At 35.1% G+C, this 60,948-nt stretch overlaps 2 protein-coding genes across 2 annotated transcripts; one reads left to right on the top strand and one right to left on the bottom strand.

Moving 5' to 3' along the window:
* Positions 1–33,308: 33,308 nt before the first annotated feature.
* LOC140750190 (ras-related and estrogen-regulated growth inhibitor-like protein) lies at positions 33,309–57,249 on the bottom strand. Its single transcript, XM_073083587.1, has 6 exons — positions 56,955–57,249; positions 41,540–41,596; positions 38,911–38,987; positions 36,248–36,429; positions 34,463–34,649; positions 33,309–33,594 (listed from the first exon to the last, which is right to left on the bottom strand). Exons 1-6 carry the CDS (start codon positions 57,016–57,018, stop codon positions 33,526–33,528), a joined length of 636 nt encoding a protein of 211 aa, XP_072939688.1. The 5' UTR covers positions 57,019–57,249; the 3' UTR covers positions 33,309–33,525.
* On the top strand, positions 51,740–53,281 carry LOC140750259 (uncharacterized). The gene has a single exon (XM_073083702.1). The coding sequence runs from the start codon at positions 52,094–52,096 to the stop codon at positions 53,279–53,281; it is 1,188 nt and encodes a 395-aa protein (XP_072939803.1). The 5' UTR covers positions 51,740–52,093.
* Positions 57,250–60,948: the final 3,699 nt, after the last annotated feature.

Genomic DNA, 60,948 nt, shown 5'->3' on the forward strand with positions numbered 1-60,948 from the left:
ATTTTTAAACATAACAGGTAATGATATATTAAAAGTAAAGCACGATGCAATAAAATAGTTGTTTGAAAGTTCGAATATTTTTATTACTTCGACTTGAGATGGATTTTTACAGCATTTTTGGAATTTACATAGATTCCACGTCTGTAAAGCTAGAAAGGTCAAGTCGGCAGAATCACTCGTTTTATATCTCAACATTTAGTGCTCATTTAGTGCTAATTTAGTGCTGATAACAGATATTTGGTGCTGTGATAGGGGGACTAAAAATGAGAACACTGCTAACTTTACATTAAGCTAGCAGTGTACCATTCGTGACCGCGCTATGATACGGCAGAATCACTCGTTTTATATCTCAACATTTAGTGCTCATTTAGTGCTAATTTAGTGCTGATAACAGATATTTGGTGCTGTGATAGGGGGACTAAAAATGAGAACACTGCTAACTTTACATTAAGCTAGCAGTGTACCATTCGTGACCGCGCTATGATACAGTTGGAGCGAGAGGCACATCGCCTAATAATTTAGTGCTCAATTAGTGCTGCCTGTACAAGCAAACAGATTTTTCAAAAAAAATTTTTTTCAATTTTTAAGTATAGATAACTGCTGACATAACGATACGAGCAATCATAGAGCTGAAAGATGACTTTAAAATCGGTATAATAGCAATAGTACTACTTTTAATTATGTAGATTATTGTACCATTTGACCGTATAAATAACTGATTAGAATTGGGAAATAGTCACTATCCTAAGAATTATCTTATGGTTCCAATTACTTTTTTGGGATTATATGTCAGGAATATTCTGTCCTTCTGTTACCTTGGGGTATTATGATAGAGATTTTCAATGCGTTGAGTTTTTGACAAATTTTAATAATTTAGTCATTGCGAAGTCATTTCCAGTGACCCTACTAAAAAAAATGTTATCGTGTTGGCAGCATAACTCATGACAGAAAAAATCAAATTGAATCTTATCTTTCAGTTGAATCCTCAAATTAGAAATTCGACGAAGAAAAAAAATTATAATTTGAATTTTCGGTAGTTTAAAAAAAACCTCAAATTTCTCTAAAACTTGCTCTAAACTTTGATATTGTAAAAATAGTTGTAATAAAAAAAACCGTTTATTCGAGTCCTTATCAATAGTATCTCGAACACATGTAATAAATTTCGCTAAAATTTTGTCAACCAATTTTGATAACATCGTTTCAAAAAAACGTGTTTAGAATTTTTAGTTTACGTTTAATTCAGCTTGAGAGCAAAATTTCCTAAGCTCTATCTCCTACACTGTTACGCCGATCGACTTGAAAATTTGAACGAATATTGTAAACATATTGTAAAATTTCATAAGCTCAATTAAAAAGATTTGATTATTCTGAAGCTCCCAAACCTATGTAACCCTTAAATCACGTAATTCATGAATCGTGGAATTAATTATTGTAAAGGTGAATAGTTCAGAACGCGTATTTAACTTTGATTGTTGTTAATTGAATTGTTGATGAAGTGGTTTATACAACAGATGAATTTCATAGAAAGAAAACTATATTATGTATCTAGAAGTATACAGAGTGACATTATACATACTTCAACAAATGCGTAATTTATTTTTCTTAACATGTTTTTAATTATTATTACTCATCGTTAAATATAAATTATCTTAATATTTTCTAATTACAAATCTTAAATGGTGACGCCTTTCAATTTCAGTAGTTTCCGTTTTAGAGTACTTTTCTCGCTCTTGAGACTGCTGGAGTCGTTATACTAGCAGTAGTTGATTTGAAAAAAAATAAAAAAAAATAATATTTCAAAAATTATTTGCTGTACTGACAGCACTAATTGAGCACTAAATAGTGACGTCATTTGATTCCATTTGTTTTCGTTTTCGAGTCTTTTTATAGCTCTCAAGACTGCTGGCGTCGTTATATAAGCAGTAGTTGATTTGAAAAAAAAAAATTTTCACACACACACACACACAGCGGCTCCATCGCTAGGGGAGTCAGGGTCGTTTCCTGTGACCTTATAACGTTGAGATCTGATGAAAACTCGATATTTGCAATACAGAATAATACCTATAACTTTTCGATTATTGAAAATCTTCGATTTTTTTAGCGGGCAGTTGAATAATGATTTTCCTAAAAATTTTTCTGGGTTCACCGGTTGCATTAATTTAGCACTAATTTGTAACTCTTTTCAATTTCACCAATACCGATTTTAAAGTCATCTTTCAGCTCTATGATTGCTCTTATCGTTATGTCAGCAGTTATCTATACTTAAAAATTGAAATTTTTTTTTTTTGAAAAATCTGTTCGCTTGTACAGGCAGCACTAATTGAGCACTAAATTATTAGCTGATGTGCCTCTCGCTCCAAGTGTATCATAGCGCGGTCACGAATGGTACACTGCTAGCTTAATGTAAAGTTAGCAGTGTTCTCATTTTTAGTCCCCCTATCACAGCACCAAATATCTGTTATCAGCACTAAATTAGCACTAAATGAGCACTAAATTTTGAGATATAAAACGAGTGATTCTGCCGTATCATAGCGCGGTCACGAATGGTACACTGCTAGCTTAATGTAAAGTTAGCAGTGTTCTCATTTTTAGTCCCCCTATCACAGCACCAAATATCTGTTATCAGCACTAAATTAGCACTAAATGAGCACTAAATGTTGAGATATAAAACGAGTGATTCTGCCGACTTGACCTTTCTAGCTTTACAGACGTATAGATTCCAGGATTTTTTATCATTTTAAAGCATGTGATAATTAATTTCTAGAACGAACATAACTATGAAAAATTGTCGAAGCCGGCGATGCAAATTCGAAATCCGAATTTGAATCCTGGTTTTACACTAGTACATTATCAGTACTTTCTAATATAATATCAACTACTTACCACCACAAACAACACCCTTTTTATCCTCTATGATTTAAGAACAGGTGCTCTATATTTTGTTCCCGGATGCAGGTACCGGCGTCCCGCGGCGCGGCTCCGCTCGCTCGGCGTATCCTCCGGTCATTCGATACGCCCCGTTAGGGACGCTCTTCCTGAGAATATAAACTATATCTACACATCTATAGAAATTAACTGTCTGTGATTTGATAACAGCTGTTGTATTAATAAGTAAAATTAGTTTTGTTCTAAATATCGTTGTTAAGTGACAAAGACTTTTAAGTTTCAACGATATAGTAGAAATAGATCGATCATGGGGAGAAAAGGTGCTATCTACGACTTATTGCCAATTGGTAATAAGTAAGATAATTGTATCCGGTAAAGTTTCGTTATGATATTATCTCTAAGAATCAGGTAATCTTAGATTTATTTTATTATCGTAGAATTTGTTTTTAGTTTATACTCATGTGTTTATTTATACGATATTTTTTTGTCTTTTGGACTTTCGGAAAAAGCTGGTTTTACAAAATGATAAAGACACTACGGTGAGCAAAATGGACTACGTTTTAACTACAGGTTTGCTCCGTTAAACTTCAGAAACAGTACCCTTAGTATAAAATTTTACGTTTTGCCAAAAATGACTGTTTTTGTTTTTGTTTACGTATTTCCCATGTATTTCCAATCAGTTCTGATACAATCCGCTAGGAGCGCTCATTGGGAATGTATGGGCAAATACGTAAAAATATACCAAAACAGTATTTTTTGTACAAACGTAAAAACTCATACTAAGGGTATAGATAAACGACACCGCGTGTAACAACTCGTACAAACATAAATACAATACATGTCTTTGTTCTTTGAAAGGATTTTTATTTTTATGATCACTTCGATCTCGTAATGGGTTTGTAGTTGAAAGGAAACGGAACCGTTATTTTTATTATCCTGTAAGCAGATACAGTAGGATAAATGATTTGTAAGTATATATGTCGCAGGTAATACTAGCTCATCATTCAATTAATGGCCTAGTCTTATATATAAAATTCTCGTGTCACAATGTTTGTTACCGTACTTACGTAAAGCCGTTTTGGAAAAAAGTGATAATTTTTTTTTTCCTTCAAACCTTCCTTTTCCGAATTTAAACTGAACAAGTCCGTCACGTCAAACTAACATTATTTTTGTTGCTACCCTACAATGGAAGAGGGTAGTCTTCGATCAAATATTTGAACTATAACAAACACCATAGATAAGTATAGATATCTCACCGTCTTGTGATTGAAGAAAGCCATTAAATGACTTAAACGGCTGACAATTCTGTCAGCAATCTATGACAAACACTAACAAAATTTTTGTTTGTCAGCCGCATATTTTGACTTACAGATAATGTATGACTGTGTATGGCTTACATGGCGAGACTAGGCAAGTAGTTAAATTTAATCGATCCAATTCATTCGGCTTACTATTATGAATATCATTCAGGAGGCTATTTACTCCTCAGGGGTGGCACCGCATCCAATTTCATACCACGGCCGGCAGCGGCCAATTACCATCAGGATTGCATGCTTGTTTGCTTAATCAATATTATAAAAAATAACAAACCGCGCCGTTTTAGGCTAGGCTGTTAATTAAACGGCTAATTAAGCCACTTGGTTGCGACATACAACTACAATCTTCGTGGAATGGCGAGGTTATTAACACAGCATAAAAACTTTATCTTTGAAAGCTTAATAGATCTAACATTGATATGCTCATCAATACTAATGTCCATACAAATCATTTAACTAGTGATCTGTAAGGATTTGCATGTCTGTTTAATTAAATTTTAACGCTCGATTTCCCAATTAATTAAAATTATGAAGCCAATATTTAGTCTTTTTATTTAGTCTTTTAAATTAGCATTCATATATGTTTTGATATTGATGCCTGATAAGGATATTATTCGTACTCAAAATTGAACTTAATTACTGGTAGTAATTAAATCTCTTTATTCTAAAATTCATTTAAATATTAAAATCATATCTACGATAAATCTACAAAGGACTTAGGTACTGTGATATGCGACTTCCATAATAATAATATGTTAGTTATATTTCCTAGTTACGATTGACAAAGACAAATAACTCTACTTAAGACTATTTTTTTAAATCTACCTACCAAAAAGATACAAAAAATACCTACCTTTTTGCGTTGGTAAGGGTAAATAATATATAATAATCATTTTATCAGTTAAAATCTTGTTGTAAAAAGTAGTACTCAATAGCCTCGATATCAAAAAAATCACATTTTCTTTACGTACAAAATGTAATTTAGGGTTAAATTACCTATGCAGTCATTTTTAGGTATTTGTAAACGCGACACACTAAATTCCCTTCGCTTCTTTGATCTTGAAAACTGCATATTAACATTGCAGTGCTAAGTAGCAGTAAATATTTGATTCAAAATTTTCCATTAGCTATTTCCGCTAACAATCGATTTGTCGGTCTTACTCAAAATGTCAAACAAAACATCCCACATGCAGTATATTTTCTTCTTCATCAACCCATTACTGTTCCACTGCTGGGCACGAGTCTCCTCTCTAAATGACAAGGATTAGCTCATAGTCCACCGCTTTGGCCAAATGCGTATTGGTAGATTTCACATACCTTGTTTTTCTCAGGTATGCAGGTTTCCTCACGATGTTTTCCTTCACCGTTTAAGCATATGATATAATTAATTTCTAATACGCATATAAACGCGCATTGAAAAATCGGGGGTAGCCTGATATTTGAACCTCGGATCTTCGATCAAGAGGCCGAGTTTCATAACCGCTAGGCTATCACTGCACTTGCATATGCTATATATATAGGTCTATAACCACACTACCTGTGTCAACTGGCCATATACGCCATGTGGTCGCCTTCCTGTCTCACAGGGATACTCGGAAACGCTTACAAGGCTTAATTAGAAGTTAATAGCAGGTCAGTGCACTTATTTGGATCTTTATTAGCTTGACTACGTGTAATGGAGGATTAAGAGGGATATCTGATTTGTAATTGGTTTTAGTTGTTTCAGGTATACATGTAATGATAGCAATTTGTTTTATATTAGTGGTCGTATATGAATATTAGGAAAACGTCTATAAATCTATTTATTGTGTTTTGGGGAAGTAATAGATTTTGAAGGTGGTAGAACCTTTTGTGGTTGGATTCCGACGCACCACCGCCACACCTACTTCTGCCCATAACAGCAATGTTAAACATTGCTGTGGTCTGGTGGAAGTTCTGGAAGGGTGTGGTAAGGGAGAAATACTTTTCCGAGGTGTTCCTAGTTCTTAGGGAAAGCGGCGCATCTGTGGCAGACCTCAGTTAGGAATATCTAATCCTGTCTGGGGTTGATTGGCAGTAAGTACCAGTTAGATTGCATGCTCGTCTGCTACTCCTATATTATAACAGAAAATAAATAAGAGGCTTGCATAAAGTTCACAGGTATTCTGATGCGTTGCTATTCCTTAGGACTAAGTAATAACACTAAGTCTAAGCTCTTACCTCACGTTGACTATAACAGCTATGTAAAAGTTTTATATTTAAAATATAATTAAAACATAGATAATTTCTTGGGTGGTTTATATAAATAACTTAACGCATCCTCTAAACCAGAATACAAATTACACATCAATCTTGATATAAAACTGCCTAAGAATCATTGATTTCCCTTTGTAATTTCGCGATGTCGAATGACCCACGCACTTCCGGTCCCACTCATGTACAACCCACATTGGAGAACTTTATGTGCTCTATATTTCGTCAAAGTGATAACATCTTGCCATCGATCAAATTAAATGTACACTTTTTAATTTCTTTTTGATGACAAGATCATAATAATATCATTCCACATTCACCATTGCTTCCATTCGTCACATTTTTTATGGCTAATGGAACTGATACATTATATTATTTTTAACATATAAATCATTTTAATTTTGCTCTATCGTCAATGTAAATGATAATTTATTTTTGACATATTAATCATTTCGACGACTAGAGGTCCGTATTTAAACCTTAGCTATCACTGTTTTAAACATTAAATCTTTGATCAAATATTTGACCAAAGCATGAAATATATAATTTTTACATCAAAAATTTAGTATAAGCAGTAAATTGGTTAACAATATAGTCTTTGCAAGCAAAATCGACATTAACAATTTGCAAATATGTATGGTTTTGATCATAAAAGGTCGTACAAGACACGTTTCTCGAAATCGACAAGATTTTAATATCATACAGACATTCATGTACAATAAATATCTTTTTGTTTTGAAAGTGGTCCAAATTGTATGATGCTTATCATCCGGTAGTTACGATTGGCACAGTTTGAGCTTATTCATAACTGAATGTAGGATATTGCCCATTGTAACATATCTCTACGCCCGCTGACATTCAAGTAGATACTAGTACATACCTAATACTACTACTATTATGCAGGGGAGGACAGTTTGATAATTATCAAATAAGAAAATTTGCCATCTATACATAGAAAAGATAACGAATAAAGTAGCGTGCTAATATAGAAAACACAACGAACCTATGTTACTTTTTATCAAATAAAATTTCTATATTTCACAATGCGAAGTATATGTGGAAAATCTTTAAAAGGTAAAGAAACCATGGTTGCACGAGCAAACTGTGTCATATCTTCAACATCGCTTCCACACAATACCGTATTGAGATCTGCTCGCAGAACAAGCATCCAACAGAAATGGTACATCCGACGTTCCTTAGCTACCTATGAAATCTTACAATCTGGTTCTTTTTTTAATAAGGACAGAGAAAGAACCAGGAAGATCAGTATTTCTGAATTTACTTTCTTTAACGGTCACGCCCTCAAAGATCTTCAACAAGTTTTCAAAGGCGTTTGAAGTTTACCAACCCGTACGTGACCAGCGCGATAGACTATGGCTGTGACAAATTAATCCATCCATAACTATAGTAATCAACAAAATTAGATTTACTACATATAAATTAAATAAGAATAAGATAAATTATATTTGATTCATACTTCTAGTATACACAAAGTATAATAACGTATATTTTTTAAACGGAAGCAGGTAAATATGTTTACCGCTTTAAAATCTAAAAAAAATTAAAAGGACTTAAAATACGTTAATCTATAAACCTCTATTAAAACGCTATTCATATTATCTTTCAATCAACAGACACGTTATTACATGCATGCAATTGGCAACCGTTGTACAGACATTTCTACTTGATTAATAGTCTGTGGACCCAGTCCATATAGCTATGCACCATGTTTATGGTCAATTTATGGTTTCCCCTACATAATGAACGGGCTGAGTGAAAACGTAGACTCTACACCATAATTTGCAACTCTGTTAACACTATGAAACACAACCTTCAATATCATATAATATCAATCAGCGTTGAGACAATTTGTAAACTCTCGCTTCGAATACGATATGAAAGTTAGATAACCCTAGATTTGCATTTAATCTTTAATTATTTAAACGCTGGTTAATTTAATCTGCGCTTATAGAAATTATACAAAAGGTATCAGAGATCTCTTCACTAGAAATAATTCCAGCTTAGTAAAAAAAATGCTGTTGAACATAAAAATTATAATACTGACAACCTACTATCACAAAATAAGGTATTTTACCTTGAATATTATCATCATATATCCACTGCCCTCCCACTGCTGGGCACGGGTCTCCTCTCATAATGAGAAGGATGACAGTCCACCAGTATTGGTAGACTTCACATACCTTTGAGATTTTTTTTGTAAATCTCCCAGGTATGCGGGTTTCCTCATGATGTTCTTCATCGTTTAGCAAGTGATAATTAATTTAATAAAACAAATTCTCTTAAATAATTATAATATATGAAAGTGTCTAATTCATCAGATAAGAATTTATAAAGAATTAAACGATTTTAACGTCAGGTAGGCTCAATTAGAAAAAAAAACCCCATGGTTTGAAGATTTGATAAATAAATTATTTTAGCTAAATCAAAGAATACAAGAAATCTAAGATTTCTAAAGAAGAAAGATGTCTAATTGGTCATATTAATAAGCATTATAAATGATATTAACATCGAAATAGATTCTGATAAATAAAAAAACACATTTTGGCCGTAAAATTATTCATAAATTACGAGAAAGTAATATAAAAATGCACCATCATGCACATTGCTATAATATATCATAGAACCTTAAATACAGTTAGGATGGGTTGCACCATGAAACTTTAACATTAACAAAAACCTAACCAGCCGTTAAATCTACGGTTAGCAATTTATGGGTTGAACTATTTTAGTAAGGGCTAAAAGATGTCATATATCTAACATTTAAGAAAATTACGTTTATTCCATACCTAGCTATGCAATTGAATACTTCCTATGCAGAATTATACTTTTACCTTTAATCGATTCATTTCAGTCATTAAAAGTTATTGTTTTTGTCAACCGTACACAACGTCGACTAAAATTGTGGTGACACTAACAAAAATGACGTTAGTGACAAATAACTTGGTGCAACACAGAATTGTTAAATTCCATCGCTGTCGTCAAAGTTATTGTTATTGTTATGGTTAAGTAACACGACCTTTAACGGGTCTTCGGTGCAACCTTAAATAGACGACAGCTCCATCAAACATGACACATACACGGTACTTTCTTAATATACCGTAACATGTAACTGGTAATACATAATGGGAGTGTGAAGACTCCGTTTGACGACTTAGACAGTTTTGAAATAAACTCTGAGTGCAAATAAACAAACAATATGCATTTTCCGGTCATTATATCAGTCAAATTGATCACATGTGGTCGTGCTACGAGTAATATTATTGGTCTGTGTAGAGTACTTCTTTAAGCCAATCAGAGTGTAGAACGCTTCTGCATAATCTTTACGACCTCAATGAAAAAACTAATTATAATACAAAAAATACTTGGTCTTAATTGTTATTCGTACATCACTTTTAAAGCAGTAGAATTAGTGCTTATTAAAATTAAAAAGCCAAAATGTTGGGAATTGCTTTCGAGATCGTATCTGATGTTTCGGTTTTACTCGATCTTTATCTCGTTGCTTGGCTAGCATCAACGCGTGAAAATTGAAAGCCTTCAGCGTTCATCCACTTATAAATTTTCGTCTGATAGATACTAATCCTTGTGAACGTAAATGATCACTTGGGCAGAGCTCGATACCCCGGAATCCTCCACGTAACGCCGAAGGCCCCTAGGGAGGTTTTAATGAATAAAAATCTCACATAACCCGGTGTTGATCCCATGGCACCTATTATCTTTTGAAGGATCCTCGTTAAAAACAAAGTAACTACTAATCCCTATATCCAATCCGCTGCATCCTCAAATAGCTATTTCCACCAGCCTTCAGCAAAAAAGAAAAGTATTGGCTTCTTGCTGGGACAATTTTTGACCAACATTATATACGCAAAACGCACAGCTTGAAAACGTACCTTAACTGCCGATATCATGACTTCATAACAGAACGTGTCAAAGATCCCGATCACAAACATTACAGTAGCCGTCAGTCAGTCTCATTAGCCTCATGCAACATGTGACATGATTTACGCAACATGTAGCCACAAATACAAATTAGCTATTTAGTGCTATCTGCGAACTTGCTTCGAGCGATGGACACACAACATTTATAATTAGAGATCCGAAATGTTCTAGATGTGGCTTCGATGTGATTGATGCGAAAAGCTGCCGCGTGGCGCTACTCTGGGTTATATCTGGGACTTAGGGATTAAATCCAGGCGATGTGCGGCAAGATCTTCCTTTGAAGTAATTCGTCTACTGCTGTTCACCAATCAAATTCGACTACAGCAAACCACTTTTTTTTTACTTTGAACTTTGGGCCTTACGGTTCAACTTTGGGCCTTAAGAGCAATTAGATGAAATGTATAAAACAAACCATTTTATATAGACCGATGATTGTGGCCATTCAGTGGTAAATTTAACTATCGGGTACTCTGATCTACGGATTCCAAGTTCTATTCACACTCCAATAGAATTGATGAATTTTAATGTCATCCTACGTCTAGTTGGTTTTCTTTGTGCGTCGGTTGGTGTCGTCGTACACAAAAAATGAAAATATAAAAAGAATTTATTATAAAATATACAAAACAACAAACAAGTTTAAACAAAAAAGGAATCGGAGATCATACGAGCTTGCTCTAATTTACACATGAAAGGACATTCAACGCTACTGATTCGAGCCGTATGAAATTGTATCCCTAGCAACGAAAACCGCAGAACATCAGATCATCATCGTGATACACGTCCTTGCTCAAATATATTTTTCGTGTGATTGTTTAAAATTATTGTCGAAAAAATATAACAATGAGATTTTAAAAGCAGGTATGTGATGCTTATGTTGAAAATACGTATAGTTACAGATAGAGACAATTAAAAGGGATAATTATTTCCACATTCTAGTGTACATACTATGTAGTAGTTATCCTCGATTGAAAATTTGAATTCCAGACAAGAATTCTTGGTTTTCAAAATTATATGTGTATAAGTTATTAACTATCACTTGCTCGTACACTCCTGAGAGTTCTACAAACGAACTCTTAAAGGCGTGCGAAGTCTACCGACCCCCACCTGACTAGAGCAAATGCCCAGATAGGGACAGTAATGGGTTGGCGAAATTGCAGAATTAAGTTATAAATTAAATCGATTTCCTCATCATCATCATCAACATAATAATATAATATAATAAATAACATGACATAAGGCTATTTAAGATACACTGACGATTCTCCTGGTATTACAAATATGCATTGAGCAAATGACAGCTTTCCATCCGGTTGCCCGCCGGTCTCAGTGCTAAGTTTAACTACTATTCTTGCTAGTCACGTAAGTACGCTCAAATCGCTTCCTAAACTCCGCTATCGCTTCTATGTCGATTCTAGACATTCTAATTCAACAATTATTTCACTTTCTCCGATGAGACTCCGTCTCCTGCCGCGACTTCATTCGTCACCCGTTAGACAGGTGCCCCATAGATTATCTGTTAAACTCCATTAGTATTTAATTCGATACCATTTGGCCTACCGGTTCACTGTTATACAATTTGTATGTAACATCCAACATTTCTGCATACGAAAGCAGCGAAAAGGTTAAAGACATTTGCAACACATTAAGCAAGATATTTAGAAACATTTTCCATTTTAAGTTATTGATTAATTTAAATTAGGTATGCGTGTTGAATTATTTATATGATTTAATAATTATTGGTAATTACAAAGGCATATACTTGTATGAATACAAATTAATTTTCATCCTGAAAATCTAATTACGTGTTAATATGTATGTAAGATCTAGTGGGTAGATTTTCAATCCTTAGATATTTTCAGGATGAAAATTAATTTGTATTCCTCCCTATATCAAATTGATCGACAAAATCCCTTTCGTCTGAAGTATAAAAAAATCGTTTATGGTCTTGGTTAACTAACCTTACCATTCGGATGATAATGGTATTTATTTTAGGACAAAAAATTTATGAAAATTCTCCAAATTCATAATTTTTCGAAGCGATCTAAGTTCCTACCTACATGCATAAAACTTTCAATGGCCTCATCAAATAACCTTTATTTACACAGATAACATGTCTAAATCAGTAGTTAAGTAACAGAGGGTCAAACACCGCGACATTGAGCCGTAATGGAGTACACAAAATCTTGAATTAGATCTAACTCTTGTATTGAGTCCTGATATGATCAATCTGAACTTCGAGTTTAGTGTTAGCAGTCAGCTGTCTCGTCTAAGTTACTCTTTATCTCGATATCCGTATCTCATCGACAACCGGCACGTCGCGTCAATAGAAATGACGCCAGATATAAACGCGATTCGCTTAGCTTGTTCGGCGCATTCGTTTTCGCGCATCATTTGTAAAAATAAGCTTCATAAAAGAATCGCTGGTAACCTCAACACTTATTACTAACCCTACATGACCTTGTTTTGGTTATTTTTAAAAATTTGAAGTGAACTGATTTTAAGGATAAAATTTAATATTGAGAACCGGCACGTCGCGTCAATAGAAATGACGCTCGAAATAAACGCGATTCGCTTAGCTTGCTCCGCGCATTCGATTCCGCGCATCATTTGTAAAAATAAGCTTCATAACATTTCATAGTAGAGTAGTACGACAAACAAAGAGATATGGATTCGATGATAACCCTTTTGATAAGCTTATTCACCTGAAAGTAACCCAAATATCTACTTTTTACAAACACTACATTCTTGTTTTGGTTATTGTTTTAATTTGAGGTGAACTGATTTTAAGGATGAAAATTAATTTAAATATCATATTGAGAACCGGCACGTCGCGTCAATAGAATGACTCTAGATATAAACGCGATTCGCTTAACTTGTGAATCGTGCTTAGTGAATTAGTTTCCGTACATCATTTGTAAAAATAAGCTTTATAACACTTCAAAGTAGTATTACAACAAACAAAGAAGGTACCTTGGTTTGATTTTGGATGAAAATTAATTAGTGTGTCAATATAAATTACTCTAGATATAAACGCGATTCGCTAAGCTTGTTCGGCGGATTAGTTTCCGCGCATCATTTGTAAAAATAAGCTTCATAATACTTTAAAGTAGATTAGTATAAGAAACAAAGAAGTGTGGATGGTAAGCGTTATACTTGAGAGGACATCATAGGAATCACAACTGCAACATTAGCTTGTTTTGGCTATTTTTTTAAGTTTTGAGGTGAGCTGATTTTAAGGATAAAATTTAATATGTATCTCATATTGACAGCGGGCACGTCGCGTCAATAGAAATGACTAGATATAAACGCAACCTAAATGATAAATAATATTCAAAGTACTTATTCCAAAAGAATCTCTATTCTTTGTACAAAAAAAAAAAAACATTATATTATAAACAAAAATGCAACATTATAATTACACTAGGTATCGCGTGGGTGCGCGAGCTGCAAGCAGCTCGCGGGGAAATGTCTTGTTTAGTTTTGCGTACAAGATTTTTTACAATTTTTTGTTTCTATATTGAAAATTTATTGAAAATTTGTTAATTTTTGGGGCCGTTTGGAAAAGAGGTGTTAATATTTGCAAAATGCCAAGAATTTGGGTCGTGACTTTTTGTCTATAAGGAGACATTTTAAAAACATAATAAGGAGACAAAAGCTTGAAATATTACATACAAAAATAACTATTTATAAAAATTGTTATTTCTTGTATGACAACACAAAAATATTTTTTACCAAAATGTGTTGTCTTTTAGTGCATACAAACGCGTCATACATTATAAGGTGTTCAAAAATAGACAACAACATGAAATATTACATAAAATAGTGCATATCGACGCAGGAATGCATAATTGCTGTAACTCTAAAAAATCCGAAAATACTTTATATAAGTCTTACATATTTGGAATCAGATTTTTTTCTGCGTTGAATGATTTAACTCTCGTAGCTCTAAGAGCATTTTTAATTAATTTACAGCGAAAATTTCGATGAAAAATTAATGTTCTTTTTTTCGACCTTAAATTGCAATTGCAAAAGTCCTTCGTTTTATTGTACTGCGCCTGTTACACTAATTTCACTATCAAAACATTTAAACACAACACGGGTTACAGCGTTTTCGCGGTCTGAGAATTTTAGTCCCAGCTCAGTAACAGTATTTACGCGGTATGAGATTTAAAGGCGAATTATAGTTACAGCGTTTATATGGTATAAGAAATACAAATATGTCATATTTAAATCCTTAATTACGTAAAACAAATCACTGAACTTTTAATCTTGTAATGGACACAAACATATAAAAATGGACATAAAAACTAAACCTAATCACTTGTAATGGACACAAAAACATATCTTACAACATTTTAAAGGCATCCAATATTTAAGTTTCACAATATTTACGATATTTTTAAATGTTACTACGTGTGCTCGCGCCCTTTTGACGACGAAAATGTTCCATTTGCCGAGCGGTAGGCGAAGTGGCAGGACGTGTAAGGTGTTCATTAAAGTACATTTAATTATTAAAAATAAGTAGCATTTTAGGTATAAACTGAATATTATAATTACAGTCTTTGTTTAGTAAAAAATTGTAAAAATTTAAGCTATTAATGGCAAAAAGTGCTAGGTAGGTATATTTAAAATTATTGCTTCTACCCATTTTTTTAACGCGGAGAAATCCAGAAGAGCATCCATGAGGATTCTTGCATATCAGATCAGAAAATCGGGGGAACAGTGGTATGTCAGACTCTTACCAACTATAACTCTGCGGCGTTCCTCTGGACGTTCAAAGACGGTTCGCGAGAAAGCATTAGCATTACGTTCGCGACCCGGCAACCAGACACTTCCAACCATAGCGCGAACCACCAGCACTACCTCTAGCGTGTGCTGGGCCATCTCTTCGAGGTAATTGTTACAGTGATGGCATCTGGCCGTCGACACCCGCCCGACCCAGCACAAACAATTCCAGAAACAACCATATACCTAGAGTACGTGTGTCCGACGGAAAGACAGGACGCCCTTGCGCTCACATAACCACTTCTCAATAACGCACGAATTTTTGCCATGATTGCCATGAAGCACAGTTTCGGATTTTTTAAGATTTTTAAACACAAGCGCCGTATGCCGTCCACTATGAATACCGTGCAAGCGATGACGCGCAGGAAAGCATCCCTATGGTTTCCACTACAGACAGTCATCAGGGTGTCGTCTACATAACGAACTATGCTGACACCCGGAAGGGGAGCTCCTCGCAGCACTCAGTTTTAGCCGATATTCCACAAGAGAGGACCCAGCATCAAACCTTGTGGAACTCCGCACCATATTTCCCGCCGACACCACCGGTCTTGGCCAGGGTATTCCACCATACGCCTAGATAAGTAGTCCCCGACAATCTTCTCAGGGAGAACCTCCGTGGTAATGGGACGCTACCCTCTTGCAATTCCAGGGGCGGGTGTCAAACACGTTGGCCATATCAAGTGATACAGCCAACATTACCTCACCCCGGGTAACTGTATTCTTCGCCAGGGACTTCGCCTACTGTACCACGTCTGCGGTGGATCTCCCTCTGCGAATACTCAATTGGTTGTCAGACAGATCCAGATCGACATCCTCGAGGTGCCCGTCCTCGTCAAGCAACACGACGGAACGGTACGCGGATGGGGTTGCGCTGGACGCCCTGCTTTCCAGGAGGACCAGACGATCTGTCTTCCACTGTTGTAGTATTCTGGACTGATACCCATCTATAAATCAAGGTTTAATGCGACTGTTGTGAACGCCTTTGTCCAGTGGACGTCTAGACTAAAGTATAGAGATTTTTTTGCGAGCTTTGATATATAGGTGTATCTAGAGGTTGTTTGCATGATCGGCTATTGAAACCACGTAACATACGCCAACGGTTGGTCAACGCTATCGTACCGAACTTTCGAGCTTTGCTCTTCGCGAAAGGTCATGCAACATACCGGTTGACCCAGATACTCACTGGACATTGCCGTTTCGGTGAGTATTTAAAAGGGATAGAGGGTGATGACGGCATAGCACACTCTGCAGTACTGCCCAGCGTGGGAGTCTCAGCGGCGGTTCCTCTTGACAAAAGTGGGACCGGACCTGTCTCCAGCACCATTATTGGAGTTATAGTTAAGCGTAGCAAAGCCTGGGACGGCATGATCACGGAGCGAGCTAGCGCACAGCTTGGAGGAGGAGTCGCCGCGGACATACATAACTCCCATCTGTCCCTGTAGTTCCGGGACCAGAATAGGGTTACGGTATCCTCTGCCTGTCTTAAGAGGCGACTAAAAGGACTTCCAGGGTTGCGGGTGGCAAAAGTGAGAACTCGAACTGCCCGGGCAACGATTCCGGGAAGGACGGCAGTACGTGTGCTCACCTGGACGGTGCCCGACAAGGCAACGCGCTAAAAAGACTTCGGTTGCGTTCTTTTGGAGATTTAAATTTTGAGGGTTAAGGTATCATTATATTCGTCTCAATGACCCGAGTGTCCTTAGATAGGTGTTAGAAAAAAAAATCACAATGGCGAATTTTTGGCGCGAAATAGTAACACATTTAAAAAATTCAGTTAACCGAACCTATCGAGCAGAGTATCAAATGAAAGGAAATTAAACGGATATTATAAAAACCTATTTGTATATATATAAAACAGCAAGGTGACTGACTGACTGACCAGCTAAATGACTAATTCATTTTTCGGAAATCAACGTACAGTTGAAACCACGGACCATAGAGTTCATTTTGCACATAGGTTCTCTATGTAGCGTTAATAAGTACTAAGAAAGGCCCTTTGAAAATTCTACCCCTAAGAGGGTAAAATAGGCAGTCATGTCAGTTTTTTTTAAATTCTTTAATTTTGAAGCAACTACTATAAAATTTAGTATTTGCATAGGAACAAGGACATACCCATTTATCCCCTTCCCAAAAATCAACCCCGTAGAGGATAAAATCGGGGTTGAAAGTTCATTTGAACAACCGTCAATTTTGAAGCAAACGCTATGAAATTTTGTATCTGGTTTGCTGGAAAAAAATTTATGAAATTCTACCCCTAAACGAAGTAAAATAATGTTTGGAACTTTAAATTACTGAAGTTATATATTTTATGGAGCATAAATTGTGATTTTTTTTTCGCGAAATAGTAACACGTTTTAAAAAAGTTCTACTTCAGCCTTTTTAGTGCATTCGTATTTTTGATTTTTTAATTAAATGACATGTTTTATATTTTCTTTCATGTTCTAACCTAACCTAACCTAACAAATTCTACATACCTACTATCTTTTTCTGTACTAATGTTACAAAAGTAAAAGATTATTTTTGATCATGATTCAAATATATATAGTGATTGAAGGTGGTAGAGCATTTTGTGGTTAAACCTCATAACAGCAGTGTTAAGCGCTGCTGTGTTCTGGTTTGAAGGGTGTAGGTAAGGGAGACATACGTTTCCGAGACGTTCCAGCTTAGTCCTCAGGGGTAGCGGCGCATCTGTGACTGATTCCAGGTAGGAATATATAATCCTATCTGAGGTTGATTACTGACGTCCATAGGTAATAGCCACCCACCATCAGGTGGACTGCATGCTCGTCTGTTACTCCCATATTGTGAAGTGTAAAAAAGTGAGCGCTAAATGGCCGAATAGACAGGTGGTATCCCTGTATCATCAGGATTAAGGAGTTTAATATTGAATATATGCGCAAGCACAAATAATTTACTTTTATTAAGTTGAAAATAATTGTATATTAACAGGGTTGAGTAGGTTAAATTTGTGGTCAGTACATGGATGGGTGACCGCCACGTAATGTTATTTGTCTCCTCAAACGTTTTCGTGCTTTTGAATTTACGTTCAGCTGCTGGTTCCAGATGTTAACATATAAGTCTGGTGAAAACATCAAAAAATATTGTTTTAAAAATTACCAGTTTTAATGTTATTGGATATCCACAACCACTGTTTTTCTTGATGGACTAAAGGATTTACTTTACCTATTCGAAGTTCGTTATATCGGACCATCGAATCTATATAACCTGTAAGAATCTAGACTGTATTTTGAACTTCACGTCAAATTCAATTCTGGGAATTCTGGAATATCAAATTCTGGGAAGTAATGATAAATGACAAACTAAAGGAAAAGCGTAAATTTTAAGAATATACATATTTCTTCATATTAATTTGGCAGTTAAGTTCCCGCCATTCATTAATTTAAACCTCTCGCGTATTAACAATGTTTTTGGTCAAATATTTCAAATCATTCAGAATCGGACGTTTTGTTCTTCTAGAATTTATATTTTTATGTTTGACTTAGTTAAGGTTATTTTTAGGACCATTGTAATAGATTTTCAACTTGCTCTGCGCGGAGTTTCGTTTAATACAAATGTTAAATTGACAATTTGGGAGAATTACTTTTTCAAGTAAAATCCTAGTGATTACTTAACAAAAAGATATAGAAAATCATATGTAACGTTGAAACGAAGTTGTAAAAAATAAAAAATAAAAATTTACGTATTAATAAATTATCTATTTTTATTTAAAATATAAATCCTAAAATAAACTTAGTTGCCAACCTATTAGTTAGTCATACTAAGCCGTATGTCACGGTCATAACATCGAAGAATTAGTTGATTAACCAACAAATTATTCAATGTTATGACTTATGTATACTTCTAAGAATTATACATAAGTCATATGTTATGTTATGTATAATATTTAAGGATTGGTATGCCAATATACGAAAAACATATGTATTTTATTCAAAATTTTCCTTTTCCTTTAATTTGTCACATAACATTACTTCCCAGAATTTGATCCTTATAAGCGACACTATCAGATAGTGAAATAATATAGAAATTTATTATTTTCCAAAATGAACTCGTTCGATTCTCGGCTAAGGAAGAAGATATTTTAAAAACCGAATGATGCAGTTTTAGTTTTTATCAAAATCGGCCTCGTAACTCCTTTCAGCATTTTTCGCAAATCCTTATAGTTTCGGATTTAGCCTTGAAGGCCTATTTGAAAAATTCACCCTGTATAGGTGTATCTGGAGGTTGCTAGCATCATCGGCTATTTGGACCACGTAACATACGCCAACGGGTGGTCAATGCTATCGTACTGAACTTTCGGGTTTGGCTCTTCGCGAAAGGTCATGCAACATACCGGTTGACCCAGATACTCACCGGACATGGCCGTTTCGGTGAGTATCTAAACAGGATAGAGGGAGATGACGGCCCTACGAGGATTCTGCATAGCACACGCTGCAGTACTGCCCAGCGTGGGAGTCTCAGCGGCGGATCCTCGTGTCTAAAGTGGGACCGGACCTGTCTCCAGCGCCATTGTTGGATAGCTCCAAGATATAGCATGATCACCTGCGACATTTTCAAGTCCACGAAGGAAGAAGCCGTGCGAGCTAGGGAGCGCACAGCTCGGAGGAGGAGTCGCCGTGGGCGTAGATAACGCCCATCTGTTCCCGTAGTTCTGGGACCAGAAGAGGGTGTCCTCTGCCTGTCTTAAGGGGCGACTAAAAGGGGCTTCCGGGATTGCGGGTGGCAAAAGTGAGAGCTGGAACCACTCGGGCAACTACCCAGGGAAGGACGGCAGTATGTGTGGTCGCATACCGTCGTGCACGCCACACCGAGTGGTGAGCGCCATGCTCACCTGGGCAGAGCCCGACGGGGCAACACGCTAAGAAGACCCCGGTTGCGTTCCTTTGGAGATCCCGAAGTCCTCTATGCAGCGCCGAGGATAACTACCGGGGGGGTTTTAGTGCGGTAAGAATCCCACATAACCCCGTGTCGCTCCCACGGCATAGGGTATCTTTTGAAGGTTTCCCCTCTTGTCAACAAAAAAAAGGTGTATCTTGAGGGAAGTATTATAGGTACCTTTTTATGTAATATAGGATTAGCAGACAAACATACAGTCCAGACAGTAGCCACTTACCATCAGGAGGACTGATAAAGCCTTGTACTAAAGTAAAAATATTGTTTAGAAGAAACAGACGAGGAAGATGTTGATGTATAAGAAGAGTGATAACATAAGAGACAAATTAATCAATGATGAGATGAAAGGTTTTATGAGTTGAGTTGAGGCGTTAAAAAATCAGAAAAGTTTAATTATAACGTTTAAGTGAAAATTATTTAAAATTACGTATTACGTATAATGTACGATTTTTTTCTTAAAACATTTCAATTATATTTAAAACGTTAAAGAATTACATTTTCATTACCTGCAATAAAAATTAAAGTAAGATTTTAAAGTGTTTTAGTTTTAGACCAGATCCCTAAATACGTCTTTTTATTTTAATATTAATTTTGTTTATGCCACAACTAACAGCATTTTTTTCGCGTAAAAAAAATAAACTCATCGGATTATAGCTTTTTAAAGTAACAATGAGTTAAAAATATGATGTTTACAGCATATACGCTTCCCAAAAAAAGAGATTATATATGCATAGTGCATATTTTTTTCGTATGGCAACACTGAAATATTTTTTCACACATTGGTACAGTATATACCTAAGTACCATTAAGCGCCTCATACAAAAAAATTAAGTCAAATGGTGGAAACAGTCTGAAACATTCGATAATCCTGTTGAAAATGCATTTGTATGAAAACATTTCTTATGATTATGGCAACATTGGATATTGTATTTTTACGTAACGATCTTTTTAAGTAAAAAGTTTGTCCTCTGTCAACGGTTATCCCTCAACTATTCAAAAAGTGAAAATCATGAAAAAAAGTCTGTATGCCAGTGTTGACAGTTGATTAATACGAAAATGGTCAATATATTTGATCATAGATTATGGCCCTTCTTTAGTAAATTTTACATTTTAACCCTCTTTAATAACTTACAAAAATGTAGAAGATTATTACATTTTATATCCTTTACTTGAGTACATACGACATCCACAAAATCTGTTTCTCTGTGTCTGTTAATAAATAATTATAAATTATTACGTAAGAAGAGAATGTAACATCTTACGTCCCTTCCCACTATGTGCATGGTAGGGCAACACTCCAAAAATAATAATCACGAGTAACAGTCATATAGGTAACGTAAGCCACAAACAATTTAACACATACAAACAATTTAACTCAAATAAATAGAATACTCAAAAACTCAAGTCATAAATAATTTCAAACCAGTTATTGCTTTCTTAACATACCAATAAGTTAGCTAATTAAGATTGAATCATATATGTACCTTTTTAAATGACTCATAAATAAATTTCGAAATATACTTATACTTGTAAACCCTGTAATCGATAACCATTACTTCTCTCCAAATAATTTAAACAATTTGTCTTGCTTTTCTTCTTTCATATCTTATGACCCTTCTATGAACTCTGACTATGAATTCTTCTCCTCCGAAATGGTAACAAGTGATTTAAATACTTTAGTGTTGAATGCCCAGTCCATTATTATTACATTCCAAAGACCACAGGTATTCTCCATTGTTTGATCCAATATAAACATGAAAACAAAAATAAAACTTGCAGTTAATTCTATTTAAAAATGTAACTAAGTAAGTACAAGCTGTAACCATACTTTTCCAATTGTTAGTAACGTAATGGATACATACATGGAATAACGCAAATAGAACAAAAATTCAATAACCTAATCCCTTTATTATTATTATACGGATAATATAATGTTAAACAATATAACATCGATAACTTTAAAAATCAATATTACTTTCGAATATTATCGGCACAATAAGCCCTAGTAATAATATAGGACTGTTTATAATTATTCGTAATATACGTATAAATATTTAACACAAACTCCGAAACGTTAAGTGTTAAATGTATGACAAAATATTAATAATTTGAAGCATGCAAAAGTTGCCTTATAACATTAAAGTTCTTCTAAACAAATATAACATTTGCTCATAACAACGGTACTGCCATTTTATATCTCGACTGTGTAAGTAAGAACTTCTAATATGATTAATATTTAAAAATTAAATTATGATTTATATCAAAATAAGGTAAAATGAAAACATAAATATTTGACCCAATCAAATTCCTGTAAAACGGCCGGCTAGGCTACTACATGCCTATTTAATAAACTCAGATAGCAAACTTAAGACAATCTGTACCAACCAACATTTGTATCGATTCTTAATTTGTTGTATTTAAATATATCCAATAAATTAACTTACGCAGTTTTACGCAGGCGATCCCACTGGCTAAATTGTTGGGGGTGTCTCCCAATGAAAGGCTTGAATCAAGCTAGTTATTTTTATTTAATTCCAAGACCTCCACAAACCGTCCTTGACATCTGCCGTTTCCCGCCATAATACCCTTTTGTTTTTTTTTAAATCACGAGTACAGCGTTACAGCCAATTAAATATGTGGCCAGCATTATTTTTCGAGTGAAAGGTTTTAAACTAATTTTAATTTAATTTATTTATATAATGTTGAACTAACGCAGTAAGGTATAATAATAAATGTGACCTTACAATAAATACTAAGAAAAAATGTAAAATGGTGCCGGTCATCGTGGTGGTGGTCATTAAAGTAAGAGAAGAGCCTGAAACATTGCATACAAAAATGCATATGTATGAAAAAATATTTTTTTGTTTGACAATTTTGATATATTTTTTTAACAAAATGTTTTTTTTTCAGGCTATAAATACCTACAAACACCTCATACTTTGTAACGATATCAAAAGAATACGAGTTTGAAATATTACATACAAAAATACATGCATATGAACTTTTGTATGACAACACTGATATAATTTTTCACCATAATATTCAAACTGTTAAAATCGACAAACACCTCATTAATTGGAATGACGTCAGAAGGAGACAGCAGCTTGAAATATTACATACAAAAATGCATATGTATTTTTTTTATTTTTTGTATGGCAACACTGAAATATTTTTCCACAAATTTGTACAGTATATATGTACCATTAAACGCCTCATACAGAAAAAAATACGTCAAATGGTGCCGGTCATTAAAGGGAAACAACAGCCTCAAAGTTTACATCCAAAAATATAAATGAATGAATTTTTTTTTGTATGGCAACACTAAAAATTTTTTCAAGAAATGTGAAGTCTATTAGTACCTACAATTGCGTCATACATTAAAAGGCACTCAAAAATATACAACAGCTTGAAATATTACATACCAAAATGCATATGTATGAGAATTATTATTTTTTGTACGGGAACACTGAAATGTTCTTTTAACCAAATGTTAAAACTGTTAGTATCTACAAACGCCTCATACATTGGAATGACATCAGAAGGAAACAACCGCTTCAAATATTACATACAAAAGTGCATATGTATGAAAAAATATATTTTTTGTATGGCAACACTGAAATATTTTTCCACAAATTTTTAAAGTCTATAAGTACCATTAAACGCCTCATACAGAAAAATGACGTCAAATGATGCCGGTCATAGTGGTGGTGATCATTAAAGGGAAACAACAGACTCAAAGTTTACATCCAAAAATACAAATGTATGAAAATTATTATTTTTTTGTATGGCAACACTAAAATATTTTTTTATCGAAATCTGCAGAATATTAGTACCTCTAAACCTCTCATACATTCTAATGATATCAATACAAGACAACAGCTTCAAATATTACATACAAAAATACATATGTATGAAGATTATTATTTTTTGTATGGCAACACTTAAATATTTTGTTACCTAAATGTGAAGTCTATTAGTACCTACAATCGCGTCATACATTATAAGGTTGTTAAAAATACACAAAAGCTTGAAATATTACATACAAAAATGCATATGTATGAAAATTATTATTTTTTTGTATGGGAACACTGAAATATTTTTTTACCCAAATGTCTTAACTGTTAATATCAACAAACGCTTCATACATTGGAATGACCTCAGAAGGAAACAACAGTTTGAAATATGGCATACAAAAATGCACTTGTATGAAAATTATTATTTTTTATATGGCAACACTGAAATATTTTTCCACCAATTTACACAGTCTATAAGTACCATTAAACGCCTCATACAGAAAACTGACGTTTAGTGATGTTGGGCATGGTGGTGGTGGTCTTTAAAGGGAGAAAACAGCCCGAAACACCACATACAAAAGTACAAATGTATGAAAATTATATTTTTTTGTATGGCAACACAAAAATATTTTTTAATCAAAATGTGCACAATATTAGTAAGTACAAACGCCTCATACATTCTAATGTTACCAATACAAGACAACAGCTTGAAATATTACATACAAAAATACATCTGTATGAAAATTAATATTTTTTGTATGGCAACACTAAAATATTTTTGTACCAAAATGTGCAGTCTATTAGTACATACAAACGCGTCATACATTATAACGTTGTCAAAAATTTACAACAGCTTGAAATGTCACATACAAAAATGCACATGTTTGAAAATTATTATTTTTTGTATGGCAACACTGAAATATTTCGTTACACATTGGTACAGTCTATAAGTGCCATTAAGCGCCTAATACAAAAAAATGACCTCAAATGGTGGCAACAGCCTGAAATCTTCGATAATCCTGCAGAAAATGCATTTGTATGAAAACATTTTTTTTGTATATGGCAACATTGGATTTTCGATTTTTTACATAGGGTCCATTTGAAATAAAAAATATCTCCCATACATTACTTATATGCTCTGTCTACGGTTTCCGCCCAAGTACTCAAAAACTGAAAATCGTGAAAAAAAAATCTGTATCCCAGTGTTGCCAGTCGATTAAGACGAAAATGGTCAAATGTCATTACGGCACCCATAAAAAATAGTCCTGTGAAAAAATTTAATTAAAAATATTTCTCCTTCTACTTTTCACATTTTTGAATGAAAAGTTCCAAAAAATGTATGAAAGGTGAAAAAAAATACTTTACCTGGCAACACTTCGAGTCGATTTCCATAACCGCTCAATACAAAGCGACTCGCTCAAATGTTGCCAACCTCAAAATATTTCACTTCGAAAAATGCATTTTTTCGTGCATTTTATAAAATGGCTGATACAAGGTCCGCCATCTGGTTAAAAAAATATGACACTTCCATATGATAAAATTGAGGATACACTCCGGCCAATAAAATAAAAATGTCGAAAAAATATTAATAAAACCATCGCGCTACGGCCCCACAATCACACCTCGAAAAATGAAAGATTTAAAACTCAAATATCTCGGCGGCCATCTTGTTTTTCCAATTTTTTCTAATTTTATCGTAACAGTCGTCCCACAATTAGCCAAAAATGACACCAATCTCAGGTAGGCGCGCAAAATAAAAAAAAAGTTGAAAATCGCAGGAGGGCCGCCATCTTGAATTTTGTATGTTTCCCATTTTTCCTATAACCACCATAATGTACCGAAAAAATATTTCATACATTATTACTACCCCCCACCAATAGTTTAGGGTGGGCTACTCGAAATGTCAAAAAAGTGAAAAAAAAAATCTAGCTCCCAGTGTTGCCAGTTAATTTGGATGAAAATGGTCAAATGTCATTACGACCCCCCTGACAAATACCCATGTAAAATATTTTCATTAAAAATGTTTCTCCTTCTACTTTTTACATTTTTGAATGGAAAGTTCCAAAAAAAGTATGAACGAAGAAAAAAAATCCTACACCTGGCAACACTTCAAGTCACGTTCCACAACCGCCCCATACAAGGCGATTCGCTGAAATGTTGCCAACCTCAAAATATTTCAATTCAAAAAATGCATTTTTTAATACATTTTACAAATTGCCTGACCCAAGATCCGCCATCTGGTTAAAAAATTAAATAAATCCAATTTGGTAAAATTGAGCATATATCCGAGAAAAAAAAAGAAAAAAATAAAAAAAATATTAAAAAAAACACATCAGTGCAACCCCGCGAACACACCTCGAAAAATGAAAAATTTCAAACTCAAGTATCTCGGCGGCCATCTTGTTTTTTCAACTTTTTCTAATTTCATCGTATCAGTCGCCCTCAAGTTAGCCGGAAACGATACCGATCTTGGATAGGTGCAAAATAAAAAAAAAAAGTTGCCCAATCCAGCTCGGCCGCCATCTTGAATTTTGAAAGTTTCAGATTTTTCCCATAGACACGGAGGCAAATAAAAAATTCCACTCATACATCAAACCCACCCCCCACCACTCCTTCAGGTCGAGGAAGTCGATTTTTCGTAAAACTGAAAAAAAATTCCTGCGGCCAGTGTTGCCAGTCGACATCGACGAAAATGGTCAAATGTCATTACGACAGCCAAAAAAAATATTCCAGTGAAAAATTTTCATCAAAAATATTTCTCCTTCTACTTTTCATATTTTTGAATGAAAAGTTTGAAAAATTGTAAGAGTGGGGAGAAAAAAACTCAAACCTGGCAACACCTCGGACCGAGCCCCACGACCACCCCGAACAAAGCAAATCGCTCAAACGTTGCCAACCTCCGAATATTTCACTTCAAAAAATCTGTTTTTTTCATACATTTTACAAATCGCCTAACAGACGACCCGCCATCTTGTTGAAAAAAAAAATAAATCCGATTTGGCAAAATTGAGGATATATCCGAGAAATTTTAAAAAAATGGCAACAAAATATTAAAAATCCCAAGAGATACATCCTCCCAAAAACACCTCGAAAATTGAAAAATTTCAAACTCAAATATCTCGGCGGCCATCTTGGTTTTTCATTTTTTTCCAATTTCATCGTAACACCCACCCGAATATTATTCGAAAAAGAAACAAACATCAGCATAAAGTCAATAAATGAAAAAGTTAAAAATTTTAAATCGGCCGCCATCTTGAATCTATGGCATCTCATATTTTTCCCTTTGCCTCGGGGGGGAGAGGAGAAAACCCGCCATAGACAACAAAGTCGCTCCTAGACGGCAACATGGAGAACGCACGTCATTCCTTACAGGATTATATATATATAATATGAAGCAATGGGGGGTTATGCTATATGTATAGACATTTTACTACTAAAAGCGACTTCCATACGGGCTACATCTGTAATAGGCCCGTATGAATTCACTTTTCACTGTGGGGTTAAGATAGTCACAAGGACAAGTTGTGGTCAGGGCGGTACAGAACCTGCAGCCGCCGGGTCTAACTACACGCTAGACTTGGCCCTGCATTATTTAAGATTAGAATAATTCGCTTCATCGGTTCAATCTTAAACACGCGTCGTAAAATAATGTACAACTTAGTTATACTTATTTTATTATTTTAACACTTTGATAAGTAAAGATACTTCGCCGCCTTGAAATTGAATGAAGCAACAAAAGGCTGATTTGTCAATTATTTTTTTAATTCTTGACAAATAAAAAATTTTTAGAGAAAATTTACGAATAAATAACTAATACTACGTAATTTACATTATAAGTAAATCAGTATTACAAATATTTAAGGGACATTTTAGTACGGTGACGTGGCAAAACTTTTTTATGCAACTACATATTTCAATTCTCAAAACTGGTTACATTTTCTTGTTAGGAGTGAGTAATCTTTACTAATCTATGTATTAATACTGCCTATTCTTCGTTTCTAAATATATCATACGGTTTATATTTAGATTCTCGAGATTGAAAATATTGGGTTTCGATTATTTTTAAGTGCTATATAGATCATCTTTATTAGCTGTGGTTTTGCGGTTTCATCAGCGCTACAAAGTAGTGTATACTCATCCTAATACCTATTATAATAGTGAATTAGGTGGATGTATGATGTATCTAGTTATCTTTATCTTTACTAAAATATTAAAAGCGCAAAGACAACCGAGACACGATTCTAGATTATGTAGGTATTTAAACCGAAAGTTGCTGATCTATCAGATTAGACACGGAATAAAAGCTTATTTTTATCACCTCTCAATAATCCTATCAAACAAAAGAGCAAAAAATAGAGAACTGAAGAAGATAAAAAATGGATTATTTCTGGTTGTAATAAGATGTCAAGAGCTATCAGAGTATCAGTAAGCATTGCATTAGGTAATCGTTTTATCGGCGGTCATGCGTGAAGATCCGTCCGGGCGGACAAACTCGAGCAATTAGACGACACCAGTAATCGGCTAATCGGTTAATCTAACGTGAGAGATGAAAGTGACCGATAGGACGCGGTATCGCCCATCAAGAACACGACGATGCGAGTATCGTACATGTCATACTCCTGTCATTGCGACGTTCGCCTTGCTGCCATTCCTCGCATGCCCGAGAAAAAGTAGCGACAAATTTAAACGATAACAAGTTTGGAACCGCGCTAACTTTATCGCCGGCTTGTTTATAGCGTGTTGCGGAGGATATATACATCAATAAACGCAATAAAAACAACGTCTATTAATATCGTTCTGCGGTTTGAAGCTGTTTTATTGGAGCTTTTATGTATCACGAATATCTGAAATTAATAAACAATGATCGCGATGTACGCTCATTTTTCAAAATAAGAAAAAATGTGCATTCGTGCGTAATTAATGAATTCAACTTTATTTTTTGTTACTTCTTTACATGGTTGTCCGTCAATCGTGTTTTTATAAAGTCCAATAAAAATGAAGATCAACTGTTGATACAATGGCTTAAACGAGTTATCTTTATCTTTACTTGTCGATACCGCGGTGAGCCCCGAGACATAACAATTCGATGAATCCTGAATGATTAAATCTAAATGCTTTCACTCACCAATCAGCGTTGATTCATTACATTCTATAATTGACACTAAATTTGCGATTACCGGAAAAGGTCGGACGTTCTTGACCATTTTTATTGAATTAACGCCAGAGTTTGTACATAAATTTCTTCATTCGCTTTCTTTATTACGGTAACTTTGAAATTTATTATCATTGTGAGGTGATTAGTCGCAATACATTACGAGTATGCATTCCCTATTTATCCAATAGAGGAATAATTTACGAGTAAATGTACTATAGTTTAAGGAAGAAATTACCTTTCATGGTTGATAATAATAATTCTACTATTTTTCCACACTGCACGTAGTTTCGATTATTTAAAGCACTATTTAAAAAAAAAGGTACAATGTCCCAATATTTTTCGAAAATATATTTGGTTCTCTTAACAAGAACAATTTAGGTTTCATCAGGAAAATACTTACTTACGTTAAGTCGTTACTCAGATTATCACCAATATTCTAAAATATATTCTTCTATTTATATACTTAACAACAAAGCCAAAAATTGATATGGCAGAATAGTTTCTTTACTAATTTTCATTTCGTTAACTGTTAGATGCCTCAAAATCTTTGCTATCTCCAGCAGTCGACCCCTCTCGGTCAAGACTCGCCTTTGGCTATAATATACCAGTTCTCAAGGGCAATAGTTTATTGAAAATTTATTGCCATCGTTTAGAAAACGGCGAATGTGAGCGAAATTTAAACAAAAGAATGAAATCTCCGCCCACGCGCGCTCTCATCAATTGTGCCTTAGCGAAGAATGGGGCTGGCGCCGCTAATACATTTAAGGTAATGTTTGATACCGGCTTTATCTCTACGATAACTATTACACTTGATTCAGATATAATATTATGAGTGCAGAACAAATCATTATTACAAATTGCGGTGTCAATTACTTGAAACCTTCTGCGATTGACCATATCTGTTCCGTATATAACCATCAAAATTATCCAAGTGCTGGGATCTTCTCTTATTATGAACGTATAATCTGTTTAGGTAACATTAAGTGTAGACTCTCTTAAGAGTGGAATATTTAAATACACAATATTGTCTAAACACTGTAAAGATGGCTCAGTCACATACTTACTTCGATTTTCTCTCCAGGTTTTCCTTAGCTTCGCTAATGATAGTTAATTTAACTTCAAAATATGTGAACTTAAAGATGAGCGTGAACTTCGTTTTGATAATTATTGAACCTATTTGACTTTAGATTTAACTTCGTAAAAAACACTTTATAGGGTAACATTGGCTGAATTCTAACCGGAAAATATTTCTATTAAGAATATTGTATTCTTTAAAAAACCTATCTACTTGTGGGTGTGCGAAAACGGAACCGCGGGTAGCTCATACCGAATAAATTATTTAGGAACTTGCTCTTGAACTTGCAGCCACTAACATGTCAGGTAGCAAACGGTATGTTGATTGTTTCCGCTCGGATGATTTAATGGCGTCAACGTTCTAATCGCATTACTGTTGTTGTATCACTTTTATTGCGAAATTTCTCCGGGTTAGGGTACCTTTCCACTAGACGTGCGAGGTAACTAAGCTATATATATGTAAATTCATCAATAGGATTGCTACTTTTTCATAAATTGATGAATGTACGCTAAGGTTCAAATTAATTTAAAGGTTAATTAAGCTTAAAGAGCTTCGGATGCGAGCTGCAGATCACGTCCGATGTAGCTTAGTATTTTCATAGCACATCTTACTTGCTTAACTCAGGTTTGTTAAGCAAGCTATGTACTCTATATAGAGAGATGGAAGCTTGGGAGATCATAGCTAAGTAGGTATTTTCACAGCGCATCTTACTCGATTGATTAGCGTGGATATTTAAGCTATATTTTTATATATATATCGAAGGTTGAGAGCTGAGATGATTGGAGCTATAGATGCATGCTAAGGGTTGCAACCGGTCCTTAGCTAAGTATTTTAATAGCAAACCGCACTCGCTTAACCCAGCTTTGGTAGCTATTTTGTATATGGAGCAAATGTGAGCAAACGCAACCGGTGCAGCTGAGCATTTTCATAGCACATCTTGCTCGCTTAGCTTAGCTTCGGCTTCGCACACCACTTACCTATCGCACGTTTTTAGTGGAAAGGCATCCTTACAACCAATTTGCACCTGTCGCTAGCTTTCACATGTATCCGTGAACTTGTAACGTCACATTCTGTTTGTATCTGGACGTTATCGAGTGATCGGATGACTGGGAGTGCTCCTCCACTCTCTCCATTGACCAAGCTCCTACACTACGGCTTATCGACTCCGGTCAATGCGGCACTTTGTCGCGAACGAGATCTTATTAGAGCTAATGTGTTTAGGAAATTTAGTTCTCGATAGCAAAATACGAATCGCCTGTAATGATTTATAGTGGAAATTTTGTTTGCGTTTAATTTTTAGAAGTTGTTCATCGCTCTTACTGAATGAGATTACATAGCTTAATGAATGAAATCATAGATTAGTTAAGATTACTCACTCCTAACAAGAAAATGTAATCAGTTTTGGGTATTGAAGTTGTCACTGTCATCTATTTTCATGTTTGAAAAATATTTTAAAAAAATAGTTTTTAGAGCATTTACGAATGATACGATATTTCTCCGCACTCTTTCTTCGATTTCGTGTTGTTTTAGCACCACTTTACTGCACATGTCGGCATTGTTCCGTGTAAATTACACCATGACAGTCGGAGACGTAATGGGAAGACAGTCAGTCATTTTACGAATGTGTCAGCCATTTGTGGCTTCCTTCAATTACAAGGCGGTGAGATATCTTTACTAATCTATGAATTAAATAGAATATTTTCTAAATATAAAACTAACAATTAAACCCAACCGAGTATATTTAGTTCTAGCTCAATGTGGGAAATGCTCACATTGAGATACGTAGGTATTTTGAGATAAAAAAGTATAGACACTGTTATTTATACAGTTGCAGCGTTTTATAACAATACCAGCTGACCCGGAAAACGTTGTGTTGCCATATAAATAAAAAAATGTTAAGGGTGAGCAACCCTTATCACTTAGGGTTGCTCACCCTTAACATGTAGTAGCCGATTCTCAGACCTACTGAATATGCATATCAAATTTGGTGAAAATCGGTAAAGCCGTTTCGGAGGAGTACGGTAACTAACATTGTGACACGTGAATTTTATATATAAGAAGAAATAGATCCATTACTTTTCATTTTTTAGACACAAACATGCCTTCTTACCTACGTTTTTATATGTAAAGTATAAACAAAACTAAAGAAAATTGTTAGGTAATGGCTAATGGAGTTTCCCTTGGGTGTTCAGCGTCCAATTTACATGAAGAGGTGAAAACCCGCTGTTTCTACAAGGTTCAAATTAAATTGTCCATCTTGTAAAATATTAGCACCTGTATTAGTCATATATTGGGCGCTAACGACAAAATATTTTGTTTTTGAGTTATTTTATTAGAGAGTTGGGTGCTGGGTGGCAGGTTTACAGCTTATATATATTTAGGGAAATGATATTTTCAAAATACTTGATTTGCTACCCATAAAATTACATAATAAGTCGCATTACCCCTGGGCATGGATCTCCACTCAAAGTCAAGTTTAGGTCAAGCTGGCTAAACACGAACTTAGTAGATTTCATATGCCTTTGAGAACATGTTATTGGTGTGTACATTACTTTGTTTTCCTTACCGTCATAGTAAGTGATAATTAATTTCTAATACGTACTAACACTACTTTCATAACTTTGGATTCTTTCAGGTTAGGTTCTGTTGCAGTTGTATAAACATTTTTTTGTTTAAATGAAATATTTATTGTTTCATTACTTACATTCTGTTTTGGAGACATTTTAAAACACTACCACTGTTAGAAAAAGAAATAAAATTGCTGGGTAATACTTCAATATACATTTTATTGTATAAAAATAATAGATAATAATATCTAGAATTACATAATTTTATCCTTATCGATGATAAGTTATCATATTTACAATTATTTTCTTCTAGAATATTGTCTTTACTCTAATGCGAGGTTCGTTCTAAAATAACTTACAAAAAAATTTGTAATATTTACAACAGTTACACCTATTTACAATATTTCACTCATTCACCAACATTTTCACTGTTAAAATTATAAAAAAAAGTCATTTATAAAAAGATAAAGATATTTTTATTTACAATAATTCAGAATGATTCAAAGAAGAATTAATTACGTTAAAAATATAAAATAAATTTATCCTTTTCAAACTATTTACATATTGTCGTATGACTTAAATGCAGACGTATTCATTACAAGTGCGTTTATACAAAAGTCAAATTAGACAAATTAGAAATCGATTGGAAATAATACGAAAAATTGCGTTTGCAACTGTGAAATCGACGTCTCTATAAACGCACCCTACCTCGCATAATTAGTTCGTTAACAGAATCGATTACATGAGATGAATCACATTTCCCAACGGGGCCTTAAATTAACGTAAAATCTATCGCAGTCTATGATTTAATTAATACGAGTATTACGTAACAATAAATTATCGTAAGTTAAATACTGAGAGATGGCCGTTTCTTCCGCACACTCTTGCTGTTTTTGCCGAATATCGTGCCTATTACCTGTTAACAAACAATAAGAAACATTATAATATAATTTCTAAAACCTATATATTTATACACAATCATAGAAACAAATTATGTCCAAAGATAATAAATATAGTTCAAAAAACTAAAAAACACGCTTTTATGTTATAATCAACTAAAAAGTAGAAAAGTATTCTATTTCATTCTTTCATACATGCAGGCTAAGATAAGGATGTATGTTGAACTCTTTCTACTGAAAAACGGAGTTACTGACTGACAAACATACAAGTGAAGCTAATATAAAGAGTGTAAAAAGGACCTAATTAAACTACCTTATTCCTCATCATCACCTATTCCTATTGTTGAGCATGAATCTCCTCTCATAATGTAGAGTTTAGGTCATTGTCTATCAAGCTGACCAAGTGCTGATTAGTATTTGGGTTGATTGCAGATATCTATGGGCGCCAGTAGCCACTTATGGTAAGTGTCTATTGCTACAGATAAAAGACATGCTCGTTTCCTACTTTGGTACTATAATGAAATGAAATAAAATATATTTAATTTGTATAGGCCTGCGGAGGCACTTACAAATTGTCAGTTACAATATTCTTTTCTTATACTACTACCGGATCGGAACGGGACCACAATTGAGACGATCCGGTAAGAAACTCAGTTTGTCTTTTTCGATAATCATGATAATTATTTTCTTTTTATATGTAACATCACCATCGCAACCCATTACTGTTCCACTGCTGGGCATGGATCTCCTCTCAGAATGAGAAGGATTAGGCCATAGTCCATCACGCTGTCCAATTTATAGACTTTACCTACCTTTGAAATGTAGGTAATGTTTTTATGTAATGAGAGTAACGTTTTTTGTTTCATAATCATAACATCAATGTACCTTAGAGACGGAGTAGGCAGCGAGTTTCCTCCTCGGCGCGGGCAGCAGCAAGGCCAGCGCGCGCGCCTCCCGCAGCAGCGCGTGGAAGGCGAGCGCGGCGCCTGCGCACGACTCCGCCGCCGACACCTCGTAGAACTGACACCCGAAACGAAGCGACAGCTCCTGACCCTCCTCTGCGTGGACCTCCCTGGTGACAATGGTTTTGGTTAAATTCGATATCCACTTTTGAATTATTAAGAAAAGATAGATATCCAAAGAAATATGAAAGGATTAAATAATTGTTGACATTCCTACACATGATTACACAATCTTCCTAGCATTAAGCGATAAAATACTAATGGTCCAAGGATTTCAAACTTACTAGATGAAATAGTATCAAAGCATCTGTACACAGCGTTTAATAGATACGACGATATTATTTAATACTAATTTGGATGAATTTGTTTCGCCAAAAAACAAAAATTGAGTAGCTATTACACATAATTGATACAATTTTAAATGGGTGTCCTAAAAGTATCAACTAATTTGTTCTTGACTTCAAACAGCTTACTAATCGACCATAAGCAGCAAAGACTCATCGTCACATTTATATACACAAGGCGTTAACGCGATGTTGTCATCGTCGCACACGAATCGCAAGTCCTTCAGAAAATAAAATAAAGAAAACAGCTGTCGCGATATTTAACTCCAAAAAGAAAAATCTCGGTGGCACAAAATCCTAAACTCATGTGTAGAATACATAACAAAGTACAGCCTTAACGGTTCAGTTGCATAAGAAACGTATTTCGCACCGCTTGGATACAGGTATGCTCTGAATACCTCGATAGCTTGCGTAATATTTGATCCCTTGCGGGCCAAGGATTTAACCGCAATGTATTACGATAAATAGTAGAGGCAATCCTTGGCCGCCCTTTTGTCATAGCGACCTTAATACCCTTAATGCAATTGGTTTATGCAACAAATCCAATACTGTACTGATAAAAACATATTAGTATGATTTGGTCTGTATTGACCAATGTTAAGTGGCTGGACGAGAAATTACCATTTTTGTTAAGAAGAAAAACGAGTGTGACGAAACATTGGTCGTATCTATAAATGTTTAAGGTGACTTTTGTCTTAAAAAAGAAAAAGAGTATAATAGCACTAGTAAAGACTCCAAAATAGATGCAGCTGTCGTCGTCAGTAGCCAAATATTTTTTCAGGAGAATGCAAAAGTCGAGTAGGTAGGTCATAAAGTTTCGCATGATGGATTTTATATTTCCTCGACAATTGTATAGCGCTTACTAATTTTTAACTTCTAACTTCTAAATTTTTCTAACTTCCCAACAATTGGTTTTGCTATACTTGTAGAATTAGAAAAGAGTGTCCTACATAAAAATATCTGAAATATGGAATAAAGTCATCTCCAAACCTATAGCCATATTATGTCACTTAACAGCAATACTGTGTTCTGATCTAGTATCAAATTTAGTCCTTATACGCAACTCATTTGAGAGTAGCTAATGACAATTACAATCTTATTAATTTTATTTTCCATTTACTGAGTAAGGTATTATGCTATAAGTAGTTGATAAAAATCGGTCATCTGGAACCCGAGAACCAGCTTGACTCCTCTATAGTATCCTGTATCATACACACGGGAGTATCGGTCATCTGGAACCCGAGAACCAGCTTGACTCCTCTATAGTATCCTGTATCATACACACGGGAGTTCAATGAAAATGGTTAATGATTTCTCTCGTGGAGAGAAAAGGGCGAGTAGGATAGTAGTTAAACAATATTTACCTGGCGTGTTCGAGGTCACGCTTGTTCCCCAGGAGGGTGACAGCGGCACAGCCGGGCAGGCGCGTGCGTTCCAGGAGCGAGAGCAGTTCAGCTGCAGCGAGGAAAGACCGCCGCTCGCACACCGAGTACACCACCGCGAACGCGTCGCCCCATCGCACGTGCTCCGCTAAACAACCGCGGATCTGGAATAAAACGCTTTATTACTATACGCTATATTAATAAGCACCCAACTTCAGTTAATATGCGTAAACAAACAATTAAAAAACCTTATCACACGATCTAGCACTACACCTTCATAGCGAGATTTATGGCTTCCTTCCTTAACTTTCATGAACAAAGCGTAGAAGAGGAAATGGTAAGAACTAATAAAGCCGTGATTTATGTACCTTACTGACGTCCGCGACTTCCAAACGGTATAATGCAACAAATTTAGTCCCTTCCGATAGAATGAAAGTGAAGTGAATTCAAGTGAACATTATCGATAGCTCAATACTCGATCACTCTCTCGGCGAAACATGAATGAAATATTGCGGTGTTATTAGTTGCATTGTGCTTAGCTTCCTTAAGTCATTATTAGGACGTTGCCCAATACAAGCACTTTAATCATAGTAATACTATCATACTGATATTATTAGTGTGTTTCGTTTATTTGTTAGGTATAACTGAATTATATTTCGTGTACTAATAAGCCTTTTTAAGATAGTTATGAAAAAATTGGTAATTGGTAGTTATCGTGAAAGTGCATATTATTTTATAGAAGTACCTATCTATCTACAAAGTTAAATCCGCAAAATTGTCTCTATTGTTTTGCATTACAAAATTGAAAAATAAAACAAGCATTCAAAGGGTAATTAAGGTAATTAAGGTAAAAGTAACCTCTCCTAAACCTTAACTCGGCCGTTATCTCTTTAAAAATGCGGATTTAATATGTCCGACTCAGAAAACAAACATTTCTGATTTCAAGAATCAAAAAATGCGATATATTGAATGCCAGCTTTTTAATTTCTGAATTTGGCAACCCTAATCCGACAAGTAAATCGCACGTCAACGACTGTGCCCAATAAATCGATATTGCTCACTCGCGCATCGACATCGGACAAATGAACAGTGTTCGAGAAAACAAAACACGCTCGGCTTGTTCACATCACAACAATGACGTGGTGTTTTATCGAGTTATTACGCCACCAAATTCATTCGATTTCACACATAAAGGTTCGTATAGAGTACTCCATCAGATAAGTTGGGCCCTTGTAATCATTTTGTGTAATTAGATTGAGCAGGCTACGCGTACGCAAGTCAGCAGATTAACATCTCAATTGTCTTTGTATAATTAAGTTTTGTTTTACTTGTCCCATCAATCTTATCCAATAACACAAGTATCAATATGATCCGTATTGCATCATATTGATACACTAGCACGATGTATATTGCAACGATATATAGGTATCTAACTATATCCCAAATTAGTAAACGAGATGCAGTCTAGGCAACTAGGGCAACTACTGCCTGAAATCTTGAATCGACGATATGGTAAGAATCCAACCTGAGATCGGTCATAAATATGTTACTACTTCTGAACTCTAAGTTGGAACGCCTCGCCCTTCCCTAGAACATAACAGCGCTTAACAGTGCTATTATATAGTAGGCATGAAGGTGGTAGAACCTTTTTGGTTCGACTCCGGCGGCACCACTGCCACACCTATTTCTGCCTAACAGCGCAAGTTTTAAATGCTGCCGTGTCTGGTTTGAAAGGTGTAGTAAAGTAAACATACTTTTCCGAGGCGTTCCATTTAGTCCTCAGGGGTAGCGGCGCCTCTGTTACCGACCTCAGGTAGGAATATCTAATCCTATCTAGGGTTGATTACAGATGTTCATGGATAGCAGTAGCCACTGTTACTGTCTGCCTCTCCTATATTATAGAAAAGGCTTTATCTTTATCTAAAGGTATTTTTTAACGTTCCATTCAATTTCTTTATGTAGTGTATGCCTTGCATTCGGACTCTATTTAATGACTTTATCTCTGGTCATTTAAATGATTTCCTCTTACAAGAATTGTGGATTACTTGGCTCCAAGGTACATCTGGCTCGCATCCAAATGTGTTTTATATTAGTTTGCGTATGATTATCTTTATGTTTATAACCTTTTTATGTAGAATCGCACTGAAGAATGCGGTAGAGACTATGTATACATTTTGTTTGTAAATAAAAAGTGTAATAAAATGTATTTTTAATGCTTCCCTCCTCAGATATCCAGGTGCATGATTTCGCAATAAAAATGTCAGCATCAAAAATAAAATGTATGAGATACCTATAGGTTTAGAGAGCGCCTTGATTCATCATGTTACTACTACTAGTACTACATCTAAATATTTATCCGTAGAAGACAACAATGTCATTTTTTTAAGATTTTCAATGCAAAAATTTTCAGTATCATCTGTATCTAATTAGCCGTATAGGATAGAATTCTATAATTCCATTTATCTCAATAAAGAAGAAGAAAAGAGATAAAATCTTGGAGATGAATATTCGTACGAAGTTATTCATTGTTCTCAAAAAAAATGACTATCTCCGTTTAAATAAAAGCTTATATCCAACAGTCTTAAGTCCAAATGAATGGATAGGTAGCCTTATTATTAAGTAATGACAGAAGTTAGATGACTTACCGCACAATTAGATGTGTCTAGGATCTCAACTTCGGAGACTGCACCATCGAAGGCGACTCGGTGTTGATAGAGAAAATCTGAAACAATAACACCAAATTAGATCTTTCGTTAACTTCTAGATATTTTAATAATTATTGCATAATACAGCTTGAATCTAATATAAACATATTTGAATAGTTAGTGACTTAGTTAAAGTCGGCTAGACTAATTTTGAAGGAATTATCACTTACCTATAGACAGATGATTTTATTTGCGCTAGCATACATATTTGAGATATCTATGTTGAGAAAAGCTTTGTACGTTTAACCTCACATTTGACGGAAGTCTCGAGTTCGATTCTCGTTTAGGCAGAAATTATGACAAGAGATTTGTTCTGTTTTTGTTTCCTCTACGACCATTTAAATTTCTCTTCCTTTGACTATATTTGTAATTTCAATTACAATTGAAATACGTCATTTCAATTATTGCTTATGATCTTGTTTACGTTAATACTAATTAAATACTCGATACGTCATCACAGAAGGTAAGTGAGTGAAAAGTAATTATAGTAATTACAAACCAACGTCATTACTGACGAAAACTACGACATTGGGAAAGGTCGGAAGGAAATAATTTCATATTAACGTAGGACTTAAACGCGTAAATTGCGTTTATGTCGGTCAACTTTTTTATTATTAAGGTGCTTTGTCTCAGAAGTTAAGTGGATATACATTAAAGATGGTGATTGATTTAAGTTTGGCTAAAGTATATATTTCTTTTTATTATATAGGAGTAGCAGTCGAGCATGCAGTCCCAGGTGGACTGCATGCTCGACTGCTATGGTAAGTGGGTACTGCCGCCCATGGACATCTGTAATCAACCCTAGATAGGATTAGATATTCCTTACCCGAGGTCGGCCACAGATGTGCCGCTACCCTTGAAGACTAAGCTGGAACGCATCAGAAAAGTCTGTCTCCCTTACCACACCCTTCAAACCGGAACACAGCAGCACCTAACACTGCTGTTATTAGGTAGAAATAGGTGTGGCGGTGGTGCCGCCGGAGTCGAACCACAAAGAGTTCTACCACCTTCAAAAAGTAGGAACTCCGTTCCGAGAAATTTACTTTACTTAGGTATATTGCTTTATTCACTTTGGAATACTACTTAATTACCGTAATAACTTGACATGTATTGAAATAAGCTAGAAATCCAATCTACTTTATGCTACCCAAATAACATCATTTGTTTCGCCAGGAATCGAACTCCGACATAGTGAGCGAAATGCGCCACTATGTCCGTTCATAAACACCGTCGACCATCCGCTTTAAACACATAAATATTTATTTCACACCAGCGTATTAATGGCTACTGGTTTTGATGCATTATTTTTATGGATGTTTTCGAAACTATTATCACAATTGAGATGGAAAAGATAAATTCCATTTACATCTGTAAACCGATGTTAGAAAGTTATGGTGTTATTTTTATTTCGACTTGTTATTTCATACAAAAACTTACAAGGAAAAAATAAAGAAAATCATTTCGCAAGGAATTTCAATTCAACATTTTACAGACCCGATACTTTTTCTATTTCTTTCATTGTGTTATACCTGCAACATGGTATGGTACTTATTTTAAACGAAATTTAATGTTTTTAAAATTTTAATAAAATATAAAATTAAAATTATTGTTTCTTAAAATAAAAAATAAAAACAATTAAAAGAAGCTTCGGGAAAAGAAATATAAACTTACTATAAAACAAGCGTAATGGTATATTTAGTACATTTACTTATTTTTAATATTATCTTCAATGACTTGATGACCTAATACCCTATGAAAAGGTACTTTTAGATTTGAAACATTATTTCTCACGTCAACCACATCTCATTTTCTGTGGAATCTTAGAAAATATATGCATGCGGTTTTTTTAATTCGTCGTCGATTATAATGTAGTTTATAAAGAATGTGAATGGCATTACGAATTGCGATTGCGTGGTCTGCTAACAGCTTCTGTCGTGGATAACTGGGGATGGTTCATCCATCATGGTTAGTTCTACTGACTTCGACTAGCTGTGACGAATCCGTTGTCTAATAGTACGCAAACTGACAGGAACATCTATTTACTATGTAGTTAAATTACGTGATAATTTTTATGTGTCTTTTGACATCAAATTTAATTATCTGAGGAAAGGGACAGAGTCCTATGTGTGACTTTTGGGGCGTTTACGCGTCTGGAATTTGGCCTATACCTCAGAAGTCCAAATAAATGTTTCTGTCAGGCACAAAAATGTCTTAGATTCAATTAAATGTGTCTTTAAAGCATTACCAAATTTCAAAAACACACGCAGTACAATAACAGCGTGTTTTACTACTATTTATATTGTTCATAACCTTGGTAAATTAAAAATTAACACTAAGGATTTTGATTATAAATTTATATGATTATTCTTTTTGTGTACTAAATAAAGATGGCGAGAAAATCGTGAAAAAATAAAAATATTCTTCACAATTCTATACATGAAAACAGGAAATTACATTAAATATATTGATACTAAAAATAAGTAATTATATTGATACTAAAAAAGTAAGTATATTGATACTAAAAATATATTGATATTAAAAATAAGTAATTATGTTATTTTACACTTACCACCAGTGGAGCTGTATTCCCCGATGTACCGCTTAGTCAGGTAACGCACAACCACCGCTGTAACAAGAGAGAAAACGTCAAAATACAAAAAAACTACGTAACATCACAAAGGAGCTAATAAATACGTCATCTAGGGTCATCACCCCCAACTTTCTACAGTACATCATCCATTGATTAGTCTTTTCACGATACACATAACACTTCTGGAATTCCAATCTCGATGTAGGGGTAACACAAATAGTTATCAACGTGAATGACGACGCATGTTGTGTGAATAGACGGTCCGGTGTACAGGCTACCGACAAAATGAAGTGTGGAGAATCCTGCACCCATCAAAGGGAGCTACGTATTCAAAAAGCTGATTACTTCTCGGACAACTCATGTGTTGGCCCGACGCCCTTTGATGGATAGCTATTAGTTGTTAACCGGTATGGGAATAGTTGGGTTGTTGAAGTTAGCTCAAGGTTGTAATATTTGGTCTTAGTATGGTTATAAGGACAGACTAAATGGAATATTGATTGTCGACTTTGTAGCATCAGCGATTTATTCCCGTCTCAATGCTGAGCACAGTAAGAGATATATGCATCACGCTAGCTAAATGCAGACTATATTGATAATTAGGTATACTTTGCATATCTCTGACAAAGATTTTGCGAACTAAGTAACGTTGACTAATAGTGAGTGTTAATTATATCCAAAACACACATGATTTTAAAAAAGAAATATTACTTTTCTTCCTAGTCCATTGTCGTGATAATAAATACGTGTTAGGTTTTTATTTCTAAAATGCATTATTTAAAAAAAAATACTTGTGACACTGGAGTCTGAGATTCGAACTTGCATTTGAAGGTGGTAGAACCCTTTGTGGTTCGTTTCCGGCGGCACCATCGCCACAGCTATTTCTACCTAATAACAGCAGTGTTAGGCGCTGCTGTGTTCCGGTTTGAAGAGTGTGGTAAGAGAGACAGACTTTTCTCAGGCGTTCCAGCTTAGTCCTCAGAGCGGCGCATCTGTGGCCGACGTCAGGTAGCAATATCTACTCCTATCTGGGGTTTATTACAGATGTCCTTGGGCGGCACTAGCCACTGGTGGACTGCATGCTCATCTGCTACTCCTTTTTTTATAAAAAAATAAACTAAAGTCGGAGGTTAATTTTCACACTATTAAGCTACAATATTAACAACATTATTAAGTTGTCAGTATTTACAGATGTAAGTCAAAGACCGAAAATTAACCCTAACCCCATTGTCTTGTCATCTTGACAAAGTGCTTAAAAGCTTCATCTTATCTTAACTCTTAGATAAGTTCGGACGCTTTTAAATTTTTATGTAGGCACTTGTTAAAGTACTTTTGTCAGTACTTATTATTTTCTGATCAATTTTATCTAAAATTGTGTCAAAAATTTAAACTTTCTAAAATAACCCTAGAAGCAGCGATCAAATAGTTAACATAAACATGAACCAAACATTGGTGTTTACTACTGTTTTTATAAAAATAAATGAAATATAAAATATAATTCAGAACATTACTACAACTTATCGTAACTTCAGTACAATATTGATTAAGAAATTTACTTTAATTCCTACTTAGTCCTACTTGCAAGACTTTTATTCTTTAAATATTGTAAGGCGTGGATTACGAGCTAAAGTATCGTTAGAAAATGATACAGAAAATATACTTTTGTTTATCTTCTTCTTTATTTATCTTTACTTTTCCGGTTTCCTTATAAATTCTCATATAATTCTCCGTAACAATTTAATTTATTTACATGCAGTAGGTACATACAAAGATTCATTATTGGCCGCATTGTATCTGCATCTCAAGGGATTGGAATCAATTGCATCGGAATAATGATCCAATTTCGTTGCAACGCGTGCACACGTACAACTTGTGCAATAGCTACAATGTAGCATAGCATAGCTATTTAACACATGTGGTACACCACTACGTACTAATAGTAAATAAGTATAAAAGTTAAACTTTTTTTTTGTTTTGTTCACGAGGGGGAAACCTTCAAATGGTACCCGATGCCGTGGGAGCGACACAGGGTTGAAAGTTGAAAGCGCTTAGAAATTCTTCCTTGGTAGTTAGGTACACATTGATGTTAACTTAGTTATTTCAACTCCATAATTATTTAGTGATAATAGGTACCACTATGGTCATTGCCATATTTATTCCTATTTCATAACAGGAATATTAATATTAATATTCTGAGTCATTTTAACTAACCGATTTTGGGAAGGACTAATCTTAATGTTTGTAACATTTTTATGGGCTGCAGAAGCTGTCATCGAATGAATTTTACTATCATTCTGAACTAAAAAGATAATATTAAGGAAATAGACGTAAATAATAATGTCGACGGTGATAAAAACAAACTGCAACAAAGTACTGCACGCATGAAGAATTCTACCATCACCAAACTAACTCCGCACACTAAACATTCGACCACTACCCAAATATGTCGCACGATATGACCATCATAATCCCATACCAGCAATATTGCATAACACTGAATTAGGGTCATTCCTCCAAGGGATCGCAGTCACCCGAAGTGAACCAATTCGGTTGACGCATGTTATGCAACAATGCGGCATGACAATGCACTTGGTCACTTGGTATGCATTCCGCGGTGCACTTTCCGAGATCGATCGATGCTAATGGATACCCGATCTGGGATCGATTTAAGTGGCCAATTGACTTTCAATCCCCTAAATTTATGGGAATCGGTCTGCTGATATATTATTATGTTTCTTGTATTTGTTTTATACAAGGTTTGTAGAAAGTAGTGATTTATGGAAATTAAACTTTATTTAAACTTGACTTTGTTATAACATTTTATGTGGATAATTAACTTGTAAATTGCTTGCTATTTTTAAATTATTATTTCCAAATACAATATGTACAATGAAAGCAATAACTTTACGAAACACATAAAAAACTATAAAAATCCACAAAGGAGTTATCGCCGCGCCAATAAAATTATTTACCTGTTAACCATTATAAAACTTTACACTTAATAGGGTCTGTAAAGGCCTTTGTCATGTTGCTACAGACTTGTTTATGAAACACGTACGAAATTCCACACTCTCATTTTCATTTCGTTTTATTTTCAGCCTCAAATAAGTTTTAATGTGGGCCTTACTTTCCCTGGACCGATTACGCATGATCGAGTAACAATCATAACACGGATACGAAATAAAGAGGTGATGTTAAATCATCACAAATATTCTTAAAAGTATGACAACGACCCGCGTTGGCTACCGTAAAACGCGAGACGGTGGGTTCCGGGATCATTCCCCGGCCAGTTAAACATCTAAGTATAAATTTTGAATTTTGGTTTTGAGTCTGAGTATTTGTGTATTCATATTTGACTGTAATATTCGTGTCATATATAGAGTACCTACTCTAGAATAAGTACTCTAACTATCGTTTTATTTATTTGTTTCAACTATCTATAGTTTAAACTTTAAATGAAAATCCTCTACCGGTCATATCGACACAACATATTTAGAGGAATAAGTACGCGTCAAAATTATGAAGTTCTTATATAAATGCTATGAACTTGAGTTCACATACATTACATAATAGGAACAAAGATGCGCAAGTTTCGATTTCATTCGGTAGACTAGCTTCTGATCTGATATCATCTCAATCAAAAACTTTCTCCATCATGATTTAAACTTAAGGTCAAGTTATCCCGTAGTACCTTCGTCGCGGTATTTTGAAGGCATCGTTAAACGAAGGAGTCAATATGAATTGGGCAAGTGCAAGTCGTATTCGCACACAGAGGGTTCTGTACCATATTGTTATTTTTATTATATTTACAGCAGCTATAAGAATACATATATTGTGAAAATTACGGTTCTACCTATTACGGTTCCATAGATAGACCAAAAAATTCCGCTTTCTTGTCTATAGGTGCACATGTCACTGTTCATTTTGTTATTTTTAGTACGAGTATTTATTGTTATAGCGGCCACAAATACACTTTATAAAAAAATAAGTGTCATAGTAATCCAGACAAAAAATCAAGATTCAAGGGATAGAGCCCTGAGGGAGACTGACAGACGGACAGACAGCAGAGGCTTAGTAATAAGGTCCCGTTACGTTACACGGAACCCTAGAAAGTTAAACCAGCGAAGCATATAACAAATTACGATGATCAGACGACATGGCATCACGTGGGTTGATAGATGGTGCGCTATCTGAAACAATGGTGTTGTATCGGCAGGCATCATGGGGTAATTAATAGATTACAAGCTCCATCCATCACGCGTCGAACCATGTATGAGTAATGTTGACGTATGGCTCAGTGCTGGTAATTTAACGTCGCCAAAACCATTAATAACAAACCGTTAGATACTTTACAAGTGCGGCTAATTGCCTCCCATGTAACTTGTTTTGGGAATGTTGGTGAGAAATTATATTTAAAGGTAGAATCCTACGTGGTTGACTCTACCGATGCGCCTATTTCTGCGTAATAGGAACCTAACAATAGTGTTAGTTTGAGACGTGCTAGTTTGAAACGTTCTAACTTAATCTTCGGGGGGTAATGCTAACCATCTGCGGCAGATCTCAGGTAGGACTTTAATCTTGTCTGTGGATTATTATATTATTGATATAAATGGGACAGCATTGGACATTTACCATCAGATGGTGCTGCAAGATTTTTACTACTTCTATAATAAAAAATCTAACAGGAACAAACTTCGATATCAAATGACGGGATTCAATCCTGGATCTCCACAATATAGGTGAGTCACAAATGCTAATGGGCTATTGCTGCTAATTCTTCCCTTAACTTATAAAAAGATAAGATTAGAAACCTTTGATTAAAACATGATAACATATCTATAAGGGACCGTGACACAAATTTAAATCATCGTAGCAGTACATTACTGTGATCTGACGTGTAAGGTAAAAATCTCTATACAGTTATTGGCTAAAAAAAGGCGCCTTCAAGTAGTAGGTAGCTTTTTCTTACTAGACGCGTAGTACCACGCCATAAAAGTTTTATGACCGTAATGGTCATAGAATTCTCTTTGCATTTCTAGCAAAAACTGAGCCGACATGCAGTACCTTGGTGTAGAATGTCAGAATAGAAAAATATATTACAATAAAGTAACCTACATTATCAATATCTTATAAGTAGAAGCTAAAAGAAATGCTGAAATGTGTACCTGCTCAAAAGTAAACTTTGGTGTTTATAAAAATCGCAGGACTACTATCTCTGAGGACCATGGGATCTGATGTTATCTTCATTTTACAGTTCCACGCCAATGTTCCTATGAAAAAATAATATTATCCATCCATACATCAGTCTTTAAACCACTCCTTGACATAGACCTCCACTAATAATGTCACTTCGACGAGCAGTTTCTCGCTCTCCTCGTCAGATCATTAGTCCAAAGGTAGAAATATACGTAGTCAATCCACAAGCATTTCTACCGACACATTATTTATAGGTATTTACAGAAAAAAAAATATTATTTACATAATACACCGGTTTTCTATAAACGCAGCCAAACTCCGCATATCTTACGGCATTACATAAAAAATGGCCTCGCACTTAAATATGACATATCATCAATTCATCGGCACTTTAAGAAAAAACTCACCGAAAGCCCACCGAAATAAAACCACAACTAAAGAACACGGACCATTTATCATTTATTGATGTTTCTGACAAACCATTATGTCAAAGATATCCTCAAATTGAAATATTCTGTATAGACGATTATCTTTAACGTTTCGACTTAACAATTAGGGATGGGGATTCTTTCCGAAAAATATCGATTTTTCCATCAATTCGAAACGCAGTGTTATAAATCGATTCTCAAAAATCGATCTTCGGTCTTATAAGGGGCGAATCTAATTAAAAAAGGGCGTCAGGACCAAACAATCACTGAAATATGTATTCATGAGCAAAAAATGTGTATAACAACAAGTTTGTTAATATTCAATCAACTTCGAGTAAATGGAATTTCGGTCTACTAATATGAAATATCGATTCACTGAATCGATCCACTACTGGAGATCGATTTAAATAATCAATTTTTTTGGTCCAAAAGAGCGATTCTTCGATTAATCGATCTCAGGTGGCCATCCCTATTAAAAATTTATGGGAAGATAAACATAGTGTATTAAGATGCAACATGATAAAACATGCGTATCTTCCGAACGAGGTTTGTAGCGTGACCCAAATATTGTAGTTGTGCTTGGAATTTTCAGAAACAGACATGATGCCAAAATTGCCTCTTTAAGTAACGGAATACCGATAAAATTATGATCGACCTGAAAATCTGTGACAGGCATACTTTTTGACACATTTACCTACTTCGATTTAACTTTCCTTTTAGGTCACATAGCTTTATGATATTGGCAAAAATGGCTGATAAAATAATTTAACACGATTGGCTCTTTATTAAAATCACGAGAGGCAAATCTTTAGTGATTTAGACCTTATTAACTAAATTGGCGAAGTGTACATAGGTAAATGTCATACATCTTTGAAAATTGTGTAGAACTCTGGTACATTACGTCCTTTACGAGGTTTCATTTATTATTTACCTTAATGATTTGATCATCAATTTTTTAGTTTGAAAATTCTGAGAGCCGCGTCTAGGATTTCAACCTAGTGACTGAAACACTGGGCTACCACTGCTCTTAGCTATACTTATGTTATATTTAACATTTAACCCATTTAAGCCAATGCATATCTGGATCAAAGCCAGCATCTCCAAAGCCAGCTCTGCCTCGTTGAATAAAATACTAGGTACATAAACGGTTCCCTGAAACTAACTGCAGTCGTCTTTCCGTAAAATAACAGTATTAGGCTACTAGAGAAATCATGCATTAACCATTTTGAGTACAGGTTGTTTTGATAAAACCATTGGATCAGGTAAAGTGGGTTACGATGGGAGATGATTATTTATTTACTAACGACCTACTCGGGAAGAGTTTACCGGTCTGCCGTCGTGAGAAGATTAATTTGAAGCCTCTGGATATCTGAATGAAGAATTTAGGGTTGAAGCTTATGTGTTCTTGGTATTGGTGCCCACATATTGAATCTCCTGATGCCATTGATGTTAAGTGATCAACATCATCTATGCACTTCTTGCATATGCTTCCATATCGCACTTTTACTATGTGGAATCTGAATTGCAGAAATAAGAATTCCAACGTGAGTTAAACGCTAAAATGTACGTTGGCTGTTTAATCATTAAAAGAAAACACCGCATGCAGGTGTACATGCGGTGTTTTCTTGATGGATGATGGATGATGAGGTGGATAACAAGAAAAAAATAGTGGAATTATAAACCTTCTCCTTATTTAAGTCGATTGAAAGTCAAACTTTAAAACCTAATAATTAACTCGCGAACCGTAACTACAAAGTACGTACGCACTCCCAAGAAACGACGATAAAGCCGATCGTAGAGTTATGAAAGTCGAACTTGGCCTAGCAACCAGCGATAAACATTGAACGATGTTACTCGGCCATGGATCGGTCACAAGTAGGCGCCACTCCCTAAAGAGTTACTAGACAGGATCTCTTTAACAATTTCGCCGTACAAGTAATGAATTGCAAACGTATGCAACGGTGGTGTTGCGTTAATGGAGTTTACGACGGAAATAGGAATCTCGCTTTATAATTAGCGTGGAGAAAACTTTAAAGGAATTTTATTTAAATTCTTTATACACTGTAGGTATCTACTGCTTTATATAGATTTAAGGTAGAATTCTGTTAGTTCGGCGTTACCAAAGTTTATAAGCCGCTGCTCTGATTTAAAATAGGCACTCTTGGTTAGTAGGCGTTCCAACTGAGTCCTCAGGAGTAGCGATACAGAGACCACTAATTATCAGAAGTGCTGCTAGCTCATTTGCTAATTTCTTCGCAAGAAGAGTAAAAAGTTTTCTTGCATCATTTTTTGATGTAAGTAATATATGATCTTATTATTCGGGATCAATCTTACGTCAATAATCGAACAAGAAACCTTTTATCTGAACACTGTTTATGAAACGTCTGAGTGTATTCATTAGTCTGAACCGATAGTGTCGTCACGATTGACGAAACGTATCTGTGCTTGATTGCAAATTTCGTAAAGAATGTCGATGGAACTTTAAAAATCTGTGCGTACTGACTACCGGTCAGTCAGGCATCAACGGAACAATTAGGGCGTTGCAATTACAGGCGGTGGCGGCGACTCGGCGATTTCCCGCGAAACGCAACGCCACGACGCGACGCCTGGCGCCAACCAGTTGTGTAACTGGCGGTGACTGTACAGTACATAAACGCAGGACATGCTTACAATTTTCGTCTCGTTATAATTATTATGAGGGAAATTTAGAAAATGGAACACTGTCATTAGATATAATTAAAAAAACAAAAAAAGTGACAGTTTCTTCCGTATTTTATAAAATTAATAAAATGATTATTTAAACATTATTTGCCCATTTAAATGTTAAGACACAATAAAGAAGGCAATAATAATGTATTAATATATAATATAAAGTGCTTTGCGTTAATTTGTGTCTATATTTCACTGCAATACATTGCCTAGGAAACATTGTATGCCATTTTTGAAGTTTGGTTGTCAAGAAATCCTCATTAAATACACTATAATTCAATAAATGCAAGAATTTATGATATTTACTGAAGCTAAAACTGAATAAAGCTATAACGAGAACCCTTAAAAAACGTGGTGGTGATCATAACAAACTATGTCAACTTTCAGATCAAGTGTCTCAGTTATGTGAAGTGATTTTTAAGTGTTTATTTTTAGTTTTATTTTTCGATTATAATTTGTATGTTCTATAGTTTTAAGTTTTATTAGTCTGTTAATGCCCGTCGTTCCTGTCTCAAGCGCAGGCAACTGTAGCCAGCATAGCGATGTTGTCTATCCAAATTTAGTTCAGTGCAATTTATGTTCCCAGCCAAGATTTTTCAAAGGTACAAAGGGATTGAACATTCATATCGGTAGAATACATAAAGATGTATCTTATCGAAATGATTGTTCAACTTCTCAATTCCAACCATCTCTTCCCAATTCATGCCCTATTTATGTTAATAAATCATTTTCCGAAACCTTAAGTTTTTTTAAAAATAATGTGGCAATAGTAAAACGAATTCCAAGAGGTGCTCGTATTACTGTTGCCACAAGTCTTTCTAAAGCTATACGTAATGCAATTTCGCAAAACTCTGTCGAAAGCTGGGAGCATCTTTTGACATTTGTATATTTTAAATTACATGCAAAAAAAAATGGAAATAAATCTCTAACGAAAATTATTAAATCAAATTGCACAAACCCTACTTCTTTAGACATTTTTTCAAAACAAAATTTTTCTTTCAGAAACATTTACAAGAAAATTGAAAACAAAATTAATGACGGTGACATCAAAGGTGCTTCAAATTTACTTTTTTCCAACGACACCATCGCTCCTGACTCCTCAGATACGCTTTCGGCTCTAAAAGACAAACATCCAACTGCTCCATTAGCACTTCATCTCCCAGATCCTCCCCTTCCTGACGACAACTTCCTGCAAGTGAATATGAAGGAAGTACTATCTGCATTAATGTCCTTCAAGCATGGCTCTGCTGGCGGTCTGGATGGTTTTACTCCGCAGCACTTAAAAGACCTTACGTGTGGTGCAACAGGCGAGGCTGGCAGAGTCTTGCTTGAAGACATTACACAATTAATAAATTTCATGTTACAAGGCAAAGTAAATAACGACATTACCGCCATATTATATGGCGCAAATATTTGTGCCTTAAAAAAAAAAGATGGCGGTATAAGGCCTATTGCTGTGGGCTGTACGTTTCGTCGGCTTGCTTCCAAAGTCTGTTGTAAGCATATAGGAAGTACTATTACTGAAAAATGCTCTCCAATACAACTAGGCTTTGGAAGCAAAGGTGGTTGTGAGGCTGCAGTCCACGCAACACGAACGTTTTTATTAAACAAAGGAGGTGAAGTGCTATTGAAGCTTGATGTCAAAAATGCATTCAATTCGGTTGATAGGGGTACCCTGCTAAGAGAAATTAAAAACAATGTTCCATTTATTTATAAATATGTTTGGCAATGTTATAGTTCACCATCAAAATTAATGTATCGTAATCATTCCATTTCGTCTTCAGTTGGTTGCCAGCAGGGTGACCCCCTTGGGCCGGCCATTTTCAGTTTGGCTATTAATCCAATCATATCACAATTAAATTCTAAATTAAATGTCTGGTATTTGGATGATGGCACTCTAGGTGGTGAAGTGAGTTCTGTTCTAGGTGATTTGGAATATTTAATACATAAATTTAAAGGAATTGGACTGGACATAAATTTTTCAAAATGTGAATTATACATAAATTCTGAAATATCTCAAGAAGAAAAGGAACAGATAATAAATAAGTTTAACTTTTTGGCCCCAAATATTAAAATTCTCGATAAGGACTCTCTTCACTTACTAGGTGCACCTGTTTTTGCAGATTCAATTCCTTCATTCGCCCAAAATCAAATTCAAAATTTTCACAACGTTTCAGACAGATTATTTAAAATTAATTCTCATATGGCATTATTCCTTATTCGTAATTGTCTATTTGCCCCTAAATTTATATATTTTCTTAGATGTAGTCCCTTTTTCAAGTTTTCGAACATTTTAAATGACATTGATACCATCATCCTTAACTCATTATCATCAGTATCTAATTGTCAAATTTCGGACCGCGCTTGGACCCAAGCCTCTTTACCTATTAGATACGGAGGTTTGGGAGTACGCAAAATTTCTAGTGTTTCTCTCCCGGCATTTTTGTCTTCAACTCATAGTACACAAGACCTAGTTTCGAAAATTTTATCAAAATCACTAATTACCTACGACGTTGCGTACATGAGTGAAGCCAAATCTGCTTGGGTATTGGCCTGCCCAAATCAAAATTATCCCAAATTATTACACGTCCAAAAATTATGGGACGAGCCCCTCTGTAAATTAACCCATGAATCACTTTTGAATTCGACAGATGGTATTACAGAGCGGGCTCGTCTTTTAGCAGTATCGGAGCGAGAGTCAGGTTTCTGGCTACAGGCTCTTCCATCGAGCAACATAGGGACTCTTTTGGATAATTCCACTTTGTCCCTATGTGTGTGTCTGCGTCTTGGCTTAAAAATAAATGAGCCACATCGTTGTGTCTGTGGAGAAGGCGTCGGTCAGTCTGGTCATCACGGTCTGTCGTGTCAACGCAGTGCCGGCCGTATGTCGCGCCACGCAAGCATCAACGATGTCATCCGTCGGGCCCTTGTCACCATCAACGTACCGGCCACTCTAGAGCCGAAAGGTATAGTGCGTGATGATGGCAAGCGGCCTGATGGATTGACACTCGTGCCCTGGAAACAGGGGAGGTCCTTGGTATGGGATGCCACATGTGTTGATACCATGGCTCCATCTCATATACAGGCGACCTCGATGCGTGCTGGAGCGGCGGCTGAATCTGCTGAGGCTGTGAAGCGGCGCAAATATGCTAACATCTCACAGAGTTACATGTTTGTGCCTTTCGCAGTCGAGACGATGGGACCGTGGGGACCAGAAGCGAAGCATTTCTATAAAGAATTGTCTTCGCGCCTGATTGAGGCCTCCGGTGACCCAAGAGCTGGAGCTTACCTCGGCCAACAAATTAGTTTGTCAATTCAGCGAGGTAATGCTGCTAGTATCTTGGGTACACTTCCACGGGGCAGCGATTTGACTCATTTATTTTATTTATAAATTTTAGTGTTAATTGTATTAGTTTTATTTTATGTAATCTTTAATGCAAATCAGTGGGTTTTAATGATGACGCAAATAAGACTAGGTTCCTTTCAATTTTAATAGTGATATTTCAAGTTGTAATAAACGTATACAGTTTGTAATGTCAATATTTACCCTTTACCTTTTGAATACTTGGTAAGGGCCTCCTATCGAAATAAGATGTTTTCTCCTACCAAATAATAAGGTAATTTTCCACACATTAAAAGCAAATTGCATTTTTGCCGCGAAACACAGGATGCTTTGCGAACGAGACGTGTGTCTAATAACCGTGTAACTTTAGTAATTATTTATGTCTCAATTAAATAGCTATATAATAAGTAAATAATTTATCTATCAGATGCTAATAATTTCCTGCCTTAAATAGAAAAAAGTCGTAAGTTATTAAGTTTTTAAAAGTCAAAGAAGTGTATTACTAAATATTATGCTAGAAACAGAGTAAAATATTACGGTAAGTTATTACTCACAGACTATAAATTGTCTGTATACGCATTTGAAAAATTTTAAGCAATATTTCAAAAAAATCAAGATTATCCTACAGATAATTAAACATGGTCACCTTACGTAAGTTAAAGCCTTAAACACATTAACGCCGAGGCCGTTGCTCTACACGTATAGATATTTCGCGAATCTGAATAGTTACGTGTTTTCGTTATGAGTGACGCTAGTACCACTCACTTCCTTGACACCACTGATGCTATATTTTTGGTAGTAAAGTACCTACTTAAGCAACTGAAACCGAGACCAGGTAAATTTATACAAAACAGATGAATTTAATCAATGTTGGATGGAAAGCTTCATAATCTAAACAATCTACGGTTGATTACAGATGTATATGAGCGGCAGTCGACATTGACCATCGGATAGATTGCATGCTCGTTTGTAAATTCAGTATTAAAAAAAACATCGGCACAAATTTTTATTGAGACTTGCGTCTTGATGCAAAAGAAAAATTATAATCCCATTTCTTAATTAATTTTCTTTTTTGATAAGTATGTAATAGTAAAAATTAATGAATAATATCACAAGTTTAAAAAAGTATTAAAAACGTCTACAATAATCATTGTTAGAAAATATTCGATAAACACAAATGCAGATCCGAAATCACCCCCGTAACGTCCCTAATCATATTCGTTCACATCCCTAACGTGAACAAACAAGAACAAGTAAAAGTAATGCAGTAATAATTAATAATAGGATTATAAACAGACTAAACGTTTAATGGTTCATTGTTTAGACAATCATCAACAGTCAACAACAAAGAACAATCAAAATCAAAATCAAAGAAAGCGTAGCTACTGTCTACCAACCTAATCATAGAATATAGTTTGTTTATATCGGGAATACGCAACTGGTTCTAATAAAATGTGAAATGACTTTAAATGGATATCTTCACACACGTGGAGCCGTGTATGGTAATCTAGTCGTAAAATTAACTAGTTAGTTACTTAGTTTCTGTTTTAAGGGTGTGGTTAGAGATCAATATGACGTCCCTACTTAGTACTTAGGCAGTAATGCATCTGATAGAACTGAAGTGAAGTACTTGGTGTTATTAGGTACAGTGTTTCTTGGTGGCTGAAACCACTTACATCTAGTGGACTGTTTGCTTGTTTGTTTACGTCTTTATGCAAAAATCTTGGTTATTATAAGATCATGATAAATTTATTTAATTTGTTTATTTAGTTAAGTTTTAGCTTAGTGATATGTAAACGATCTCGTGCTCTGGTCCGATTATGAATACCAGGCATTTACTTATTTGTATAGAAATTGACAAAGTATAGACTGTTTTAAGTGAAGAGAGTTGCGAAGTAAGCTATGCGCCAGAAACTTCTTCATAATTCTCTCCAAAGCTCATAAAATATTTTTCTTTACGTAAATTGTCAAATTTTGAGTTGTGGTAAGCAAAAATCTGTAAAGATTGCTTATCATTTATTACCAATAGAAGTTAGAGTATATTATGGTAAAGTTATCGTAAACTCTAATTAGAGAGGCACATAATCAAGTGGAACATTGGATTGATGATTCGCTTTAATTATGCAATTCAAGACACGATACACACATAAATACATTATACAAATCCATCGTGATGCCATGTTACCTCACTTCCTTATTATTATAATAACAAACATTTTTCGCAATTCCCTCATAAATATGCCTAATTATTTACTGTTGTTCTATAACTTACGTAATAATCGTGGCTGTATAATGCAAAGCTTCAATGATAAGCTAATGATTGCATTTAAACATTAATTACGTCGCAGAACTTTGTTATTTGATGCAAACAAGATTCAATTTTAATTTCCCGTGTTCTAACAAAATGTATCAGAATGAGAGTAAAGTGTATTTGTATATGTTGTACCTATATTTCTCTGGCAAACACTGTCACCTAATTGACTTGATGTAATAAATCATATTATGAGGTTTTCAAACCTTATTTTAGGCATTTTTATCTTTTCAGTTCTGTTTTGTTTCGGTTTTCTAATTTATTTTTTATCTTATTTTTATTTAACCAAAATAAATATTTATTTAATAGCAACTATATAAATTGAGTTTAAATAAAATTAAGTCATAAATTATTAAATCGAATTTAAAGCAAAGTTGAGCAATTTATAACATTTTTTTGAAACCGTTACCATGGCTTATACCAGCTATAGCTAAATATACCAAACACGTTACAAGTAGGTACTCATAATGGAGTTTGTTATATTCTCAGGTACAATACAAAAGCTTATAATCATACAAAACAATGGCTGAAAAGTCAACATAACATTGTTATCAGAGCGCCGACACTGAATCATGCCCTCAAAAGGAATGCAATGATAAGAAAAGGCAAAACAAATATTGTCTGGAAGTGTTAGAACTGCATACCGAGGGAGTGTTGCGTGTGATAACGATAACGCCAGCCCCGGCTTAATAAATGGAGAACACATTTAAGGGCACCACACAAGAAATCGATATTACTAAAACCGATGCAATTAATACAAAAAGGTCGTAAGACGACAAATTGCGAACTTCGTTCGACTTCTCGATTTGAATATCATAATAATATTTTGTGTTGTGAACTTTTAGTTATTATATTAAAAGGGTAAAAGCAAATTAACTATCAAATAAATACGATACAATCATATTATTTTTAAGACTGATTGCATTTTAAAACTGATTTACCATTAATATTATTTATCTTAAGAGTGACCATTTCGCTTTTAAAAATATTCATAATTACGATTATACAAAAGGTAATTTACTCATTAAGAATAAAATTATCAAATAATAAGTGGAATTCACTTTTTAATATTAAATGAATATAATGTATATAGATTTCAAAATTTGTGTAAATAAATTCACTAAATAATATCTACTTAATCGATTGGTTAAAATTTCAATAAATTATTATTATTTAAGATAAAATACTATTAAAAACTTCAAAGTACACAGACGAGTACATTATTAATACAAGTACAGATGACAAATAAGTTTTAGAATAATAGGTTATTAATTAGAGATCTCGAATACGCGTCTCAAATTTCGCCCTTCGGCTGTTGTGGTCGTTGGGAACGTTGCAAGGTTAATGGGAACCTAATACTCTGGTCCAATTCAAATAAAAGCGATAACGAAATGGACAAAATTTACTAACCTGATTTTCCACTCCGCGGGCTCCCGAGCACCACAACCCTTATACGATTTACAGTCATCTTCATTTGGACAGTTTTTATTTTGCACTACTATTAAAAAATCCCGCTCAAGTGGACATTATAACGATATTGACGCACTATACTATCACTCAGTTCACGGTACACTATTAGTGAAAAAAGTTCGGAGTTCAAAGTTATCGTAAATGCGTTCGTGAAAGCGACGAGCGGTGGTTGTCGCAGCACACGTGTGTCCGCCGCAGCGCTCTCCGTGCGACTGCCGGCGTCCCCACGTTGCTCGAGTCAATAGCGTGCGCGTGCGCCGATTACAGCCGTTCTAGTTTTGCATATACACTTTATGGAATGCCATATCTTTATCTTGCGGTAATTAAATCAAGATAACAAAATCACACGTCTATCATTAATCACTATTGACATATGATGAAACGCTGCAATCAGATCAGATAAATAAATATGGACACATTCCATATTTCTTCTGGTGGCATTGAAATATAACGACGGAAACTGTCACAACTGCACGGTAGAGAATAAAGATAGATGACGGGTTCAGTGAGTTTTTCCAATACCGCAATAATTTCATGCATAATTGTATCTTTACAGTTATCCATGTTCATTTGTAATTGATTATACTTTATATAAAACTTTGTGTCTTCCTGACAATCAGCATCATAAAAAAACTACTCCAACTCAAAATCATCATCATTGTTCCGTCACTTCTAACTTCCGATTGACTTTGAGAACCAGAGTATTAAGTACAATTAATCAATTTGAATGAATCTTAAAGCAGCTACCAAAAGGTAAAGTGTCATAGAAGTCATATAACGGTATACATGTTGCTAATTCTACAGAAACACATAATATACCTACCATACCATAGCTAAAAATGTTAATTTCAAATAAATACCTATTACTTTTTGGAAATCCTTAAATAACGAGGACATTTAATAACTGTAAAAATTACCAATTTAAATCACAAACACGCAAATATTTCTCAAGGTACCGCGATAATTGAAAGCAAGCGAAAGTGACTATATTAATCCTTAAAGCCGTCTTTAGGACTTGCGCAAACCTGCCGTGAGGTCCGGGCATCTCGTTGAAGAGTTCAATCATAAATCGACAGTTTTCTGTACACTAAGTATGACATTTGGAAAGTTTAAGCCCCTACGATATTTATTACTATTTGTATCGTCGTCGTTGTAGCGAAAACCGGCATGATCAAATATGAATAAATCGTAATATTGTCAGTTATCCTACTTAGTATATATCCTACTAATGAGACATAAAACGGAAAATTGCTTTCCAATCCAGAAAAATGTCTAAGTTTTGCGCAATATTTATGCATTATAACCGACCTGCCTTATTCTTCAAGTCAACCAATGGTTTCCAAAAAGTGTTAACAATTACAACATATTCCTTAGACAGAGATACATACAATCATTCACTCGAAAAGCATTACCCGTCGCAATCAGGTAAAAAGACGCTATAATTAGTGCGATTTTGCTGCCCTAGCAAAAGTGCGCCCGGGGCAGACCGCACCGGTAAGCTACGCCTCTGAAGGCACGGGTTTCCACTTTCGAAAATATTAATAGATGTCGAGTTTTCAGATCTGGGCAGATCTGGCGTCCTCGTGTCAAGGTGAGAGCGACATGGAGGCGCCTACCGCTATAAATTAATTCGCGTTCAAGTGTAATTGGATCCGTTCCGCCTACGCCAGCTCCCCTACATTCCCGTCCTACGGAATACACTAGATTAGCATAAATAAACAGGGACACCTAATTTATTGGTTTGTGCTACTCAGATTGTGCAATTTAAGAAATTTCTACAGAATTGTAAACATTAACACATAATCAGGTTGAACTAAACCTACACAAAGTAAAGCATTAATACAATAACTCTTTGGTACAATGTTGTGATACAATGAGTTCGATTTCCGAACAAGCAAACATATAAATTCTCAAAGTCAAGACTTTAAATGTGTAAATCAAAAACGGATTTGGAATTTAATTATTACGAGGAAGGAATAAAGATTTAAACGAATATTACTATAAGGAAATGTATGTTAATCTGAAATGTAGGTAAGTGTTATTTAAATAAATGAGTATTCTATCTTTTTGCCAACGTGAAACACGGTAAATAAACTTCGAAAACCAAAATAAATTTCCTTGGAAAGCTTAACGGCGATCCGACTGAAAACAGACAGCCAGACACGTTAGCTTTAATAATATTCACGCGATGCGATGTAACATAATACATAGTTTCGAAAATCGAAGAAAACGCATTTGCATAGAAGTTAGAACCAGATGTGCGTTTCTCTGCTCATTAAGGAAGGTTGGATGGGAAAAAAACGCTGCGTCGGGTTCCCGCAAATTGGTCGTTACAACTTCCTCGAAGAGCTAGGATGATTCACACTAGACTGGGCCGAGCGAGACACGAGCGTCGTACGAGATTCGTATAACGTCAACGAGAGTACGTCGTACCGACTCTACTCAATCTCAAAGAAGCATCTTTTGCAGGACGTTATATGTAATAGTGCCTTTTTTGTTTACGAGAGGGAAATCTTGACCGACGCCGGATTATGTGGTGATTTTTACCGCACTAAAACCCCCGGTGGCCGTCCTCAACGTTTGTTGGAGAACTCCGGGATCTCCGACGGAACACAGTCGGAGTCCTCCAAGCGCGATACGGTATGCGACGGTATGCGACCACACATACCGCCGTCCTTCCTGAGGTCGCTTGCTGGACGGATCGAGCTCCCACTCTTACCGCCCGCAACCCCGGAACTATTTTAGTCGCCTCTTATGACAGGCAGAGGATACCGTAGCCCTATTCTAGTCCCGGGATTACAAGGGAAAAATTTTATAGTTCCTAGGAGAAAATTTATAAAATGAAAGCAGCAAATGAGCAGCTATCCATCTAAGGGTAAACGGTCACTGCCGCCTATGAGCATCTGTTACCAACGCCATGTAGAAAAGATTTTCTTTCAGAAGGCGATCATAGATGCGTTGGGACTACACTTCCTAGTCGAACCACACCCTTTATTTCAAGTACCGCCTCTTCCAGAAGTTGTTCTGGGGTGGTTCTGTTCTGGGGTGTTGACCCAAAAGAAGCAGAAGCTTTTACCCAAAATTTGCAATTTTAACTGCCAATGTAATACTTATAGAACACCTCCAACATGCGAACAGGAATGTAATGGACTTGCGATAAGATGAGGGGCTTGCATTACTGACGTGTTTCGTTTGAAAACGGTTTCGCTCCACTATCATCAAGGACTCTACCGAGAAAAACCTCCTTCAGTCTTTTTATTAACAGCGTACAAAATAAATCGTAACGTGAATTACCTGCGAGCGTCGGACGGGACAAAGTCGTACCGGCACAGTCTAGCTTAAAACATACTTTATTGCATTTATGCAATCACCATCATAGCTTTTTAAATAAAGCTATTTATAGCTTTCGACCGAGCACTTATTTCATAACTTAACTCCGGTTCGACGTTGTCCATGAATCACGGAGTCTTGTTATTTTTAAACAAAATGCATTGTGGTATGTAATTTTCGATGATATATTTACTGATAATTTATTTTAACAAGCAGTAGGTAGGTAAGTGGTATGGGCTACTGTTTACTCCTTAATATGCTACGTAATTATTTAAAACACTCGCAATGCAATAATTACGTGTTTATTTTTTTTAATTCAGGGCTATTCTGTAAATAAGCTTAGGAAGTAACATTTAACAATTTTGAAACTTATCAGATAGACAATTCAAATTTTGTTGCAATATTGGCACATAGGTGTTAGAAATGTTCCTAAAATTTCCGATACGCGTTTAAGACACGCCACGAAATGTTTAATTTTTTGAATATCATTTGGAGACCGTTACTATCTATTATTATTAGATTTAACCATAAATATAGAATTACGCTACTGATTTAGGCATAGGTACGTCTAATTGCCTAATGCAGTATATAACGAACTGTATGC

This window comes from Epargyreus clarus, unplaced genomic scaffold, assembly GCF_041222505.1.
Source record: "Epargyreus clarus isolate Ecla_fem2 unplaced genomic scaffold, WU_Ecla_fem_2.2 ptg000019l, whole genome shotgun sequence".
NCBI lineage: Eukaryota > Metazoa > Arthropoda > Insecta > Lepidoptera > Hesperiidae > Epargyreus > Epargyreus clarus.

Bases quoted from the DNA above. Each gene is read 5' to 3' on its own strand.
- LOC140750259 (XM_073083702.1), top strand. From the start codon at position 52,094: ATGGCATTATTCCTTATTCGTAATTGTCTATTTGCCCCTAAATTTATA.
- LOC140750190 (XM_073083587.1), bottom strand. From the start codon at position 57,018: ATGAAGATGACTGTAAATCGTATAAGGGTTGTGGTGCTCGGGAGCCCG. The intron at 36,430-38,910 runs GTAAGTCATCTA...GTTTTATTCCAG, and splicing joins TAGACACATCTAATTGTGCG to ATCCGCGGTTGTTTAGCGGA. The intron at 34,650-36,247 runs GTAAATATTGTT...CATTGTCACCAG, and splicing joins CGTGACCTCGAACACGCCAG to GGAGGTCCACGCAGAGGAGG.